This window comes from Pinus tabuliformis, chromosome 9 (assembly GCF_031772625.1).
Source record: "Pinus tabuliformis cultivar Carrire ecotype Pingquan chromosome 9, CPIR1, whole genome shotgun sequence".
Taxonomy (NCBI): Eukaryota; Viridiplantae; Streptophyta; class Pinopsida; order Pinales; family Pinaceae; genus Pinus; species Pinus tabuliformis.
Genome location: NC_142307.1, coordinates 1,519,883,794 through 1,519,955,882, shown reverse-complemented (window position 1 = coordinate 1,519,955,882; position 72,089 = coordinate 1,519,883,794). Strand labels below are relative to the sequence as shown.

General features: G+C 40.3%; 1 long non-coding RNA gene across 1 annotated transcript; it reads right to left on the bottom strand.

Annotated features, from left to right (window-relative positions):
* Nucleotides 1–48,792: 48,792 nt before the first annotated feature.
* Nucleotides 48,793–55,298, bottom strand: LOC149154393 (uncharacterized). Its single transcript, XR_016263156.1, has 2 exons — nt 54,434–55,298; nt 48,793–49,276 (listed from the first exon to the last, which is right to left on the bottom strand). It is a non-coding gene; the product is annotated as an uncharacterized LOC149154393 (long non-coding RNA).
* Between the last annotated feature and the right edge of the window lie 16,791 nt (nt 55,299–72,089).

Genomic DNA, 72,089 nt, shown 5'->3' with positions numbered 1-72,089 from the left:
CTATATAATTCAAGCTACCATCAAGGGCATACTCGAGTCTTAAACCGCTGAACGCCATTGGTGAAATTGAGATGTGATAAGAACTCGATTTCTATATTCAGGAACCTCAAACATAGAACTTCTCCCTTCTTGTATATTGTTCTCTCCTTTGATCACCTTTGCTCTGATACCATGTAGAAATTCTTACTGTAGATCAATAGATTATGCAATATACTAAAGCAAAATACAAGATCTACTTCAACAACAAACTTGCGGAAGCTTAATCAAATATGAGCAAGATCAAATAGAACACATATAACAGAGAATAAGAAATCAATCACACATGAACACAAAAGAATACTCTGTGGAAAGCCTCAGCTAAAAACCTCGATCTTTGTATTATCATACAAGTGGAAATATTTTCAGATTACACAAAGAATCAGCTCACAAGCTATCCTGATCTCTCTGCAATTGAACAATACAGCTCACATACTAAATAGACACAAGATATGCCTTCCCTTAGCCCTCCAAGCCTCCTATTTCCTTGCGCAGTTTTCCTTGGGGTCCAATGCTACCACCTATGTGAATTGCCCTCATCACACACTCACCAAACCCAAAAGTAACTGCGCAATCTCCATGGAATGAATTCCTTCTGCATGCAAGAGATATCCTCCATGGAATATTCTTGCAACTAATAGTACACTGTCCCATCATCTGATCTCAACTGGGTCTCTGTCTGAACTGACATGCATGAGTTATTTATGAGAGAATATTCAATTATCTGAAGTGCAGCAGTTACATGCATGCATGCATTAACTAACTAAACTCACAATTAGTTCAACAAACTAATTGAACTAATCTAACAGGACTTAACTCAGTTAACTGAGCTAACTAATTACAACTCAATTACAACTCATCCTTATCTCTTTAACTAAGGGATAAATTCCTCAATTAATGGGATAATTGTTGCATGTCCTCACATAGACTTCATGTTTGATTTTCTACAACTAATTAACTTTAGATGAATTAATTAATTATTTTACAAACAGTTGCTAAGATCAAATTCGAATTTTACTTCTCTATTTTAGTTCAGGAACTAACTAATATAGGAAGGTATCCTGAAATGCTATTTATGGAAGTGCTATTTTTATCACTTCTATATTTAGCATTTCTTGTTGCTATTTTCAACACCTTGTAACTCTAAGTGTGAAGTTTGAAGAAGAATCACTGCATGATTTTTCAGTAAACCTTGCTGAGGAACCGCTTGTTGCCACTGATGAGGAGGAGTCCGAAACTTATTCGAGCACTTCAGAGTAGCCATCAGAGAAGCCTCTTGGGTATGATTCAGAGGATGAGGAGCAGGTCATGGCTGCTCCAACTCAGCTGCCAACTTGGGCAGAGAAAACCCTGCAAGATGCGGGTGAACTAGTCAGTGATCCTACGGATGCGAGAAGGACTAGATGAAGAGTACTCTGCTCTCATGGAAAACAACACATGGGACTTGGTTCCACTTCCGAAAGGAAGAAAGCTTGTTCGATGCCGATGGATCTATCAAACAAAGATTGCTGCAGATGGTGAGATCAGAAAGTACAAAGCTCGACTTGTTGCAAAAGGATACTCATAGGTACATGGCATAGACTACACAGAGACATTTGCACCTGTTGCAAAAATGGACTCCATTCGACTAGTTTTAGCCTTTCCTTCTTCTCGCAGATTGGAAGTTCATCACATGGATGTGAAGAGTGCATTTCTTCATAGAGATCTCAAGGAGGAGATATATATGGAGAAGCCATAGGGATACATTCAGAACTCTTCCCTCGTTTGCAGATTAAAGAAATCTTTGTATGGCCTAAAACAGGCTCCCAGAGCTTGGTATGCAAAGATGGATTCTTTCCTGCTTTCCATTGGATTCATTCGATGCAAATCTGGTCCAAATGTTTATTTGCTGAAACATGATGATTCCCTTTTGCTGATAGTACTTTATATTTAGATGATTTACTTATGGCAGGGAGCCTTACCTCAGCTATTGATTCGGCAAAATCAGCATTAGACCATCGATTTTCCATGATAGATTTGGGACTATTGCACTACTTTCTTGGTCTTGAAGTTTCTTAGTCTACTTCAGGGATCAAGATGGCACAGTATAAGTATGCATCAAATCTAATTGTCCACTTTCAGATGACAGAATGCAAGCCAGAAACATCTCCCTTTCTTTCGGGGATCAGATTTGAGGATGCGGGTACTACACCTTTGGTGGACAGTACACTGTATCGACAGTTGGTTGGGAGTTTGTTGTATCTTACTCAGACCCGACCTGATATATATTTTGCAATAGGAGTTTGTTCCAGATATATGCAAGAGCCCCATGAGCTTCACTAGAAAGCTACAAAGAGAATCCTTAGATATGTGAAAGGTACTTCCAGTTTTGGTATCTTTTATGCTACAGATTGTCCACTTTCACTGATTGGGTACATAGATTCTAATTGGGATGGCGATGGTACAAACCGTAAGTCCACCTCTGGTTATGTTTTTAGCTTTGGTTCAGGGCCTTTTTGTTTTTTTAGCAAGAAGAAATCCATGATTTCTTTATCTACAGTCGAGGTAGAGTATAGAGGTGCAGAGAATGCAGCTACACAGGCTGTTTGGTTACAGGGGCTTCTCTCTGAGTTTGGTATTCAGTATCCACTTCCGACTGTGATATTTTGTGACAATCGGGGCTCCATTTAGATATCGATTTGATCCAGTTTAGAGGTAGAGGACCAAGCACATCGAGATTCACATGAATTAGATCTGCGAGTTGATCCGTGACCAAGTCATATCACTGTAGTACCGCCCCACTGAGCAGCAGGTTGCAGACATCTTCACCAAGTCTTTCACTGAAAAGAAATTTTTCAGAATTGAGAGCTATGCTTAGAGTGGTGGAGATGGTAGAGTAGTCCCTTCTGACCACTTAGCCCTTTTTCCTCTCTTTTTTTTTTTTGGGGGGGGGGGGGGGGGGGGGGGCGGGGTGGGGGTTCCCATGAGGTTTTCCCTCTTTCTTCATTTTATGAGGATCTTTTATTTATTGTACCTGAGTATCTAACATGGCATCTTGGACGGGACTCAGTTTAGATAAGTGAGTTAGGATGAAGGGGGGGTGTTGGAATATAATCCTAACATCTACATTTAGTTTTAAGCCTAAGTATCCTTCACTTAGCTACATGCACTAAAAATCATGTTCACACTTGGTTTTTGGTAAACTAGCTCGGTGGACCAACTTTACCTTGTTTTTTTCCTTTAAAGGCTTAATATTATGGAAATATTGGTCCAACTACTTTCTTAAGCCATTTAGACATCTAAGTGCATGTTCACACCTAACCACACCTCATCCACTTGAGTTATTTGAGGATTGGCGCCCCACATGAAGATTCCCCCTTAAATCAAAGGATTTGGTCCCCCAAACAATTTTAGCATGTTTTAAAGTTGCCTTCCTTGGGAAATGTGCCCCTCCTCATGCTTTCCTCATGGCTGATAGTTGGCATAGGCTGTCTTGAGTCATTGTTGCTATTTTAGGCCTCCCTTTAGCTTTTCTTAGCCTTTTCTAGTTTTTTACTAGTTTTTTCCTAGTTTTCTAGATTCAAAAATTTCTATATAACCACCTCCCTTTGGGATTAGAGGTTTGGTTGCTCATGTATTACTATTGTTCATTAATTCAATACATTGATTTTATGGAGCAAATTCTTTCTCTCCTCTCTTGAATATCAACAAATTAATTTTGTTTAATTTAACTAGAATTCTAGATCTATCGGAGTTTCTGCATGAATTCTACATCATGTAGTCACAACAGTCCCACATCCCGCATCTTGCATGGCCCCCACAATATCTGATGGGCCATCCTTAAGGAATTGCGGGGAGGGGGGGGGGTGCTGGAGAATCGCCGATAAATCTGGATCTTAGTGTTAAAGCGTCGGGGTGGCCGAAATCTGATTAACAAAGGAAATGCATGAAAAATAGGAGTGTGCAGCCCCCTTTCTTTCTCCTTCACGTGGCGGTATGACATATCGGTGATGGGAAATCCTACATATCTCAGTCGCACATTATTAACGATCGCAGGAACAGAGGGGCTACCTCCCCAAAAACCTTGCGGGGTTGTGTGTTATAGACATTTTTGGGCCCTACAACCCCAAGCATGAAATGTCCATAAACCAAGGGCTCCTAAGTCCCTAAAAGTGTTGTTCTAACCCCTAAAGGAACAAGGTCAACAGATTACAGCTTCTCCTAGAAGTTCTCCATGAGAAACTGCTCAGAATTGGTCAAAACAGGATCATTGTAGCTGCTCCACTGGCTAAGTGCGTTGCATCTCACCCAAATACACTGTGAGGGTGCGTTGCATTTCAAAAGTCCCTTCTGTGGGGTGCGATGGGTGAGAAATGACAAATGGCAGTGTCATTCCGCGAGGTGGAGAGGCAATGGAAGCTTCCAGAATCTTCTCCTGTGACACTTGCCTCACTGAATTCGACCAAGGATGAGTAAGAGGCCATCAGTCTCCAAGTGGAAGCAACAACTATCAGAGAGAAGACACTAATCAAATCACAAGCTGACTCATCCCCCTTACAGATATCTATATATGGATCCCTCATCCCAGAGATCTAGAGGCTGGAATTTTGCATATTGTAAGGAATTATTGTTGGTTTCTTGAGACAAACATCAGATTGCTGGGTGATCTAAGCTTTGTTTGAGTTGAAGAGGGGCTTCTTTGCTGGGAGGTTGATGCTGGGTCAGAACAACTGGTTGTAACTCCTCTTGGCTCTTTTCTTGTTTATCAATAAAAGCTATTTGATTTTTCCTCCATGCTTTTGTGTCATTGATGCTTGCTACATTTGTATGGTCAATTTACATCTGATCCTAGATTGTTTATGATTATAGATCCATGTCTTTGTATAGTGCTATGCTTCTGTGATCTTACAGGTACTTCGTGAAGCTGGGCGTGCAAGGGAGTAGGTAGCTAAGGACTATCAAAGAAGAGAGGGATCAAATCAGGAGATTAGCGCAAGACAGAGGTTGGTATTTATGTTCCTCTTTATCTATAATTCATAAAGGAAAAACGAAAGTAGCTTTTCTCTGTTTGTTCTAAGGCAGCTGCCACACCTTAGTGGGATAGAGCAGTTCTATATAGACACTTTTCCCTGTAACAAAATGGCGACTCCACTGGGGAGCTAATTAGTTTGTTTGTTTATCATTCTTTGTTGTTTGTTTCATAAACTTACAAGTAGCATTCGAACTGCATTTGCCATAACAAATGCAAAGTAGATAACTGCTGCTTCAATCCATCCACTGGATCTGTTTATGATTTAAACAACTGATTCACAAACTATCTGATTGCCCTTGTGATATCTCTTAGATCCTCCTTAGATCTACCCCTGATTGTTGCATTACTGATTGCTTTTTGCTCGGACAAAACCCAAGAACTGAACTGCAAACTCTGACTCGGAACCCGAACAGAGTCTCGTTTCTAGCCCAGCGCAGGTACTGTTCAGAGATTCTGAATTTCAGCACACTTCCCGAGTGGACAACCTGTGCTGCATTTCAGATACTCTGTGTTACAGGTGCGCTGATCAGACTAGCTCTGTGCAGTTGTGGCTTCTGTGGTTCATTATTTCCAGTTCTATTCCTAAATTTTGCTACCTGTGATCAGTATATGTCTGTTTGAAACCCCTTTTCCTTGCTGTTATTCCGCCTCCTTTGTACAAAAGAACTGTAGATGTTTTTGTGTGTTTGTTGAGTCATTTACAGTTCTCCTTTGCAAAAGTAGCGTAATCATACTGTCGTCCTTTGATTTGAATCTGTCGCAAGTGTCGATTTCAATCGTAGGAAAGAGCTTGATTGCTGTTGATGGTCGATTACCCTGTTACTATTGCTTTTGGTCTGAATTTGTAATTTTCTAGTGTCAAGAACAAGTATTCAGTTCAAAATCGTAAAGTGTTGTGATCGTCTCCATTTTTTATTTCGAAAAGAAACTTGTTGATATTTGTCGCTTGAAAAGAAATTCAGATTTGTGCATCAACTTTCTTTTTAGCATTCATATACTAAGAAAGTCGAAAACAAATACATGCATGTGCATTTGCATATAGACAGTCTGATTGGCTTGATTTAGGAAAGTGCATTTAGAGTGTGCTCTTTGCTCTTTGTGAAAAGATTATGTCTTTCTTTTCCCTAGTAGCTAGGATTTTCATTGCATAAAGGAGATAAAAAGTTTTTTTATCATCTTAGATTGCATTTTAGGAATTACATCTACATCTCGTGGTGAACCCGAAAGGCAAACTTCATAAACAAGATCAACTTAAAATAAATTCAATGAATCTAACAACACTTTGGAACTTAACGCACAACATTTAGAAGTCTAGGCTAGAGACGTATTCTGGCATCGTAAAGCCTGGTAACTGTTGTTCTCACTGATGGTTGGGTGATTCCTCCACTTTGAGACGATAAGTGCCAGTACAGACTTGTGCTCCCATGTACCGTCGAGTATATTTTGGGAGACCCCAATAGGCTTAATCCTTTATCCATAGGAAGCCGTGTCTACCGCCCTATCGATCGCAATGCACTGAACACAACATTCGGGAAGATTGACTGTCGTACCGTAAAAAGTATTCTGCAGTTTTGCGATTGGTTTGGTAATCCCTCTACCTAGATTTCCGGAGCAGTCCCTTTCGTTCCTTTTCAGACTCCTTAATGGAAAAGGTCCATCTGAGCACTTGTCACTTCAGGCTCATTAAAAATCGAAGGAGACTAGAGTCATCTTTTGTTTTTCTCAACTCTTAAAAATTGAAAAAACAAGTTGTGTCAAAGCGTCTAAAATTTATTTTAAACAGAATATTCATTACCCTTCCTACGTTGATCTTGGGTTGAGAAAATGGAATCCACCAACCAAGGAATTCCCCTTGGAGGAAATCCTAGTCCCTTCTCCTCTTGGGGAGATGTTGGTGCACCCCATATGGCCACATTGTCGCTTCCAGGACTGACAATTGGTTTGCCTGTATGGCTCTTCTCAACCTCTGTCGTTCAGAACACCACAATTCCTGAACAATCGAATCAGCAACTAGACGAGTCCAGAGTTACCCACCAACCTTCTACTTCCTCTAACTCTTCCTCTCCTCCTTCCTCTTCGCTTGATGGGGCTGGTAAAGCCAAGAGTCAAGTACCTAAGGAGAAGAAGGAAAAGAAAAAGAAAGAGAAGAAGAAGAAGGAGCCAAAAGCGAATGGGGGCAAACGAGTGTCGTCTAGCGAAAATCCACACACTGCACCGACCAGGCCTAAATCGCCATGTGTCATTTGCAAAGGAGACCACTATCACAGAGATTGTCCTTGCATCCCTCAGATCTTAAGGGACTGGTCTCCTCGTTTGCACAACCCGGTGTCGTCAACCTCTGATGGTCATGTTGAAAACACATCGTCAACTAGTGAAAGTGAAGCCCCAGGACAAAAAGGAAAATATAGATTTCCTTGTAAACTGTGCGAAGGCGATCATGCCGTCCACCATTGTCCCTTCTTAGACGAAGCTAAAAGAGTTTTGGACGATCGTCCGGTTTCACCGTTACGACTTCCTCCTGGATATAAAAAACTCTTGCCGAGTCCGTCACTAGTTGAAAATCCGGCTAACCCGCTCAGGTGGTCAGCTGAAGCATCTATCATTGAAGATAAACCATCTGAACCCATGTTGTTGGGAAAAGTATCCATTCGGAATGCCCCTATCCCACTCTAAGGTGTGATAGTGCCTTAGCAACAAACAAAGAAACTTATTTGAGTATTTCTTCTTTATGGAATGTAAATGAGGAGAAAGGATGTAACTAACCTGTGTCTTCCGCTAGTTTGTCGATCCAATCGCTCCTCTCTTCAGTGGCTCCTAGCTCCTTGATCCTTCACCGGCCCAGCTTCACAGAATTCCTGCAAGATCACAAGAGAGGGAAACTACACGAAGATACAAATATACATTCATAAAAAGCTCAAGATCAGATTAAGCTAAACATGCAAATATAACCAAACATCATTAATACACAACATGTAGGAGAAACTCAAATAGTTTATTGATAGAATAAGAAAGTCCAAGAGGAGATACAACCAAGTGAGTTCCGATCCAGCATCTACCTCCCAGCAAAGGAATCCCTTCCTCTCCTCCAACAAAGCATAAATCACCCAATGTACTAATCTCAATCTCAAACCAACAACAATTCTCTGCAAAGTACAAAATTCCAGCCTCTGGATCTTTGGGATGAGGGATCCATATATAGATGTAAGCAGAGAGGATGAGTCAGCTTATGTTTTGACTTGTGGCTTCTCTCTGTCAGTTCTTTCTTCCACTTGGAGGTTGAGAGCCTCTTACTCATCACTAGTCGAATTCATTGAGGCAAGTGTCATTGGAGAAGATTCTGGAAGCTTCCATGGTCTTTCCACCTCGTTGAATGAGCTTGCCATTTGTCATTTCCCGCTCAGCGCACCTGGGTAGTGTATCCAAGTGCGTTGCAACGCACCTAGCCAGTGCATTTGGGTGCTTTGCAACGCAGGCAGCTAGTAGAGCATCTGAATTGATCCTGAATTGACTGTTTCTGAGTGGTTTTTGGTGGAGAACTTCTGGGAGAAGCTGTCATTGGTTGACCTTGTTCCTTTAGGAGCTGTAACAACATCTTTGGATCCCTTGAATTATGGACATTTCATGCTTATAGCTATAAGGCACAAAAATATCTATAACAACCCATACCAGACGAAATTCAAAAGGTCGAGGCGGCAGTTGACCCGGTCTTGCCTTCAGGGGTTCCATCTTCAGATGATACAATCACGGAAGAGAACAAGGATGACACCATCCAAATTCTTTTCATAAGCACAGACTCCAACGAACATGGGGGCAATTTACCCATTCCTTTACCGCAGGAAGGAAGTTCGTCAGAGTCATACCCGTCCGTCTATTCGGTCCCACCTTCAAGCAACCTAGTTGTCTCCTTCGACTGGAATCAACTAGGCAGACCCCGTTTACCAGCTAGTATACCATTCCGAATCATTGTTCAAATATATAGAATGGTTATGGCTGGTACCATCATGGATGAGGGGGCTTCTGTGAGTATCCTTTCATCAACTGCTTAGAAAGTGCTTGGTTCGCCAACGCTTTTGCCTGAGATGAGAAATCTAACAGGTTTTGATAAAGGAACCAGTCGACCGTTAGGGATCCTTCCCAATGTGCCCATAACATTGAGAGGGAAAACCGTTCACATGAACATGATGGTAGTTCAAGGACCCCTGGATTACAATCTACTCCTTGGACAAGACTATATTTATTGCATGAGAGCCATTGTCTCATCACTCTTTAGAGTGATGTGTTTTCTGCACAAAGGAAGAGTGGTCAAGCTCGTAGACCAGCTTTCATTTCCCGGATCACGCATAGCAAATAGTCATATACCATCCCTGAATGGTCTTTTCACGCAAGAAATGTCTCAATCTCCAGTCCGTCCACCCGATGAGTGCGAGTGATTCGGGGGGACATGACTAAATCCCAGGGGGCATGCACCCTGGTCTGCTCCGGCAGGAGAACTTCGGGTATAAGGTAGGTTTCCGCGAGAAAATATGACTAGTCTGTACTCCCGTCCGTGATTGGAAGAGGGGGTTATTCTAGAACAAGATTCTCTTGTCAAAGTTATGTGAGTGGAGTAACTTCCTCCACTCACCTTTGGCTGTTTCGATAGACATCGCTGAAGAAGTGTTTTGTTTGCGCTGTGAATAGAACAATATTTGGGTAACTTGTAAGAGGTAGGCCTCTCTCGGTAAAAAAAATGTTTTAACGGACTAAAGAAGGGGTAACCTTGAAACTCTGTTTTATACCTGGGGGCATGCAAACCTTTTGGAGTGCAAGAAAAGAGCGATCATTTATCTGTTTTTTGGATTGGTCGTTTCCTAACTTACATAAAGAAAGGATGTGGGGCAAAACTCTAAAAATTGCCATATTTATGAGACATTCTTATCACACGACTGGATTAATCGAGCAATTTTAGCACATAGTTCAAGCTCGTTAAAAAATAAACATAAGCCATGAGCAAATGTTTCCCCCCGCGTTTAAGCTCGTTAAAAAATGAACTATTCCTTGGTAAATAACCATCGTGAATGTAGTACTTCAGCCATTAAAGCCTTGGTTGCGTTTGCACCGTCACCTCCACTTTTTCATTGGCCGATCATTCACCTCCATTTGATTGATTACCCATTTTGAGGAACAGCTGCGAAGAGTGATTTCACTAGCCATCCTTGTGACACTGCCGTGATTGGAAAATTCCAAACCTTACTTGGAATTAGCTGCTACCCATTTTATCACTCGTTCCTCAAAAGACGAGTCTCCTTTAAGCTCTTTTCAGTTGACTCGTAAAATATGAAAATATTGCCGAGCCATTGGCCTCTCCAGCTCGTTAAAGGGACAGGAAGTGCTATCCCTCCTCTAGATTTTAATCTTTTTGGACCTGAGGGATTATTACACAAAAAGATCGAGCACTTGTTTTGTTCGGCTCATTAAAAGTATCGAAAATTCATCCCTTCTGTATTGTTTTATACTTTTTCAGACTTAAGGGATTAGATGACGAAAAAGGAATTTTGGAGTTACCTTTACGTTCCTTTTCAGACTCTCTAAAATTGAAAAGGACCGAGTTATCTTTGTCGTTACGTTAAAAGTATAATAGCGACAAGTTTGTCTATAGATGAGAACGAGTTTCACTATCGCTAGGCTCGTTAAAACATAGCGATGGGTTTGCCCGAAGGGCAAATTATAGAACAAGCATATGTTATCCTCCTCAAGCTTGACAAAAATAAAGAGGTACTAGTCAGCAATGACTGGGGAAAATTGGGAAGAAAACTTGAAGAAACTTTGTTGGTAGAAAGTCGCTCTTGAACATGACACTTCCACTCCGTGTCCGAGTCGGGTTGGGTTGTTTCATTCACCGGTCACATCACCATGGTCACGCCATACCATCTGCATTTGGGGTTAATGCTACCGATCCATCACATCAGTGTCGCCGATATGTTCAAGAGAAGTCATTCAGAGAATTCACCTGTGTCTCACCCACTACCATACATTATACTCCATTCTTTCATGACCGCCACCCTGAACCTTATATCACCAGACCGTTTTCACCTCCATTAAAATCATTTGCTCTGTTCCATGTCATTGATGTGGGATTCATTAAGGCCCTCCTGTGACGGATCACTTCTTGTCGACATCAGCTCATTATCGAAGAAGTTGATCTAGGAACACCCCATTGTTATAGACATTTTTGTGCCTTATAGCTATAAGCATGAAATGTCCATAATTCAAGGGATCCAAAGTCCCTAAAGATGTTGTTACAGCTCCTAAAGGAACAAGGTCAACCAATGACAGCTTCTCCCAGAAGTTCTCCACCAAAAACCACTCAGAAACAGTCAATTCAGGATCAATTAATATGCTCTACTAGCTGCCTGCGTTGCAAAGCACCCAAATGCACTAGCTAGGTGTGTTGCAACGCACTTGGATACACTACCCAGGTGCGCTGAGCGGGAAATGACAAATGGCAAGCTCATTCAACGAGGTGGAAAGACCATGGAAGCTTCCAGAATCTTCTCCAATGACACTTGCCTCAATGAATTCGACTAGTGATGAGTAAGAGGCTCTCAACCTCCAAGTGGAAGCAAGAACTGACAGAGAGAAGCCACAAGTCAAAACATAAGCTGACTCATCCTCTCTGCTTACATCTATATATGGATCCCTCATCCCAGAGATCCAGAGGCTGGAATTTTGTACTTTGCAGAGAATTGCTGCTAGTTTGAGATTGAGATTAGTACATTGGATGATTTATGCTTTGTTGGAGGAGAGGAAGGGATTCCTTTGCTGGGAGGTAGATGTTGGATCGGAACTCACTTGGTTGTATCTCCTCTTGGACTTTCTTATTCTATCAATAAATTATTTGAGTTTCTCCTACATGCTGTGTACCAATGATGTTTTGTTATGCTTACATGTTTAGCTTAATCTGATCTTGAGCTTTTTATGAATGTATATCTATATCTTCATGTAGTTTCTCTCTCTTGTGATCTTGCAGGAATTCGGTGAAGCTGGGCCGGTGAAGGAGCAAGGAGCTGGGGGCCACTGAAGAGGGGAGTGATTGGATCAACAAACTAGCGGAAGACATGGGTTAGTTACATCCTTTCTCCTCATTTACATTTCATAAATGAGAAATACTCAATTAGTTTTTCTTGTTTGTTGCTAAGGCACTATCACACCTTAGAGTGGGATAGGGGCATTCCGAATGGATACTTTTCCCAACAACAAATTGGCGACTCCACTGGGGATCGTATCTTGTTAGTTTATTTGTGTTTCTATTGTTGTTCTTCTCATAAACTCAAGAGTGCCGAATCGAACTGCATTTGCCATTTTCAAATGCAAAGTAGAGATCTGCTACTCTAGTCCATTCGCTGGGCCTGTTTATGATTTGAAAAACTGATCCACAAGTGCTCTAACAGCCCTTTGTGATAGATCTGAGTCCTCCTTTAAATCATCCCTCTAATTGTATCTAATTGATAGCTTTTATCCGGCCAAAAACTGTAGATTAAACTGCAATCTGTGACCCAGAACCCAGAAAAAACTCTCGTTTCTGCTTCAGCGCAGACTCTGTGAAGAGGTTCTACATTTCTACGCAGGTCCCGTGAAGGCTACCTGCGCTGAAGTTCAGTTTCTCTGTGCTGGGGGTGCGCTGATCAGCCTTTGCCTTGTGCAGCTGTGGTTCCCTGCTTCCTTTTGCTCAGTTTTATCTATGTTTTTTGCAGCCTGTTATCAGTGTGTGTACCTATCTGAAACCCCTTTTCTTTGCCTCAATTCCGCCTCAGTTGTATAAAGAAACTATATTTTTTCTTTGTGTATTTGTTACATCATTTGCAGTTTCCCATCACAAAAGTAAACTAGTCATACTGTCACCCTTAGATCTAGACCTGTCGTAAGTATCGTTTTGATCTTAGGAGTGAGTTTGTTTGCTGTTCACAGTTGATTACGCTTTTACTTTTGTCTTTTGGTTTGAATTTATGCATTTCCTGTGTCGAAACAAGTAAATCATAAAGTGTCGTAATCATCTTTTTGATTGTGTTTTTCACTTGAAATCGAATTCAAATTTGTACAACAGCTTTCTTTTTAGGCATCAATATTAAGAAAGTGAAAACAAATACACGCATATGTGCATTTGCATTTTGACAGTTTGTATGTGTTGATTTAGGAAAAGTGCATTTACAGTGTGCTCTATGCTCTTTGAGAAAAGATTGTGTCTTTCTTTTCCCCTTGTAGCTAGGATTTTCATTGTTGAAAAGATATAAAAGCTTGCTTATCATCTTTAGACTGCATTTAGGAATTGTATCATACATCTCGTGGTGATCCAAAAAGGCAAACTTCTAAGAAAGATCAACCTAAAATAAATTGAATGAACTTAACAACGCTTTGTAACTTAACGCACAACATAGAGGTCTAGGCTAGAGACGTGTTCTGGCGTCGTAAAACCTGGTCACTGGTCGCCTCACTGATGGTTGGGTGATTCCTCCTGAGAGACGATAAGTGCTAGTACGGATTGTGCTCCCACGTACCGTCGAGTATATATTGGGAGACCCCTATAGGCATAAAACCTTTATCCATAGGAAGCCGTGTCGGCCGCCCTACTAATCGCAATGCACTGAACACAGCATTCGGGAAGATTGACCGCCCGTACCTTAAAAAGTATTCTGCGGTTTTGCGAAAAGTTTGGCACACCCTCTACCTAGAACTCCAGAGCAGTCCCTTTCGTTCCTTTTCAGACTCCTTAACGGAAAAGGTCCATCTGAGCACTTGTCACTTCAGGCTCATTAAAAATCGAAGGAGACTAGAGTCATCTTTTGCTTTTTCTCGACTCTTTAAAATTGAAAAAGCAAGTTGTGTCTAAGCGTCGTTAAAATTTATTTTAAACGGAATAATCACCCTCTTTCCTGCGTTGATCTTTAGGTTGAGAAAATGGAGCCTACCAACCAAGGAATTCCCCTTGGTGGAAATCCTAGTCCCTTCTCCTCTTGGGGAGATGTTGGTGCACCCCATATGGCCACATTGTCGCTTCCAGGACTGACAATTGGCCTGCCGGTCTGGCTCTTCTCAACCAATGTCGTTCAGAACACCACTATTCCTGAACAGTCGAATCAACAATTAGACGAGTCCAGAATTTCCCACCAACCTTCTACTTCCTCTCATTCCTCCTCTCTTTCTTCCTCTTCGCGTGACAGGACTGGTAAAACTAAAAACCAAGCTCCCAAGGAGCAGAAGGAAAAGAAGAAGAAAGAGAAAAAAAAGAATGAGCCAAAGGCAAATAAGGGAAAACAAGTGTCGTTTGATGAAAATCCACACACAACACTGACCAGGCCTAAATCTCCATGTGTCATCTGCAAGGGAGACCACTTTCACAAAGATTGTCCTTGCATCCCTCGGATACTAAGGGACTGGTCTCCCCGTTTGCACAATCCGGTGTCATCAACCTCTGATAGCCATGTTGAAAGTACACCGTCAACTAGCGAAAGTGAAGTTCTAGGACAAAAAGGGAGAACTAGACCTCCCTGTAGACTATGCGAAGGCAACCATGCCCTCCACCGTTGTCCCTTCTTAGACGAGGCTAAAAGAGTCTTGGAAGATCGTCTGGTTTCACCGTTACGACTTCCTCCTGGGTATAGAAAACTCTTGCCGAGTCCTTCGTTAGTTGAGAATCCAGCTGGCCCGCTCAAGTGGTCAGCTGAAGCGTCTATCATTGAGGATAAACCTACTGAATCCATACCAGACGAAAGTCAAAAGGTCGAGGCGGCAGTTGACCCGATCTTGCCTTCAGAGGTATTATCTTCGAATGATACAGTGACTGAAGAGGATAAGGATGACATCATCCAGATTCTTTTCATCAACACAGACTCCGACGAACACGGGGGCAATCCACCCATTCCTTTATCGCAGGAAGGAAGTTCGTCAGAGCAATATCCGGCCGTCTACTCGGTCCCACCACCAAGCAACCTGGTTGTATCCTTCGACTGGAACCAACTAGGCAGACCCCGGTTGCCAGCAAGCATACCATTCCGAATTATCGTCCAAATATACAGAATGGTCATGGCTGGCACCATCATTGATGAGGGGGCATCTGTGAGTATCCTTTCCTCTATTGCTTGGAAAGCGCTTGGTTCGCCAGCGCTTTTGCCTGAAATGAGAAATTTGACAGGATTTGATAAAGGAACCAGTCGACCTTTAGGGATCCTCCCCAATGTGCCCATAACATTGAAAGGGAAGACCGTTCAAATGAACGTGATGGTCGTTCAAGGACCCTTGGATTATAACCTACTCCTTGGACGAGACTATATATATTGCATGGGAGCCATCGTATCCTCACTCTTTAGAGTAATGTGTTTTCCGCACGAAGGAAGAGTGGTCAAGCTCGTGGACCAACTTTCATTCCCCGGATCACGCATCGCAAATAGTCATGTGCCTTCCCTAAATGGTCTCTTCACGCAAGAAATGTCTCAACCTACGGTCCGTCCTCCCGATGAGCGCGAGTAATTCGGAGGGATATGACTGGAACCCAGGGGGCATGCATCTTGGTTTGCTTCGGCAGGAAAACTTTGGGTATAAGGTAGGTTTCCGCGGGAGAATATGACTAGTCTGTACCCCGTCCGTGATTGAGATAGGGGTTATTCTAGAATAAGATTCTTTTGTCAAAGTTATGTGAGTTGGCGGGCCTCGTCGCTCACCGTTGTTTATCTCGGTAGACATCGCCGAAGAAGTGTTTTGTTTGAAAGATTAACAGAACAATCTTTGGGTAGCCTGTAAGAGGTAGTACCCTTCCTGATAAAACGTATGTTTTGTCAGCTCGAATAAAGGGTGGCCCTTCCTGATAAAACGAATGTTTTGTCAGCTCGAATAGAGGGAGACCTCGAAACTCTGTTTTATACCTGGGGGCATGCAAACCTTTTGGAGTGCAAGCAAGGGGCGGCTATTTATTTTTTAAATTTTTAGGTCCTCCCTTTAAACCCGTAGGTCTAACCCTTTAAACTCGTAGGATTAGTCGTTTCCGAACTTGCATAACGAAAGGATGCGGGGCATAGCTTTGTAAGGCGCAAGCTCCATAAAAAATGGCATCTTACATGAGACATTCTCATCATATGACTGGATAATCGAGTAGTGTTAGCGCATAGTTCATGCTCGTTAAAAAATAAACATAATATCGAGCAAGTGTTTCAACCCGCGTTTAAGCTCGTTAAAAAATGAACTATCCTCCGGTAAATAACCACCGTGAATGTAACATTATCAACCATTAAAGCCTTGGTCATGTTTGCACCGTCACCTCCACTTTTCCATTAGCCGATCATTCACCTCCATATGATTGTTTACCCATTTTGAGGAACAGCTGCGAAGAGTGATTTCACTAGCCATCCTTGTGACACTGCCGTGCTTGGAAAATTCCAACCCTTACCTGGAATCAGCTGCTACCCATTTTATCACTCGTTCCTCAAAAGACGAGTCTTCTTTAATCTCTTTTCAATTGACTCGTAAAATATGAAAAGATTGCCAAGTTTTGGCCTTCCAGCTCGTTAAAGCAACCGGAAGAGCTATCCCTCCTCTAGATTTTAATCTTTTTGGACCCGAGGGATTATTGCACAAAAAGATCGAGCACTTGTTTTGTTCGGCTCGTTAAAACTATCGAAAATTCATCCCTTTTGTATTGTTTTATACTTTTTCGGACTTAAGGGATTAGATGACGAAAAAGGACTTTTGGAGTTAACTTTACGTACCTTTTTAGACTCTCTAAAAATGAAAAGGACCGAGTTATCTTTGTCGTTAGACTCGTTAAAAAGATTAATAGCGACAAACTTGTCTTTAGACGAGGACGAGTTTCACTATCGCTAGGCTCGTTAAAACATAGCGATGGGTTTGCCCGAAGGGCAAATTATAGAACAAGCATATGTTATCCTCCTCAAGCTTGACAAAAATAAAGAGGTACTGGTCAGCAATGACTGGGGAAAAATTGGGAAGAAACTCAAAGAACTTTTATTGGTAGCAAGTCGCTCTTGAACATGACACTTCCGCTCCGTGCCTGAGTCGGGTTGGGTTGTTTCATTCACCGGTCACATCACCATGGTCTCGCCATACCATCCACCTTTGGGGTAAATGCTACCAATCCATCACATAAGTGTCGCCGATATGTTCAAGAGAAGTCATCCAGAGAAGTCAACCGTGTCCCATCCACTACCATACATTATCCTTCATTCTTTCATGACCACTACCCTGAACCATATATCATCAGATCGTTTTCACCTCCATCAAAATCATTTGCTCCGTTCCGTGTCACTGATGTGGGATACATCAAGGCCCTCCTTTGACGGATTGCTTCTTTTCGACATCAGCTCATTATCCGAGAAGTTGATCTAGGAACACCCCCTCAGTACTTTGAAGCTTGCATGCCTCAATGGCAAGTTTCTCACTTCCGGCGACAGGTATACATCAATGACCTTCGACCGAAAGATTTTGCGTGGTGTTCGACGCCAAATCCTTTATTCACACCACGTGAATTGTACTGCAATACCTTGAGGGTCATTATCATTATCGGTGATTCCTCTCGCGCTTGTTAACAGTTTATATCATTGACTGGTAATCAAGCGATGTCTTTCCATGTTCGACTTCAAAACATTTCTCACATGGATCGACTTGTACTTAGAGTGAATATCGGACGAGATTGAAGACCCCGGATCTAGTTTCATCCATCCGGGCTGTGATATATATTCAGGAAAAATAAAGACATTGACATGTACAACATTGCAGAACAGATAATCATCCTACCAAAAGGATGATGATTTCATCAGAATCATCAGTCTACCATCAGACGATTGTCTGTCCTATGTACATAAAAATGAATTTATAAAGCTGAGCATGGGAATGCCCGCCTCAGCTAGATCATGAAAGCAGTATGAAAAATAATGTATTGTATTTTATCTTATTATAGGTCTCCTCCCAGCATTGAATGAACTTCGGATCCTCCTAATAAAGCATTTCACCCGATAAACGGCCTCATACTTTAGGGGGCAACTGTTATAGACATTTTTGTGCCTTACAACTATAAGCATGAAATGTCCATAATTCAAGGGATCCAAAGTCCCTAAAGATGTTGTTACAGCTCCTAAAGGAACAAGGTCAACCAATGACAGCTTCTCCCAGAAGTTCTCCACCAAAAACCACTCAGAAACATTCAATTCAGGATTAGTTCAGATGCTCTACTAGCTGCCTGCGTTGCAAAGCACCCAAATGCACTGGCTAGGTGCGTTGCAACGCACTTGGATACACTACCCAGGTGCGCTGAGCGGGAAATGACAAATGGCAAGCTCATTCAACGAGGTGGAAAGACCATGGAAGCTTCCAGAATCTTCTCCAATGACACTTGCCTCAATGAATTCGACTAGTGATGAGTAAGAGGCTCTCAACCTCCAAGTGGAAGCAAGAACTGACAGAGATAAGCCACAAGTCAAAACATAAGCTGACTCATCCTCTCTGCTTACATCTATATATGGATCCCTCATCCCAGAGATCCAGAGGCTGGAATTTTGTACTTTGCAGAGAATTGCTGTTGGTTTGAGATTGAGATTAGTACATTGGGTGATTTATGCTTTGTTGGAGGAGAGGAAGGGATTCCTTTGCTGGGAGGTAGATGCTGGATCAGAACTCACTTGGTTGTATCTCCTCTTGGAATTTCTTATTCTATCAATAAATTATTTGAGTTTCTCCTACATGCTGTGTACCAATGATGTTTTGTTATGCTTACATGTTTAGCTTAATCTGATCTTGAGCTTTTTATGAATGTATATCTATATCTTCGTGTAGTTTCTCTCTCTTGTGATCTTGCAGGAATTCGGTGAAGCTGGGCCGGTGAAGGAGCAAGGAGCTGGGGGCCACTGAAGAGAGGAGTGATTGGATCAACAAACTAGCGGAAGACATAGGTTAGTTACATCCTTTCTCCACATTTACATTTCATAAAGAAGAAATACTCAATTAGTTTTTCTTGTTTGTTGCTAAGGCACTATCACACCTTAGAGTGGGATAGGGGCATTCCGAATGGATACTTTTCCCAACAACACCATTCAGTACTTTGAAGCTTGCATACCTCAATGGCAAGTTTCTCACTTCCGGCGACAGGTTTACATCAATGGCCTTCGACCGAAAGATTTTGCGTGGTGTTGGATGCCAAGTCCTTTATTCACACCACGTGAATTGTACTGCAGTACCTTGAGGGTCATTATCATTATCGGTGATTCCTCTCGCGCTTGTTAATAGTTTACATCATTGACTGGTAATCAAGCAATGTCTTTCCATGTTCGACTTCAGAACATTTCTCACATGGATCGACTTGTACTTTGAGTGAAGATCGGACGAGATTGAAGGCCCCGGATCTAGTTTCATCCATCCGGGCTGCGATATATATTCAGGGAAATAAAGACATTAAATGTACATCATTGCTGCACAGATAATCATCCACTCAAAAGGATGATGGCTCTATTAGAATCATCAGTCTACACTCAGACGATTGTCTGTCCTATGTACATGAAAATGAATTTATAAAGCTGAGCATGGGAATGCCCACCTTAGCTAGATCATGAAAATATTATGAAGATAATGTATTTTATTGTATCTTATTACAGGTCTCCTCTCAGCATTGAAAGAACTTCGGATCCTCATAATAAAGCATTTCACCCGACATCAAAATATTAACGGCCTCATGCTTTAGGGGGCACATGTTATAGACATTTTTGGGCCCTACAACCCCAAGCATAAAATGTCCATAAACCAAGGGCTCCTAAGTCCCTAAAAGTGTTGTTCTAACCCCTAAAGGAACAAGGTCAAACAGATTACATCTTCTCCCAGAAGTTCTCCATGAGAAACTGCTCAGAATTGGTCAAAACAGGATCATTGCAGCTGCTCCACTGGCTAAGTGCGTTGCATCTCACCCAAATACACTATGAGGGTGCATTGCATTTCAAAAGTCCCTTCTATGGGGTGCGATGGGCGAGAAATGACAAATGGCAGTGTCATTCCGCGAGGTGGAGAGGTAATGGAAGCTTCCAGAATCTTCTCCTGTGACACTTGCCTCATTGAATTCGACCAAGGATGAGTAAGAGGCCATCAGTCTCCAAGTGGAAGCAACAACTATCAGAGAGAAGACACTAATCAAATCACAAGCTGACCCATCCCCCTTACAGATATCTATATATGGATCCCTCATCCCAGAGATCCAGAGGCTGGAATTTTGCATATTGTAAGGAATTGCTGTTGGTTTCTTGAGACAAACATTAGATTGTTGGGTGATCTAAGCTTTGTTTGAGGTGAAGAGGGGCTTCTTTGCTGGGAAGTTGATTCTGGGTTAGAACAACTGGTTGTAACTCCTCTTGGCTCTTTTCTTGTTTATCAATAAAAGCTATTTGAGTTTTCCTCCATGCTTTTGTGTCATTGATGCTTGCTACATTTGTATGGTCAATTTACATCTGATCCTAGATTGTTTATGATTATAGATCCATGTCTTTGTATAGTGCTATGCTTCTGTGATCTTACAGGTACTTTGTGAAGCTGGGCATGCAAGGGAGCAGGTAGCTGAGGACTATCAAAGGAGGGATCAAATCAGGAGATTAGCGCAAGACAGAGTTTGGTCTTTCTGTTCCTCTTTATCTATAATTCATAAAGGAAAAACGAAAGTAGCTTTTCTCTGTTTGTTTCTAAGGCAGCTGTCACACCTTAGTGGGATAGAGCAGTTCTATATAGACATTTTTCCCTGTAACATTGTGATTCTGCGATACTGTGTAAAAGCTCTCAGAAAGGCCAAAATTCATTTATAAAGAAAATGCATGTGAAAATAGGGTCGGGCAACCCTTTTTCTCTCTCCTCTAGGGGGCCATGTGGAGGCATATGATTGGTCATCGGAGCTGACATGGTAGATGATGTCATCAATGACATGGTAGTACGGAAGGTGATGTGGCCATACGGGTGACACGTGTCATTCAATTTCGAAATTTTCAAGGGTCTTATGGGGCCATTTCCGGGTGACACAAGTCACCACTCACAGGGTGACATGTGGCAAGGATGATGCCATCCCGCATATTGGCGATCACAACTCCCTAGGGGAGAAACTTAAGGAAAATCACATTTAGCATCGGGATGTGAGATTCCGAGTAACAAAGAGAAAGAACCCCATATTCGATGTTTCATAGGTCATATTTGATAAGGTTTTCACGTCTGGGATATTGGCTAATGCAGTGTAAGGGGCTATCAAAGGCTTTTCAATATTATAAAGGAAAAGGCCCCCAAGCAGCAGTTGAAAGCCTTAGCACCCGAAGGGCTAAGCGCTTGGTTCGAGCCCCCGATCACATGAAGGAAGAAGCACAAAGGGGTTGAAAGCGTAAGGGCTTAAAGGGAAGTCGAGCTCGCTTGTTTCACGGTGTTCCTGTGTTAAAAGCCTGTGCTCAAAGGTCATCCTTATTACATCATAATACATGACACCAGTATTTTCAAAGCTCTGGTAGTGTCTAGCAGAGTTTTAATGGGTAGATGGGTCGTTAGCTAAACACTTAAATCGAGCGTGGCGCAACAATGGAGCAATACACAGGACTTAGGAAGATTAATGGCTCAACATGGAGCCCCATACACAACAAAGGACCGCAAATACAAACACTTACAATTGACCCAACCCCTACTCCACAGAGGAAGGCCTTTGAGTAGTAAAAGCGGAAGTGATGGGAGCCAGCTGAGCAGCACAAGAGGCCATACAGTGAGCCAACTGCAATCTGTAACAGAAGTTATTTCCAGGATGGGCACTAAGATAGTTTAATGCTTCTCTTTGACTGATATTTATTTTGATGTCCTCCAATCTGCTTTCCTTCCAAGGAGGCATTTAATTCTGTAATATTTTTGGGCCACAAAGCCATTTATGGCTAATACAGCTAGTCGACCCAACAACTAAATCTAGACCATAGATATTTCTACTGTAATGAATGTTCTTGCTCCCCTCTCCAGATAAATAGGGGAAAGCAAGATTTAGAAAAGGTTAAAAAATTCTATAGAAAGCACTACATCCTATTTTCAGGCTATATCACTTTGTAACATACATTTTTCAGAATATCAAGGGAATGGTGGTGATTCCCTCTTCAATAATTACAGTATGTGTTCCCTCTGTTAAACCCATTTTGTGTTCATATTCATTCTTTGTATTCGTGCAATTATAGCTACTAGAAATATTTCAAGCTTCCTAATAAATTTATTTGTATTAATATGTGAATGCAAGTTCCTATAATTAGATCACAGATTCACTTGTCTCAATACTATTGATGCATATACCTGTGGGGACTATTGAAATCATATCTTAAATCTGCAACACATGAATCATAGCATTCAGCTCCTCCTTCCTCCATTATTTCTTCTTTTAACTCAAACAAGTATAGAAATCCTTAATGCCTCAAGCTCTATGTGTTAAGCGTAGAAGTCTTGAAGCCTTATGCTCTATGTGATGGGTTTCTCCTTCTCTGTTTCCTCTCTCATATTCCCTCCAAAAGATTATTAAGTTGTAAGCCCTTGAAATACTCGTTCTCCATTATTTTTATGCATATTTATGAGATCTGAACCTGTGAAGAAGTATTATAAATCCATGTCTTATTTCATTGGATAAATGAACCAACCCATTTCCTATAAATATATGTATCTATAGCACAAAAGTGATGTCTCCAGTTTCCTATAAATAATTTGAGACATGCAAATGTATATGTGCCCAAGCACTAGTCTTGTAAGCAATCCAAGGCTGTCTTTGGGAGATACAACATCTTTTGGCATCGTTGTCGGGGATCTTATTGAAGGATTTGTCCCTCGGGATACGACAAATTGAGCACCCTTCGTGTAGGTGAGTGAAGTCTATTCTGATTGCATTCATACCATCTTGGCGACTCCACACTCCCCTGCTTATCATTCATAACCCTGTCTTTTAAAAGGCCTCATACTCACTTAGGTACATCCTAGAAAAAAGCCCCATTTGTATATGACCTTGAAAAATTAATTTCCAAGAAAATATGGAAATAGAAAACTCCCCCTGATAGTGCTACCATCTCACTATCCTGTGAATTTCCCTCATCTAGTTCTCAGCTTGTTGCTACTCATTATTCAAGAATTACTCCTAAGGCCCTAACATACCCTCTTTCCCCTCCAAACACTTTGGTCTTGACCCTAGTTCCTCAAGAAAATTTTAATCCCCCTCCACTAATCTAGATGGCTCTTCCAGGATTTTTGCTAAATACGTATGCACCTCTTGATGTAACTCATCCCTAAGTGTCATGCCCCAAGATTACCTTAAGATCTTGCCTAGATTCAACGGGGAAGATGAAAACACAACACAAATACACATAGAAACCTTCTGTGCCTTTGCTGAGAGCCTGAATGTGGAAAAAATGGATGTGGTCATGAGAATTTTTGTACAAAGTCTTGATGGAGAAGCCAAAAAGTGGTTCAAAGGCCTACCAAATGCCTCCATCACTACTTGGGAGGAGTTGGAAAATGCTTTCACCCATAAATGGGGAGAAAAGAGGAATCATGAGTACCTCCTCACTGAGTTTAATGCCATAAGAAAAAGACCAAAGGAGGATACTTCAGAATTTATCAAAAGATTCAATAAGCAGTACAATAACGTGCCAGCTGACATAAACCCTCCTCTAGCTACAGCTCATGTGGTTTTCTTGGGAGCCTTTGAGTCTGATGTTTTACCTCGAGAGAAAGGAAGTATCTCACTCTGGACCAACTTCAGATCGATGCTCTCAAAGTAGAAGCAAATCTAGCCTCGGCAGGGAAGTCAAGGGTAATGCAAGAACCCACTGTACACAAAAGAGGGAAAGAAGAGGCATCCTCCTCTGCAATAGAGAATCATTAGACCCAAAGTGGGATGATCTGGACAAACTCATTAGGAGTTTATCACAAAAGGTTGGATAGCTTGAAATTCAGAACAAGAATCTCTCCAGAAATATTTCTCAAGTCAACAACTGGGGCTATAACCTGCAATATAGAAGGCCTCCACTGCAACTACTTCCAAGGGAAAGAAAGGAACAACTTGATCAGATCCGTTATCCCTTATACTTTGAAGATGGTCTCGACGAACAACCGTTGGATACACAGGAGATGCAAGGAAATATATATTTTGCTTTTGCTGAGGAAGAACATGAGAATATGCATCACTAGAAGACCATTCATCATAGAGAAGTAGCAACAGATGAGGAAGATATGGATTATTATTGAAAAAAATTACAGAGTTCATGAAAAAACATCCCCAACGTAAGTATAATCTAAGATCTTCAAAGAAGAGGTCAAGGGAACCAGAGAAACAAGAAGGAAATGCTCCCCAAGTTGATCCTCCTGCACCAGACAAAGGGAGAGGTAAGCTCCATCCTAAGCCACCCAAGATAGGAGTCTCTAGAAATAAGGAAAGCAATGGTCCTAAGGGACACAGAGAAAAGGAGGCGCTTGTTCTGCCTAAAACTGGTAGTGGGAAGGGAGAAAGAACAAAGCTAGGAGATATAGAAAAGGCCCAACCCACATTCAATCTTCAGAAGGAGTTGGAAAAGGTAAAAATTCATTTTCCTTTGACTAAGCTTCTAAAGAAGCCTAATTATAAAGCTCAAGTCTCTGAATTCATGCATCCATCCACCCCAACATCAAGCCATGACAATTTAAATATTCAAGAGGAGAGGCCAATTGTTGTTTTTGGGCCGCATGTGGAAGAGTTGGATCCTTCTACTGCAGCATTTTATGTGACTTTGGTGATCCATGACCTTTTGTTGCATAATTTCATGTTGGATTTAAGAGCCTCACACAACCTCATGCCATTATCAGTAATGTAACAACTGGGCTTGGAGATCACTAGACCATATAAGGACCTGTAGTCCTTTGAATCCAAGAGAGTCAAATGCGTAGGCATGATAAAGGATCTAGTGGTAAACCTTGCTCAGATCCCGATGAAAAGTGTGGTAATGGATATAATGATGGCTGATATACGTCCTTATTTTTGAATGCTCTTATACGGATCTTGGGGTTCCAAGGTGGGTGGCTCTATTAAGCTAGATCTGACTTATGCCACCATTCCCACTTTTGGAGGTGAGCAAAGGAGGTTGTACAAAGGATCTAGGTTTGTGAAAAATGTGACCCAAGCTAAATGCTCAGAAAAATCCCCAGTGGATGGGAATGGAAGTGACCCCTCGTAACTATTCTTAGAAGAAGATGAGAACATCTTAGAATAAGCATGAGTAGAACTGACAAGGCAGTTGGAATACCAACAATTAAATGAAAATGAAGTATGGAAATTGTGCTTCGATGGAGCAAACTCAAAAGAAGGAAATGGAGCTGGAATATTGTTGGTATCTCTAGAGGGCAGCCCGATACCCCTCTCATTCAAGCTGGAATTTGAGGCGACCAACAACGTAGCGGAACATGAAGTAGTGCTCCTTGGGCTACAGACAACAAGGAATGTGAATGTCGAATGCTCGACTATGTGTGGAGGCTTCGAGCTGATTATTAAGCAGATTGGGCAATTTATAGAAGAAGGTAAGGAGCTAAGTAAATCAATTAGAAGGTTCATGGAGGAGATCAAAAGAGTTGAGCATGAATTACCAAGTTGGGAACACATATTAAATTTCTTGTCAGAAGATTTTAGGAGGTACATGTTGGTTTTAATTGCTGAATTTCTAAAGAAAAATGGAATGAGGTCCAGTGCCCTGATGTGGAGATCGTATCATTGGAAGGTTGGCTCTTAGAATCAATGGAATCTTGAGTTGCCACCCCCTTTCTTCTCCTGCCTACTCATAAGAGGTATGAGCAGAATTGAGTCAAGTAGCCAGTTGCTTAACTGGCTGCATTAGAGAGAAGAGATCACCTAATAATTATATTTTCAATAGGTATGGACAAATTTCATTCAAGTTTGAACCCTAAGGAGAAGGGCCTAAGACTTTGGTGATGTGTTGTCTAAAATTTTTACTTTTCTTCGAATTTTTCTGCTATGTAAGCTAGTCGGTTAGTGAATCTTACAATCATTTAGTCAGTTTGCAGTCGTTTAATTAATTTTTCAATTTTTGGAAATGAATCCATGCCCAATGGAAGGAAAGCTATTCTTCTGCAGGTTCTCAGCACCTTTCTAGCAAGGCACCATCCTCAGTTGGATCCAATGTTGTCACTCACTGCCATAGGGGATTCACTCAATAAACCTTTGACATATCATGTGTGTTCGTGGCATACTAAACAATACCCCTAATTTGACTACATATTGCAAAATATATCTAAAACTCACATTATTTAACCCCCTATCAATACAAACCTAATACAGCTTCTCAATTTAAAAAACCCCTACTTTCACTAGTTAAGCCCCCGTGCTTACTGCATTGTGGGTTTCAATTGGTCAAGGTTAACCAAGAGAAGTGAAGTTTGGAGCCACTTTCCCAGGCCATAGAAGATCTCAGAGCTTTATCAGACCCTCTCCATTTCCTAGTGCTTGGAATGATTTTTCTAATGGCATATAGAAGTCCAAGAATGGACTTCTAGATCGGAAGTTAGAGCATATTGAAGATTACACTTGGAAAGCCTTGAAAAACCGAGAAAATGACTAAGTATGAGGGAAAATATCACACATCGGGGGCCTCAGGCACAATAAGCCCCGTACATCATAATATCGCATATCAGCAGCCCTACAATCATGCACATCAGCTTATTAGACATATCGATGGGCCCTGGGAGTTCATAAGCTTATCGGCGATCAATGGTGGGCAAATCCCACATCCTGCAGTCCCGCATGGCCCCCGCAATACCAATGGGCCATTATTAAGGAATTGCGAGCACAAGGGGGCGGGGAGGGGCGGAAATACGCCGATAGTGTTAATAGCAGGGGAGGGGATGATTTCATTTTACAAAGGAAATGCACACAAAGATAGGGACGGGTGGGCCCTTTCTCTCTCCTCCATGTGACGATATTGTTTATCGTGGGTTGCAGGCCACGGGCACAATGAATCCCGCAGTCACAACAATCTCGTGGTTCCCGCATCCCACGTCTCGGTAACCCCACAGTCCCGCAGTCACAGTAGTCCCGAATCCTGCACTGTTGAAATGTGGCAACAAGAATATTCCAATTTTAATTTGTCCTTGAATTGAAATTCGAATTTAGTCTCACCAGCTCCTTGAAAAATAATTAATTAATTCATCTTGAGTTAATTAATTGGAGAAATTCAAGTTAGAAGTCTTTCTGAAGTCATGCAACAGTTATCCCTTAAATTAAGGAGATTATCCCTTAATTAAGGAGATAAGATTGAGTTATATTTGAGTTGTAATTAGTTAGCTCAGTTTACTGAGTTAAGTCTAGTTAGTTCCAAACTGTTTGAGGAACTAATTGTGAGTTATCAGTTAGTTGATGCATGCATGCACTCAACTAGTGTACTCCAGATAACTGAAGATTCTCTCATCATTAACTCATGCATGTCTATTCTGAGAAAGACCTAGTTGAGATTAAAGACAAGGACAGTGTACTATCAGTTGCATGTGTTCTCTTATAAAGAAAACTCATGCATGCAGTGAAGGCATCATTCCTTGAATATTGCGCAGTTCTGACAGTGTGTTAGAGAAGTGTGTGAGATTAGTGTTACACTTGGTAACAGGAGGATCACCCAGGAGAAACTGTGCAAGGAAATAGGAGCTTGGAGGGTAGAGGAGAAGGCTTATGAGAAGTCTATTTTGCCTGTGAGCATCTATGAGGATTGTACTGAGAGCTGGCTAGCTGTGAGAGCTAAGGCTTTGTGTAATTTTGAGATATTTCCAACTTGCATGATAATACAGATAGTGGGGTTTTAGCTAAGGCTTTCCCCTGAGTATTCTTTTGTGTTTCATGCGCATTGATTCTTCTTTTGGTTATATGTGTTCAGCTTAATCTTTCTAAAATCTTTTAAGCTTCCGCAAATTGATTGTAGAAGTAGGTTAAAGTATTTTGCTTTGGTTATATTGCATTATCGGGTTAACCTGCAACAGATCTACAGAGTTGGATTTGTAGACAAAATTTTGACATGGTATCAGAGCAAAGGTTATCGGAGCTGTGAACAGTATACTAAGAAGAGAATTCGAAGTTTGAAGTTCGGGGTTGCAGGTGCAAATCGAATTCATATCATACTTCAGGTTGGTCAATGGTGTTCAATGGCTTGAGACTCGAGTATGCCTTAGATGGTAGCTTGAATTACATAGCATGGAAAGATTGTATGGAGGCTGTATTAGAAGACAACGACTTGAAGGAATTCATTGATCAAGAAATCCAAAATCCAACTTCAACTAATGCACAAGAGTTGGCTGAGTGGAAGAAGTGTGTGGTGAAGGCAAGATGGATCATCCTTGAGGGAGTTTGATACCATATTGTCTCCAGTCTCCATGGGAAGGATACACCATTTCAATGTGGAAGACATTGAAGGACCTCTACCCGAATAGTAGCGACTAGAGGAAATTGGCGCTCAAGGATAAGCATCGAAGAATCAAGATGGAGAAGGGCAATACTATTTCCACATATTTGAACAAGCTCACCACCTGTAGAGATGAGCTTAGCAGTGTGGGAATAACTACTGTCGATGATGATATGGTGAGCCTCGCTCTCCTTGGCCTTCCAAAGAGTTGGAATAGCTACCAGGACTCTGTGAATGGAAGGGAGAAACTGCCGGATTGGGAATGACTATGGTCGGATCTAATGCATAAGGAGATCAGGAGGAGCACATGAGATGGTTCTTCATCAAAGAATGATGATGAAGAAAATATAGCCTTAGCAAGTAAGGCAAGGAAAGGGAACAGGAAAGCTTCCCATTCCAAATCGAATTCTTCTCATGGAGGGAAGAAGGGTGACAAGTATAAAGTGAGATGCTTTAATTGTCACGAGATGGGACATTATATGACTAATTTCCCATCAAAGAAATCCAAGAAGGGATCCATAAAAGGATCGGAAGGTGAGGTATTAGCCTCTCCATTCGAAATGAACTTTACCCTCATCGCATGCATGGTGTCATCAATGGTGGGTTGTATTTGGTATCTTGACAGTGGAGCCTCATTCCACATGACCAGTGATAAAAGTTTATTCAGTACCTTGGAGGAGAAAGACCTCAAGATGTGCATAGAGATGGGTGACAATGGAAAGTACAGTTTTTCAGGAGTAGACACAGTTGCTTTTCAGAGGGAGCATGGAGCTCCTCTCACCTTGACAGATGTGAAGTATGTGCCTAGACTGAAGAAGAACTTGGTATCGGTCGCGATGTTGGAGGAAAAAGGCTATGATGTTGTCTTCAGTAAAGGAAAGGCATTCCTAATACACATAGCCACGGGTCAGACCAAGAGGATAGGGATTCGGGTGAAGAATCTCTATAAACTAGAGGTAGATGATTGTGCAACATTGAGTACGAAAGCAGAATTGGTGTAAAGCGAAGATATTGGTGAGTTGTGGCACAGGTGGTTGGGCCATTTGCATAATGGGACCTTGAAGATAATGTAGTAGATATCTACAGGACTTCCCAAAGGTAAACTTGAGCAAGTTGACACATGCAAAGGTTGTACCTGGGAAAGTACACCAAGTCTTCCTTTCATGATTGAGACAGTCGAGCAGAGGCTATCTTAGAGCGAGTTTATACTGATTTGTGTGGACCATTCTCGATGGCATCCACACCAAAGCAAAGGTATTATGTGATTTTAATTGATGTTTTTTCTTGTAAATGCTAGATTTATTTCATGCAAAAGAAGGACCAAACCTTCACAAAGTTTTGTGAGTTGAAAGCTTTGTTCGAGAAAGAGTCAGGGAAGAAGATCAAGGAATTGAGAAGCGAAAATGGTGGAGAATATGTCTCTCAAGAGTTTAAGGACTTCTGTGCAACAGAAGGAATTAAACGAGAGTCGATGGCACCTCATAACCCACACCAGAATGGGGTGGCCGAGACGAAGAACAGAACTATTCTAGGGGCGGCACGGGCAATGCTGCATGACCAAGGCCTACCACTTCACTTGTGGGCTGAGGCATGCAACACAACGGTCTATTTTCAGAATAGAAGCCCACATCGCATACTTGGGATGAAGACACCAGAGGAAGCTTTCTCCTGTAAGAGACCAGATGTGGGTCACTTCAGGATCTTTGGCTCATCGGTATATTGCCATGTGACAAAGGATGCACGGAAGAAGCTTGAGATGATAGAAGAGTTGGGGATACTTGTGGGGTACACTGATACACCTCATAACTATCGAGTGTACTTGCCTACCAGTCGGAGGACAGTGGTTTGTAGAGATCTCATGTTTGATGAGCAGAAGGCCATGTGAGTTTCCCTTGAGAGGGAGCTCCAACTATAGGCTGTGGAGGAACTGTTGGTTCCTAAGGAGGAGGAGTCTCAAATTGATGCAGAGCAGCCGCATGCAGAGGTTCTAGGAGTGGAGACATCCACTCAAGAAGAGTCTTCCAGAGATGGATGGAAATGCACAAGAGAAGTTGACAGATTGTTGGAGCATGCGAGAGAGAATGTGGGAGCACCATATTCTCAGTGCAGGCAGAGGAGGTCACCTAAGAGGTACACTGGATACATGGCCCTTGTTGGGGAATCTGTTGAGACCAAGCCATCTTCCTTTGAGGAAGTAGTGCAACAACCGATTTGCATTGATGTTATGGTGGAGGAGTATGTCTCCATAGTTCGTAACAATGTTTGGGATGTGGTTTCGAAACCGGAGAACAAGTTAGTTGTGAGTTCCCATTGGCCTTACAAGGTAAAGCAAGCTACTGATGGTAGTGTGGAGAAGAATAAGGTAAGATTTGTTGCCTGTGGCTTTTCACAGGTCGAGGGGATTGAATATGAAGAGACTTTTGCTCCTGTCGCAAGGTACTCATCTATCAGATCGATGTTTTCACTATCAGCACAGATGGGTTGGAAGATCCATCAGATGGATGTGAAGACTGCATTCCTCTATGGCAAGATTGAGGAAGAGGTGTAGATAGAGCAGCTGGAAGGTTTTGAGACCTTTGATCATGAGTCGCATGTGTGCCGACTCAAGAGAGAATTGTACGGGCTGAAGCAAGCACCTCATGCTTGGTACACGAAGATAGACAACTACTTCACTGGGTTGGGCTTCATAAAGAGTGAAGCGAATGTGAACCTGTACCACATCATGGTGAAAGGTAAGTCGTTGATCATTGTACTTTATGTTGATGATCTCATATTGACAAGGGATGATCAGTTGATCATGTCTTGCAAGGAGGACCTTGCAAGAGAGTTCGAGATGAAAGACATGGGTCTCATGCATTACTTCCTTGGCATGGAAGTGTGGCAGAAGGATGGGGAGTTGTTTGTGTCTCAGGGAAAGTATGCTAACGAGATACTCAGGAGATTCCAGATAGAGAAGTGCAAGCCCATGCAGACTCCTCTAGCAGGTAACTAGAGGAAGGAGGATGCTACTTCAGGTGAAGTAGTAGAGGTTACTGTGTACAGGCAGCTTGTGGGTTCAGTGATGTACTTAGTGAACACACGACCAGATTTGTACTATGCGGTGAACCCACTGAGTCAAGCGATGGTTCATCCTACCAAGATGTATTGGAAGGCGGCAAAGCATGTATTGAGATGCCTCAGAGGCACATATCAGTATGGATTATGGTACAAACAAACAGAGGGAGTGAAGCTACAGGGCTTCACTGATGCAGATTGGGCAGGGAGTCCATCAGATCGGAAGAGCACATCAGGAGGGATTTTCAACCTTGGGTCAGTGGCAGTTTCTTGGTACAGCAGGAAACAGAGGTTGGTTGCACTCATCACGGCAGAGGTAGAATACATGGCTACAAGTTAGGCAACATGTGAGGCCATTTGGATGGAGAAAATCCTAGTTGGTTTGTTTAATCAGAGGATGGATCCAACTGTGATCTATTGTGATAATCAGAGTTGTATCAAACTCTCTACGAATCCAGTATTTCATGATAGGTCCAAGCACACGACATCCGGCATCATCATCTCAGAGACTATGTAGCGAGGAGGATCATGTTGTTGCAGTATATTTTGACAGAGGAGCAAGATGATGACATTTTGACAAAGGCATTATCAAAGTGTAAATTCAAGTTCCATAGAGACAAGATCGGGGTGGCAGATAATCCCTTTCTTGTTGAGAGGGAGTGTTGAAAAGTGGCAAAAAGAATATTCCAATTTTAATTTTTCCTTCAATTAAAATTCGAATTTAGTCTCATGAGCTGCTTGAAAAATAATTAATTAATTCATCTTGAGTTAATTAGTTGGAGAAATTCAAGTTAGAAGTCTTTATGAAGTCATGCAATAGTTATCCCTTAAATTAAGGAGATTATCCCTTAATTATGGAATATAAGATTGAGTTATATTTGAGTTGTAATTAGTTAGCTCAATTTACTGAGTTAAGTCCAGTTAAATTAGTTCCAAACTGTTTGAGGAACTAGTTGTGAGTTATCAGTCAGTTGATGCATGCATGCACTCAACTAGTGTACTCCAGATAACTGAATATTCTCTCATCATTAACTCATGCATGTCTATTCTAAGAAAGACCCAGTTGAGATTAAAGATAGGGATAGTGTGCTATCAATTGCATGTGTTATCTTATAAAGAAAACTCATGCATGCAGTCAAGGCATCATTCCTTGAAGATTGTGCAGTTCTGACAGTGTGTTAGAGCAGTGTGTGAGATTAGCGTTACACTTGGTAACAGGAGAATCACCTAGGAGAAACTGCGCAAGGAAATAGGAGCTTATAGGGTAGAGGAGAAGGCTTATGAGAAGTCTATTTTGCCTGTGAGCATTTGTGAGGATTGTACTAAGAGTTGGCTAGCTGTGAGAGCTAAGGCTTTGTGTAATTCTGTGATATTTCCAACTTGTATGATAATACAGATAATGGGGTTTTTAGCTGAGGCTTTCCCCTGAGTATTCTTCTGTGTTTCATGTGCATTGATTCTTCTTCTGGTTATATGTGTTTAGCTTGATCTTGCTCAAATATTTTAAACTTCCGCAAATTGGTTGTAGAAGTAGGTTAAAGTATTTTGCTTTGGTTATATTGCATTATCAGGTTAACTTGAAGCAGATCTACAAAGTTGGATTTGTAGACAAAATTTCTACATGCACATGGTCCCGATGAGAAATTGTCAGATACCCCGCAGTCCCGAAGTCATAGCGGTCTTGCATCCCGCATCCCGCATGGCCACCACAATACCTGATGGGCCATCCTGAAGGAATTGTGGGGGGGAGAATCTCCAATAAATCTAGGTCTTAGTGTTAAAGCGTTGGGGAGGCCGAAATCCGATTAACAAAGGAAATGCATGAAAAACAGGAGCGGGCGACCCCCTTTCTCTCTCCTCCATGTGGCGGTACGATGTATCGGTGATGGGCAATCCTACATCCCACAATCCCGCATTATCAACAATCGCATGAACAGAGGGGCTACCTCCCGAAAAACCTGCGGGGTTGGATTCTTCAATACTGTGTAAAAGCTCCAAGAAAGGCCAAAATTCATTTATAAAGAAAATGCATGCAAAAACAAGGTCAGGCAGGCCTTTTTCTCTCTCCTCTAGGGGGGCACGTGGTGGCATATGATGGTCCTCAGGGTTGACATGGTAGTTGATGTCATCAATGACATGGTAGTACGGAGCGTGACATGGTCGTACAGGTGACACGTGTCATTCATTTTCGGTGTTTTCAAGGGTCTTATGGGGCCATTTCCTAGTGACATGTGTCACCACTTGTAGGGTGACATGTGGAAATGATGACATCATCCCGCATATTGACGATCACAGCTACCTAGGGGAGAAACTTAAGGAAAAATACATTCAGCGTCGGGATGCAAGATTCCAAGTAACAAAGAAAAAGAATCCCAGATGTGATGTTTTGTAGGTCATATTTGATAAGGTTTTCACGTCTGGGATATCGACCTATGCGGTGTAAGGGGCTATCAAAGGCTTTTCAAGATTATAAAGGAAAAGGCCCCGAGCAATAGTTAAAAGCCTTAGCGCCCAAAGGGCTAAGCGCTTGGTTCGAGCCGCCTATCACATGAAGGAAGAAGCAAAAAAGGGCTGAAAGTGTAAGGGCTTAAAGGGAAGTTAGGCTCGCCTGTTTCACGATGTTACTGTGTTAAAAGCCAGTGCTCAAAGGTCATCCTTATTACATCATAATACATGACATCGGGCTTTTCAAAGCTCTAGTAGTGTCTAGCAGAGTTTTAATGGGCACATGGGTCGACAACTAAAGACTTAAATGGAGCATGGCACAACAATGGAGCAGTGCACAGGACTCAGGAAAATTAATGGCTCAACATGGAGCCCCATCCATCTACACAACAAATGAAAACAAATATGGGCACTTACAGTTGACCCAACCCCTACTCCATAGAGGAAGGCCTTCGAGTAGTAAAAGTGGAAGTGATGGGAGCCAGCTGAGCAACACGAGAGGCCATATAGTGAGCCAACTAAAATCTATAACAGAAGTTATTACCGGGATGGGCACTAAGACATTTTAATGCTTCTCTTTGACTGATATTTATTTTGATGTCCTCCAATCTGCTTTCCTTCCAAGGAGGCATTTAATTCTGTAATATTTTTGGGCCACAAAGCCATTTATGACTAATATAGCTAGTTGACTCGACAACTGAATGTAGACCATAGTTATTTTTGTTGTAATGAATGTTATTTCTCCCCTCTCTAGATAAATAGGGGAAAGCAAGATTTAGAAAAGGTTTAGAAATTCTATAGAAAACACTACATGCTATTTTAGACTGTATCTCTTTGTAACACAAATTTTTTAGAATATCAAGGGAATGGTGTTGATTTCCTCTTCAAGAATTACATCATGTGTTTCGTCTATTAAAACCCATTTTGAGTTCATATTTATTCTCTATATTCATGCAATTATAGCCGCTAGAAATATTTCAAGATTCCTCATAGATTTATTTGTATTGATATGTGAATGCAAGTACCTGTAATTATATCACATATTCACTTGTCTCAATATTGTTGATGCATATACCTTTGGGGATTATTGAAATAATATTTTAAATCTGCAACACATGAATCATATCATTCATCTCCTCCTTCATTTGTTATTTCTTCCTGTAACTCAAAGAAGTATAGAAATCCTTAATGCCTCAAGATCTATGTGTTAAGTGTAGAAGTCTTGAAGCCTTATGCTCTATGTGATGGGTTGCTCCTTCTCTCTGTCCTCTCTCATCTACCCTGCAAAAGCTTATTAAGCTGTAAGCCCTTGAAATACTTGGCCTCCATTATTTTTATGCATATTTATGCTATCTGAGCCTATGAAAAAGTACCAGAAATCCATATCTTATTTCTTTGGATAAATGAACCAACCCATTTCCTATAAATATATGTATCTATAGCACATAAGTGATGTCTCTAGTTTCTTGTAAATCATTTGAGACACAAAAATCTAGATGTGCCCAGGCACTGGTCTTGTAGGAAATCCAAGGTTGTCTCTAGGAGCTACAACAGTCTCCAACCCCTAGTCCACTTCTTTAAGGAGCCTATCACCCTTTTCCTTTTTTTCTTCTATCCCATTGGGTCACTACCTTCCTATTTTAGTTTTTTTTTTTATTTTTTTATTTGATGTTGGTTAGATTCTTAGGTCTTCATGAAAGGGATTAATTGAATGGTGTACTCTATGTAGGTTATTTTAGTTAATTGGAGTTCAGTCGTTTGATTGACTAGTCATGTAAGATAGGTAGGAATGGACCTCAACAAGTCTATTTGGGAAAAATTGACTAGGACAAAAAGTTAATGGGATGGTCAAAGTGAAGTTGATGAGAAGACAAGTAGATGATTGAGTCTATAGGATGTTGGTCAAGTTGATAATAGTTACATAAGTTGAATCCGATGACCAATTGAGAAATTAATGAAAGGCAATAATCAACTAGAGTATTTGACTGTATCATAGTTGGGTACACATGCACAATTGACTAAGAGTGATAGTGAAATGGTGCTCGAGAGGAAATTAATTATAGTAATAATTGGTAAAAATATAGTTAGTACTCTCAATATTCCTAGGGTCTTCGTTAACAATATTTAGTTACTTGTACACTTTTGAGAAGAATGTTTTGGATCTATAGATATAGCACAATGTGAGGACAATAACGATTATTAATATCCACAATTAATAAATATTAGGTGATGTGTGAGCATATTGGTATTAGCTGTGGACCAAGGTCTACATTCATTATAGTCTCGATTTGATATTTCATGAATAATATGAGAGTGGTTTCTAAGCCCTATATAAGCCCTATGTTAGCCCTAAAAACCCTTATTAAGCCCTAGATATTGACTGATTACATTCCTATTTTTATATTATTAAGTAGGAGCTAAAACCTCTTATGGTCCCATTTTATTATAATTGTGCCCTCTATCTCCTATACACACACAAACACACACACTAGTGAGACCTAGTATTAGGATCATAAAATATTGTCATGTACATTGTATTCATTACAAAAGGAGGTTTTCCCCTCAAAAAGGACTGTAAGTATTGGTTTCATATAATTTTTAAGGTGCAAGGTTCATAACAGTGGTGAAGATTAAATTTCGGTTAGTCTTCTTGATCAAAGGCTTCTAAGGTAAAATATTTATATGTTGTGTGAATCTTTATGACGTGTCATTGTTTATTTTCTATTCTTTGAATTTTCCCTTGTGCAATTAAAGGTTGATGTTTATTGATATTTTAGATTGGTTTACATGTCTAGTTGACTCTGTATTTGGATATTGGTATATGAAGTGTAAATCAAGTTTCTTAAGTCCAACCTCTAGTATCAAAGCTCACTTTTGGCTATAGAGGGATATCTCTACTATTATACATTGAGGATTTTGAACCTAGATCTATTCAAGAAATACATTATTGATTAGATATGAGATACTATTATTTAAGTGGGAGTCTTAATATATAACTTCATTTAAGGAAGGATGGATAACAATGCGAGAATTTAGACTGAGGAGTTTAATGGCCAAAATTTTGAACTTTAGAAGCTTAAAATGGAGGATATCTTCATAGGCCGAGAACAGTGGATTGTTGTACATCCTAGAACACCTCCAACTGGAAGATTTATAGAGGATTGAAAGAAAATTGAAAGAAAATGGAGGAACGTATAATTTGAATTTGTCTTGCACATTTGGTGTTGTTGAATGTACCAGGAAAATATATTGCCAAGAAATTGTGGGATAAGTTGGTAAACTTATACTAGTCGAAATCACCGGTCAATAGTTTTACCAACAAAGAAACTCTATTTGATGAGGATGAGAGAGGGTGAGTCAATCAAAAAACACATGCATGCATTCAATATTATGATCAATGAGCTATTATGTATCCATATATCTATTAGAAAACAAGAAAAATGTATTGATATGTATTTTTCTTTTCCAGACTTATGGGATAATCTAGTTATGGCTATTGGGAGTAATACAACCACATTGACTCTTGATGATGTTGTGGCATCTCTATTATCAAAGGATATGATGTGAAGGAACATCAAAGAATAGACCAATGATGTGTTGTTGGTAAGATTTTTTTTGGTTGACAGAGGTGACGATAAAGTCTCTAAATGGAGATCTAGGTCAAAAGGAAGATCAAAATGTCATACTAGGTTGATAATAAGATGCCAAAAATTTGTTAAAGAGGAGCATTACAAAGTAGATTGTAAGTCAAATATTTCTAAGAAAATAAAGGGATTTGAAGAGTAGTCTACTGAACGAATAATTTCTTTGGATGAAGGGGGATATATGTATTTAGCTTCAACAAGTATATAGTCAGACCATGAGGAATGGTTGATTAACTCAAGAGAATCCTATCATATGACACCTCATATTGAGTGTTTCTATGAATATGAAAAATATGATGAGGGGATGTTTATTTTGGGTATGACTTGATAACTAGGAAAGTTGGTTGAGGTCGAGTTTAACTAGTACTAAAGGACAGTCAGAGTAGAAAATTGCCACTTATGTTGCATATTATGGGCTTAACTAGAAATCTAATAATATTTTTCCTCGAAAGGGTGTTGTAGGTGTGCATACCACATTCAAGAAGGATTCATATAAGATGGCTCATGATGCAATAGATGATGAGAGGTGTTTTGATTGGGACATTGTACAAGCTTTTAGGGCTTATCAACCTAGGGGTTTGCAACAATATAGTCATTCTCGAAACTAATGAATCAAATTCTTATCTAGTAGATGAAACAATGTGTTGTTTTTATCAAAGGATGTGACACACTGGGGATAATGAATTCAAGCTATGCAAAGCAAAGGTATGGTCAAAAGTTTCCCTGGTAACTTTATGGAAGTTCATTTTTATGATTTATGGGAAATAGAATCATGTTAGGTTCTCCTCTTACTCTAAAAGGGAAAAGGGAATTCTGGAGCTAATTCATAGTGATGTATGTTATCACACAAAAGGTGATCACCTATCCAAAATCATTAGGTGGGTCAATATACACCATGTTGATATGAATTTTACATAATAAAACCCACTTTCACCTAAGGAAATAGCACAGGGAACCCATTTTCCTAAGTTATTTCCATTAATTAAACCATTTACATGAGAGTAACACATAAATTCACCAATTTTATGTTACTCTCATAGATTTACCTGCTCAGGTGAAAATTAGTTAAACTAGCATTTGCACCAGATGTTGCAAAAGAAACGCCGTAAGGCATAAAGTGCGGAAGAATAACAACATAAACATGTGAATGTACTACTTGCAAATCTATTCCAAACACCAAAATTTCAGCCTTTTACTTGCAAATGGCTTCCAACTAACAAAATTTCAACTTTTTACTTGCAAATTGATTCCAAACACTAAAACTCCATAAGCCAGAATTGGTGATTTGAAATGAAAAATGCGAACAAAGAAATGATGGATGACTAATCTTAAGACAAGTTTCTACATTGAAATCGCAGAATGGGAAATCGTGTGGGAAGCAGTGGTGGTTATCTCTGCATCAGGTAGTTGATTTATAAGAACATCATCCCCATTAAAGGCAGAAATTACCGATGTCATAGGCACAACAGCAAGTGCTACCAACAGGGCATGTATAACAGTCATCACACTTTGCTGGAGGTGTGACTGGAGAGGGAGGGGAAAAGTATTCAGACAGAGATCACACTGACTTTTAACCGGAGAAAAACCCTCAAGAATTGAACAAATCCAATTTATATTCATAAAAGACATGCATTTGCACGCTTGTCATTTGTGGCTTCCAGTTTAAGTTTCTACAATGATATATTGTTAATTCTCTGTTCGGCTTGGTCTCCATTATTCATGCACCATTTTTGCGTTTTCAAACTTCAGGGAGATGACAACTGTAAAAGAAGTCTTAACTATCAAACAAGGTAAATGTAATGTTCAGTTCTCTCAAATGTACTTTAAATATCACCCTATGAAGTTGTCACCAATTTGAATGAGATGGGTATGTCTGTTGAACCTTAATTTATATAATTTCTGAGAGTGCTTTGAGACACACATGGCTGGTTTTCTGCATCATTATTTCATCTTTTACAACTGTTATCACAAAATCACTACTGAGGGCTGCAACCAAGCGAGATTTCATGTAACTATTTCAACCTATCTTTAGACCAAAGATTAGCCTCTTTGATCAGAGAGGGCTCTCTCACAAACTCTTGATAAAATCCTTCAAACAATGGATGGCTAACTCCTTATTTAATCATGAAAGCAAAGCTGGTTGGAAACACATCAAACTGGTTCTCATTGGGCTATGGAGTCTATTATATTAAGTAAACAAGGAAAACATGGTCATCTCATGGAAATCAAGGCTCTTTGCATTACATGTCAAACATACTCCACCAAAACATAGCTTGCTGAATACACAGGAAGTCAGAGCATATGATTATGAATTCTGAGTGATTGCATTACAACAAGACTATAAAATAACATAAAGTATAAAACACCATCATTATATTTGAACATGACAAACCATCGAGAATCTTGAGAAGAGAATAACATTGTTTTACTATTACTGTCAAAAAAGTCTTACAATGGCCCAAAACAACTCTGTTTTTCTATAAAATATCCAACCTTTTTTACATATGAGTTATTTCTATATATAGCCCATCGAAAACTACTACCTGAGACTCCTCAACAAGCATGAAGGGAGCTCGGAATTCTGTCATTAATGACCTTAACTATAACATAAACAAGCTAATTAATTACAAGAGATAGGATGCTACGAAAACAGAGGACTCCATCACATTGGCACTTTAAGTCTATCTCCTCGTATACTTTGCTGCATTCTTGGAGCTTGCCACCTGTAGCATTACAATAATAACCAATCCAAACTGAAAGCATATTCAATGGATGAACAGCCTCGGATGCCTGATGCACAGATGATTCATCAACCAATAAGAATATGAACCCTATATTCACGGTTTTTTGCCTCCCATTGATGTTCATGCATTAATGATCCAATTTCAAGCCATTTAATCCCATGATAGTCCCGTGTGACTGAAGAAAACTAATGATCTGGTCATCCCATAACTGGACAGGTGTACCATTTATCATCTCGGCAGCTCTATCATAACCCTAAAAATTCGGACATAAAGTGAAACTTTCAACAAAAGATAAAACTTCACCTTTTCTTCGAATACTTACACCTGGCATCCTTTTTTAAACATCTGACTGACTTTCTATAGTCTCCATGCTGGCATTAAGTCATCTCTTTAAACATTTGATGACCTCAGCATTCAAACTCAAGTTTTCAATATAAACAGTCATCTACAGCAGTTTCGTAGCGCGCTACGAAACTGCTGTAGGTCATCAAAATTAAACACATGAACCTTACAGCAACAATAACTCAAGTCTGTGATTTCTTCAGTCATTCTATACAGGTGCAAGGACATCAAAAAGTCTCAAAAAGCTTTAAAAAGATGATAACCAAAATATATCAAAATTTGGGAAGCACATTCCTCCTTGGATCATTTAGCTAGTTTGTCTAGCTTCCCTTTAAGGCTGATGACTTCTTCTTTTAACATCTTGTTCTCTGCTCTTAAACTTGCATTCATTTGTTTCATAATCTTTGCCTGCTTTAGAGCTGGCACTGTCCATACATATGCATCAGATACCGAGCTAGCCTGACTGATCAAACTTGTTTTACCCTTCATTACAGCTTTCTTGTAACTTGTATATCTTACTGCCTTTTCTTTAAAAACATTTTGAACCTGAGGTATTACTTCCTTTGATGCTCCAGCTTGTTTCTTAATGGCAATCACATTTCCACTTTGACTGATAACAACCTTATTATCCTTGTTCTTGCTTTTAGCTGCTTGGACTGTTTCAGAGAAGATTTCAAGTGCCTCTGTCCTAGGCATTTCCGAAGGTGCTTTCTCTTTCTGAGCTCTCTCCACTTCTTTAATTTGCCTTCTAGTCACTGGTCTGCGTGGTTTAAAGGCATATTCTTCACTTGGTTCTTCAAACTTTAACCTTTTAGAAGCCCTTGACCTTTTAGAACTTTCAGGTGAGGATTGTGTTAGATCAATATGCATTGGTGGTACCAATTGATCTTGCTCAAGTTCAAGTGGTTCAATTTGGATTGGATGATCTTGTTCCAATTCAATGGCTTCAAGTAAGTCATTTAAACTACCCTTTGAAATAGGACTTTCTTCCACAGGGACTGACTTTCCTTTTTCTTTGCTTAGTTGGCCTCTAGTTCTCACCCTTGAAACCCTTTCAACTTCACTGGATTTAGCTTCATCTTTTCTTTTGTGAGTCTTCTGTTTTGATGACTGAGGTGTTTCCTTAGGAGATGACTTAGGGGTTTCCTTTTCAGATACTCTAGATGATTTTGGAGTTTTATCTACTGATGCTTCAAGTATCTCTTTAACTGCTGGCTTAGGAGTTTTCTTCATTGATGCTTCAGGTGTTTCTTTAACTGCTACAGACCTCTCTGATTTCTTTATTTTAGCTTTGGGCTTCTTATGGTCTGTTACTTCTCTCCTAATTTCAGCCAAAGTAGTTTCCTCACTCCTTTCTTCTCTTTGTCTTACAGGTAATGGAGTGAGCCCGTTTTACTTGGGAAACCGGCCATAAACACAAATGAATCCCAGTCTTTACCAATTTTTTGTAAACTATCCAACACCAACAATTTTACTAAACCATGATGAAAAAGGGATGTTTCATAAGCATCTTTCTTTAACTGAATCTTATCACACATTTTGCTAATACTCCTGAACAAGTAAAAAGGTATGTCTATTGAACTCTTACCAGTGAAGTGTAGCAGAAGCTTGAAGTGGTAGGAGTAAACTTTATTGTACCTACCCTCACATGTCAGATACTTCTGGATACATGTCAATAGCATAGCATAATTCTCCTTTAGATAGCTCCTTGGGACAGCTTTAGTGAGATCTTCATCTGCATAAGGTGCCTTCAAAAACTCCTTGCATGGACCCATGTCAAACTTGAAATTCTTGAACCATTCTTGGCCACCCCTTGGGATTTCTGTGACAGTGGAAATAACCTCAGGGGACACCGGAAACTCCAACATGGCCACCTTCGAATTCAGTCCAGTGAAGTTCAATGCGAAAGCCTTGGTCACTTCTGCATGTCCTCCCTTCAATTTTTCGCAAAATCGCCAGCAGCCAGCACTTCGAAATGCCTTTGCTACCTCCTCATCCCCGAGAGTAACATCTAACCCCTCCGGCTCTGTTCTCACACATTTACCAGAACGGTGTTCCTTTCTTTCCATGCTTCTTTGAATATTTTTACACAAGGGACTGATGGTAGCTTGTAGCACGAAAACAATCTTCAGCTTTGGAGAGCAGGCTCGCTTGCAGTAGTCCGTTTAAATATAGACTTGAGCTTTTCATATAGCAAACACGTTCATATGATATGAAGAACCCATTATGAAATGACCACCTCTTATAACATCCCCTAAACTGACACACAACTACATGACTTCGGACCTTATGGCGAAATAATGGCTTATCATGACATGGAGAGGGTGTGAAATGACAATCATAAACGGACTTGTGACTCACTACTCTTGGATTTGACATTCAGAGAAAAACGCTGCAAAAAACCCTGAAACCCCGATTTCGTAGCGCGGGCAATTCAAATTTAACAGGATGCGCTACGAAATCGCTGACAAACAGAGCGCTGCGAAAACACGAAAACATTATTTCGCAGCTAAACTCACCAATCACACCCGCGCTACGAAACTGCGCAAGTACCAAAGACATCATACCCGCGCTGCGAAACTGCGCAAAGTACCAATGACATGACATGCTTTAACTAACAATGATGGAGGGTGTCAAATGATTTTTCCTTTACACGAATTCACACCAATAACTCTTGAATTTCAAATTTGAAATTGACATATACTAACAAACCTATTTACAAGACTTCAAGACTTTATAAAAACTTATGGACAACCTTATATACATGAACTATAGTTCCTAGTGATAACAACAACAATAAAACCTCTTATGCTATTTCATCATAAAGCTGCGCTTGTGCGTCATATTTTTAGTGAAAATGGCAAAACAAGGAGTAGACAATGTGGAAGAGTTGAAGGAAGAGATTTATAATGAAGAGCTCCTGGACTATGAAGAAGAGGAATTGGACGCACAAGCATTGGAGGAACATTTTTCCACTGATGAAGCCTCCAAGAAAGGTTATGTGGGATTTCCCACTGAAGCCAGAGCTTCTTCGAGCAATTGTGGACTCTGGATTTGAGCATCCCTCAGAAGTTCAGCACGAGTGCATTCCTCAAGAGATTCTGGGCATGGATGTACTCTGTCAGGCCAAATTTGGAATGGGTAAAACAACAGTTTTCGTGCTTTTAACTCTGCAGCAGATCGAACCCACAGAAGGCCAAGTCTCTGCCCTAGTTTTGTGCCATACTAGAGAATTGGCATACCAAATATGCCATGAATTTGAGAGGTTTATGACTCATCTGAAAGAATTGAAGGTTGTTGTATTCTATGGAGGCCTGCCTATCAAAACTCACAAGGCAATATTAAAAAATGAATCCCCCCAAATAGTTCTTGGGACCCCTGGAAGGATTCTGGCATTGGCAAAAGACAATGATCTCAGTCTGATAAATATAAGGCATTTTATTCTGGATGAATGTGACAAATGCTGGAATCTTTGGACATGAGGAGAGATGTATAGGCCATTTTCAAGATGAGCCCTCATGACAAGCAGGTCATGATGTTTTTAGCCACACTGAGCAAGGAAATCAGGCCTGTCTGCAAGAAATTCATGCAGGATCCTATGGAGATATATGTTGATGAGGCCAAGCTCACACTTCAAGGTCTAGTTCAGCACTATATAAAATTGGCTGAGGTAGAAAAGAACAGGAAGCTGACTAATTTGCTGGATGTCCTGGATTTCAACCAGGTGGTTATATTTGTGAAGAGTGTGAAAAGGGCTTCTGAGCTATCCAAGCTGCTGGTGGGGTGCATCTTTCCTTGCACCTGCATTCATTCTAGAATGCAGCCGGATGAAAGACTGATGGGATACAAAAGTTTCAAGGAGGGGAGTAAGAGGCTTCTGGTTGCAACTGATCTGGCAAGTAGGGGAATTGACATTGAAAGAGTTAATATTGTTATCAACTATGACATGCCTGAGTCTGAAGATACTTATTTGCACAGGGTTGGAAGGGTTGGACGGTTTGGCACAAAGGGTTTTGCAATTACCTTTGTCTCTTCTACTTCTTCATCAGAGGAGGATGTGCTGAAGCAGGTTCAAGAACGTTTTGCAGTTGATATCAAGGCACTCCCAGCACATATAGAAGCATCAACATACATGCCATCATGGCCATTGAAATCTGCTCTGGTGTCTGCACTAATTATCCTTCTCATTCATCTCAGTTTTGGCATGGTCTGATTTTGTTTTCTATTCATAAAAATACAGCAGATTCATAAAATTGAAAGGAACAATGGCCATCAAGGCATTTGTAGACAGACCATCACAATTTCAGTCTTATCCACGACTAAGACGTATTTGGTTTTTCTATGAAAGCCATGCATGTTTTCTTCTATTTGTCCTAATTATAAAAAAACCCATGTTTTGAGCTACAAATTTTACAACAAATTTGGATTTAGTGCGATTAAAAAGCAATCGATGGGAAAAATGATCATATTATCAAGTCATCAATGTCTATAATGGTCAAAATTGAAGATATATGTCTGGAATATCCCAAAAATTTACAATAAAATCTTTGAAATATGCACATCAAGGAGCTTCCTTCTCACTAGTTATTATGAGTGGAACTTCAACCAATCTTGCACCCTTGCAAGGAATGTTCAGTTAGATTTTGGATGAAAGTAGTCATGTTATTCCACAGAAGCATGCTGTGGATATTGCAAAAGACAACATTAGAATGGTTGGATTACAAGAGGTTTCAAAACCTTGAATTTTACCTTTGCGATGTCTTTAGTTTTGTAATGTCATCTAAAAGTATAATGAAGGAAAGTATCCCTCATTCTTCTTATATTGGGCACTCCACAGATCAACATGGATTAGAAGCCACCTCTTAAACCACGGTCTACTGAATTAACATTGAATGTGCAGGAAAGAGCAATTGATGCTTCTAGACATGCTATGATGATAGCGAAAATGAGCATGGAAACAAACATTGGAGATATTGACAAAACTGGTCGATTAGTAGAGGAACCTGTAACGCTTGAAAAATTGGCTCAGCTTACTCCGGAGGCCACCTATTATCAAAATCTTAATGACTTAGCATTTGTTATGTAAAAAATTATCGAAATCTTAATGACTTAGCATTTGTTATGTAAAAATATAAACTATATTTTTTTAGATACATTGCAAGTTGCAGCAACATTAACAGCTTTCGATTTCAAATTCTCTATCTACTATTGCTGGGCAGCAATCTAGAGAAAACTCTGTACCCCAACATCCAGTATGTTTGAAACCTGTTCGGATCAGACACTGATGTATCCAGGGTAATGTTAGTGTTTTCTCTTTATTTTCTAGTTTTGAAAGACATTTTGTTTATTCATTTTTTTCTTCAATGATTCTTTATATGTCACAATTCTTCTCGATTATTAGTTTCTGACTTGAGGTAAAATATTATGCCCGAAAGTCACCATTGTCTAAGTCACTTTTCATCTTTTTAAAAAAACCTTCTGATTGTGATTATGTTCTTTTAGGTTTTAGTCTCTAAAGCTCTTCCATTGGATCCTTTATTCAACGTGCAAGTTGGCTCTCTGATCTGCAGTACATATTTTTTATTTATTTCATGAGTGCGCTGTAAATCTGTGGTTAACATTGTGTTTCACATGAATGGGCAAAAATAAGATGTAAGATGGTGGCATTTACAATAATCTTGTATGCATAAACAATTTGACAGAAAACAGGTTTCATACAAATCCATCCTACAACAGCTCTTTTGCAATTACCTTTGTCTCTTCTACTTCTTCATCAGAGGAGGATGTGCTGAAGCAGGTTCAAGAACGTTTTGCAGTTGATATCAGGGCACTCCCAACACATATAGAAGCATCAACATACATTCCATCATGGCCATTGAAATCTGCTCTGGTGTCTACAATAATTATCCTTCTCATTCATCTCAGTTTTGGCATGGTCTGATTTTGTTTTCTATTCATAAAAACACAGCAGTTTCATAAAATTGAAAGGAACAATGGCCATCAAGGCATTTGTAGACAGACCATCACAATTTCAGTCTTATCCACGACTAAGACGTATTTGGTTTTTCTATGAGAGCCATGCATGTTTTCTTCTATTTGTCCTAATTATACAAAAACCCATGTTTTGAGCTACAAATTTTACAACAAATTTGGATTTAGTGCGATTAAAAAGCAATCGATGGGAAAAATGATCATATTATCAAGTCATCAATGTCTATAATGGTCAAAATTGAAGATATATGTCTGGAATATCCCAAAAATTTATAATAAAATCTTTGAAATATGCACATCAAGGAGCTTCCTTCTCACTAGTTATTATGAGTGGAACTTCAACCAATCTTGCACCCTTGCAAGGAATGTTCAGTTAGATTTTGGATGAAAGTAGTCATGTTATTCCACAGAAGCATGCTGTGGATATTGCAAAAGCCAACATTAGAATGGTTGGATTACAAGAGGTTTCAAAACCTTGAATTTTACCTTTGCGATGTATTTAGTTTTGTAATGTCATCTAAAAGTATAATGAAAGAAAGTATCCCTCATTCTTCTTATATTGGGTACTCCACAGATCAACATGGATTAGAAGCCACCTCTTAAACCACGGTCTACTGAATTAATATTGAATGTGCAGGAAAGAGCAATTGATGCTTCTAGACATGCTATGCTGATAGCGAAAATGAGCATGGAAACAAACATTGGAGATATTGACAAAACTGGTCGATTAGTAGAGGAACCTGTAACGCTTGAAAAATCGGCTCAGCTTACTCCGGAGGCCACCTATTATCGAAATCTTAATGACTTAGCATTTGTTATGTAAAAAATTATCGAAATCTCAATGACTTAGCATTTGTTATGTAAGAATATAAACTATATTTTTTTAGATACATTGCAAGTTGCAGCAACATTAACAGCTTTCGATTTCAAATTCTCTATCTACTATTGCTGGGCAGCAATCTAGAGAAAACTCTATACCCCAACATCCAGTATGTTTGAAACCTGTTCGGATCAGACACTGATGTATCCAGGGTAATGTTAGTGTTTTCTCTTTATTTTTTAGTTTTGAAAGACATTTTGTTTATTCATTTTTTTCTTCAATGATTCTTTATATGTCACAATTCTTCTCGATTATTAGTTTCTAACTTGAGGTAAAATATTATGCCCGAAAGTCACCATTGTACAAGTCACTTTTCATCTTTTTAAAAAAACCTTCTGATTGTGACTATGTTCTTTTAGGTTTTAGTCTCTAAAGCTCTTCCATTGGATCCTTTATTCAACGTGCAAGTTGGCTCTCTGATCTGCAGTACATACTTTTTATTTATTTCATGAGTGCGTTGTAAATCCGTGGTTAACATTGTGTTTCACACGAATGGGAAAAAATAAGATGTAAGATGGTGGCATTTACAATAATCTTGTATGCATAAACAATTTGACAGAAAACAGGTTTCATACAGATCCATCCTACAACAGCTCTTTTGCAATTACCTTTGTCTCTTCTACTTCTTCATCAGAGGAGGATGTGCTGAAGCAGGTTCAAGAACGTTTTGCAGTTGATATCAAGGCACTCCCAGCACATATAGAAGCATCAACATACATGCCATCATGGCCATTGAAATCTGCTCTGGTGTCTGCAATAATTATCCTTCTCATTCATCTCAGTTTTGGCATGGTCTGATTTTGTTTTCTATTCGTAAAAACACAGCAGATTCATAAAATTGAAAGGAACAATGGCCATCAAGGCATTTGTAGACAGACCATCACAATTTCAGTCTTATCCATGACTAAGACGTATTTGGTTTTTCTATGAGAGCCATGCATGTTTTCTTCTATTTGTCCTAATTATACAAAAACCCATGTTTTGAGCTACAAATTTTACAACAAATTTGGATTTAGTGCGATTAAAAAGCAATCGATGGGAAAAATGATCATATTATCAAGTCATCAATGTCTATAATGGTCAAAATTGAAGATACATGTCTGGAATATCCCAAAAATTTACAATAAAATCTTTGAAATATGCACATCAAGGAGCTTCCTTCTCACTAGTTATTATGAGTGGAACTTCAACCAATCTTGCACCCTTGCAAGGAATGTTCAGTTAGATTTTGGATGAAAGTAGTCATGTTATTCCACAGAAGCATGCTGTGGATATTGCAAAAGCCAACATTACAATGGTTGGATTACAAGAGGTTTCACGAAAACCAAAATAGTCCAGCAAACTATCATGGGTTTGAATCTCGAGCTCTGGAAGAACACGGAGGAAGAGGATCTCCGCAGAGTCTATTGTTATCGGTGTAGGAGGATATTGGAACCTTTCGAAGTGGGATCCCATGCGGAATTCTTACCGACAGGGAATTAATGGGGCCGCCTATTATATTATTGGCCACTGAAAGTCTCTGCAAATTGACCAGACCTCAAAGGCGCAGCTTCTTCAGCCTCCTGAGCCTCCCAAATGACAAGGGAATAGAGCCAGCAATTTGTTTCAAGGCGCCCATTTCCAAAATTTCACGAAACTGGAGATCTCCTGAGGACTCCGACAGCGTGCCCTTCATCTGAGTATCCGATATGAAGTCGCTCCTGGACAGAACACAAAATGAGGTAAATAATTATTGCATTTAAATAAAAATTTAATAGACATCAAACATTATGAAACTGCAAATTCTGGCTTCAAGGCATTCTGCAAGAGTTTCGGATGAGTATCTTTGACAAAAATGGCTCCATAAGGGCTCGAAATTGCATATGATTGGAAAGTGGGTGAAAGATAAAAGAAATGTCTTAAGAATCCAAAACTTATCTTTACGAGGAGACCTCCAAGGAGAGAAAGGTGAAAATCAACCTAGATGTTGCATTTACAGTAACTCTTATGGCCTAGCTACTCTAGAAGAAGTACTTGCTACACCACTTCTTTTTAATGTTTCTAATGGCACCCTGTAAATTTTGAATGGACATGCCAAATAACTAGATAATTAGTTGATAAATGACTAATTAAATGTATATAATGGCACCATGTGAATTTTGAAGAGACATGCTAGATAAATAGATGATGATTTAGTTAATGAATGACTAATTAAACATTTATCCTTCAATAAGAGCTATAAAAGCATACAAATTAGTGTGATAGAAAAAATTAGACCAAAAATAGCTAGCAGAAAATGCCAGTAAAAAAAATATAGCTTTTGGAAATACCATAGAAACAACCCTACAGATCAGAAAGTTTCTTTACAAAATGCATTTCCAGATCAGAAAGTTTCTTTACAAAATGCATTTCCAGGGCACAAAATGCAAATACAAACTTAATGTCTCACCTAACATAACAATGATACGAATGTTCTAATTACTAGAAGAAAAGAGTTCAGAAGGCTTTTTCTCACTCCTGTTCATAATACATATTGTACATTTGCATACCAGTCCAAATGCATGGTAAAAAGTTGTCATTTTGACAGAACAGGAAAAAGCACATAAAAAATCTGGAAGCACATGAATTACAAAACTACAAAAGTTGAAAAGGATGAAAAAAATAAGCAGCAACATAGATACAAAACCATCTTCTTATATCGCCAGTTACTACTAAAAATACACCTAAACTTATGCTAATATATTTGAACATTTCATTTAATTAATTTTTATATTTAATCTAGTACCTTGAGTCCTGGCATTTCCTTCCTGACAACATGTTACCTTCTATCAATCTATGGTACTTGATAGCACTCTAAAGAGGAAACCACGATAGATGGACGAAATCAACTATTCACCATGCTAGAAGCAAGACAGTAAAATTCTCTATGAGTCTTTTGTGTATCAGGGGTTTGCTTCTCCCACTGTCCACACATGCAAAATATTGACTCTAAAAAAATACAGAACGACCCTGCCTTTTTCCAAAATGCAAAAACCCGTTGCGATTTTGAATTGCATCAGCAGTCCATGAACGTTGAGTTAGGCAGTTTTTGATGAATTGATCCTCAGATATTTTCATTTCATAAAATAAATGAACAATAAAACATTCCCTCTTGGGATCACATCATCACAGGTGTCCTTTTGGCTAAAGATAAAGGTCAATAATTTTCAGGCATGCAGATGTTTTTACTGTGGCATCAATAGCAAATGCTTTCCACGAGTAAGTTCAGCCATGGATACTTCTCAGTTGGTTTCAGGGAGTAATGCAATCAAAAGGCACCTTAGAAAAGAGGTTACTATGAACACAAAGTTCAACAGAATTAGCCCCAAAATAGCTAGAAACTGCATATATTGACCCAAAAAATATCTTCCATGTCTTATCATCCATGGTAGCATCCTGTGAATACAGGATTTGAACATATCATAATTATACACATGTTGGGAATGATAAATTTCTGATGGAATGTTTTGTGGTTTTAAAGTGAACTAATCCAAACTTACAGATTTCACTTACAACGTTTTTCCGCTGGATCTAGCATGTGCCAGAAATAGGTGAATTTCAAAACTACAGGAAGTATGATTGGGTTAAGAACAACATTTCTGTACTAATAAAAAAATGATCAAATACGTTAATGATTCAAACAGGTAGACTTTCAACCAAAGGCATGGAATAAAAACTATTGAGAAGATTATTCTTAACCCTGATTGTTTATAAATTATTATAGGCATAATAAATAGGGAAGGATGAAACACACCCATGGAGAAAATCCAACAGATTTGAATGCAACACAATGATTATGTGCATTTAATGATCAAAACAGGAAAGGGAGTAAAAATCAGAGATAAAGGAAAATATAAAACTAAAACAAGAAGTAAAAAAACCAAAGTAGAAAGAAAAGTCACCAAAGTTTATGAAAAGCCCAAGCCCGCTAATATATTTCTTCATATATATGTAGGCTTGAAAAAAGAAAGAATAGAATAAATAGGACTTGCGGCAGATAATTGCCCAATTTAGAATGTCTAATTTGCCTGGAACAGAAAGTTTCAGGTCACAGAGTTATTGCGTCCAAATAGGAAATTTTGATGACAATACCAGAAGCATTTACATGGAAAGAACAGCTTTTTGTCAGTGCATTTCCGCTAATCAAAAAATCCAAAGAGATGTGCTCTGTCTGAACTCTGAAGCCTACAACGAATGACAATTCTTGATGTCCTAATAACTTGATTGAAGCTCAATAAGCACACATCTGAGTCAGTTCTTCCAATTATCTGAACAAAATGATTTCTTTTATAATTGGTTCATTCGCAATATATAGGTAGCCCTATGATGGTGAAATATCACAGTAGCTTTCAACTTCAAGTTTGAAGAGAGGCAAGCCTGCCTGATGAATGCACAAAGGATCATTCATCTTGGCTGCTTAATTCACCATTGCACTGATTAATAATGAATTCTTCAACTGCAGAACTTCTAAAGCTAAGGTCAGAGTTTATTGCACATAGAAAGTACGAAGACTAATAGCACGTTATTTCCATATTCTCAGAAATGAAGTAAGATGTGATCTCATGCTTAATTCTTCGAAGATGTTAATAATCAATTGATAGAAACAAGTTTGATATGCTTGCAATCATCATGGAAATGCCCATCCAAAACAGACCCCCACTTCAAGAAATCAAAACAAAGACACCATAAGCAGGCATGCGGCAGGCAATCAAGAAGAAATATATTAATCCCAAAAGATAGGCAGCATTAGCAAGACTCGGTTCATTTCTACTCAAGCAGATGGTTATCCCAAATTACTTCTCAACAACAATAACAGTATAGATCTCTTAAAAGCCCCAGATGAGAACACGTAATTGATATCTTCAATTCAAACGCGCGCACAAAGTTGTAGGAACTCAACCACTCACATCGCTAGCGGTGCATCTCAAATGGAAGGTGTTGGCGCATTCGCATATCACATAAAATTCTCTTCACATGCAAAACTGCTATTCACATGATATCTATTGTCATGAGAATCCACGAGTAAGTTCAGCCATGGATACTTCTCAGTTGGTTTCAGGGAGTAAAGCAATCAAAAGGCACCTTAGAAAAGAGGTTACTATGAACACAAAGTTCAACAGAATTAGCCCCAAAATAGCTAGAAACTGCACATATTGACCCAAAAAATATCTTCCATGTCTTATCATCCATGGTAGCATCCTGTGAATACGGGATTTGAACAGATCATAATTATACACATGTTGGGAATGATAAATTTCTGATGGACTGTTTTGTGGTTTTAAAGTGAACTAATCCAAACTTACAGATTTCACTTACAACGTTTTTCCCCTGGATCTAGCATGTGCCAGAAATAGGTGAATTTCAAAACTACAGGAAGTATGATTGGGTTAAGAACAACATTTCTGTACCAATAAAAAAATGATCAAATACGTTAATGATTCAAACAGGTAGACTTTCAACCAAAGGCATGGAAGAAAAACTATTGAGAAGATTATTCTTAACCCTAATTGTTTATAAATTATTATAGGCATAATAAATAGGGAAGGATGAAACACACCCATGGAGAAAATCCAACAGATTTGAATGCAACTCAATGATTATGTGCATTTCATGATCAAAACAGGAAAGGGAGTAAAAATCAGAGATAAAGGAAAATATAAAACTAAAACAAGAAGTAAAAACAACCAAAGTAGAAAGAAAAAAGTCACCAAAGTTTATGAAAAGCCCAAGCCCGCTAATATATTTCTTCATATATATGTAGGCTTGAAAAAAGAAAGAATAGAATAAATAGGACTTGCGGCAGATAATTGCCCAATTTAGAATGTCTAATTTGCCTGGAACAGAAAGTTTCAGGTCACAGAGTTATTGCGTCCAAATAGGAAATTTTGATGACAATACCAGAAGCATTTACATGGAAACAACAACTTTTTGTCAGTGCATTCCCGCTAATCAAAAAATCCAAAGAGATGTGCTCTGTCTGAACTCTGAAGCCTACAACGAATGACAATTCTTGATGTCCTAATAACTTGATTGAAGCTCAATAAGCACACATCTGAGTCAGTTCTTCCAATTATCTGAACAAAATGATTTCTTTTATAATTGGTTCATTCGCAATATATAGGTAGCCCTATGATGGTGAAATATCACAGTAGCTTTCAACTTCAAGTTTGAAGAGAGGCAAGCCTGCCTGATGAATGCACAAAGGATCATTCATCTTGGCTGCTTAATTCACCATTGCACTAACTAATAATGAATTCTTCAACTGCAGAACTTCTAAAGCTAAGGTCAGAGTTTATTGCACATAGAAACTACGAAGACTAATAGCACATTATTTCCATATTCTCAGAAATGAAGTAAGATGTGATCTCATGCTTAATTCTTCGAAGATGTTAATAATCAATTGATAGAAACAAGTTTGATATGCTTGCAATCATCATGGAAATGCCCATCCAAAACAGACCCCCACTTCAAGAAATCAAAACAAAGACACCATAAGCAGGCATGCGGTAGGCAATCAAGAAGAAATATATTAATCCCAAAAGATAGGCAGCATTAGCAAGACTCGGTTCATTTCTACTCAAGCAGATGGTTATCCCAAATTACTTCTCAACAACAATAACAATATAGATCTCTTAAAAGCCCCAGATGAGAACACGCAATTGATATCTTCAATTCAAACGCGCGCGCACAAAGCTGTAGGAACTCAACCACTCACATGGCTAGCGGTGCATCTCAAATGGAAGGTGTTGGCGCATTCGCATATCACATAAAATTCTCTTCACATGCAAAACTGCTATTCACATGATATCTGTTGTCATGAGAATCAAGAAAGGGCATACCTTGTCATGAGTGCAAAGGCAGGCAATGGCAATGGCAAACGAAATTGGGATCGAGACGTGTTCATCTGCACTTGCGAACATATGAATCCAACTCCAACCATTTGCGTTCGTAACAGCCTGCCTCAACATTGACTTGTATTTATACCAAATTATTGACTCCAGATTTTGTAGATCAAATTCACTGTTGGGCATATAGCTAGTCGGGTGAGGAAAGATAGTTGCATAGAAAAAGATAATAAATCCAGAGACCCAATAGACGAAATCACAGAGCGGAGCGGAGATGGATGTGCAAGCCCAATAGCTAGCCCATCTATGTCAAAAGTCATGTCATGAGGAGGAGGTGGGTGGGACTAAGTTGTGTTTGCCTATATAAAACAATTGCCTGGATATTTTTGTGGCGACTCAACCATTACAATCTCGGCCACTTTCCCAAAGTCTGAAGAAATAAAAAACGCAGTCTCTGCAAATTGACCAGACCTCAAAGGCGCAGCTTCTTCAGCCTCCTGAGCCTCCCAAATGACAAGGGAATAGAGCCAGCAATTTGTTTCAAGGCGCCCATTTCCAAAATTTCACGAAACTGGAGATCTCCCAAGGACTCCGACAGCGTGCCCTTCATCTGAGTATCTGATATGAAGTTGCTCCTGGACAGCAGCCCCGGCAGCAGAAGCCCCCTTGCACGCCCTGTTTGTCTATTGCAGAATACCCCTGCCACTGGCAGTAGTTGGAGCCGTTCCATGACCGCAGGCGCCTTGAGGTGTCATCGACAATCCGTGCCTTAGAAGTGCAGCAGCGCCTGGAGGAAGTAGCGTAGCGTCGAGCAAGGGCAAGCGGTCGATCTGTTAGGTCGCATCGTATACCGGTATGATCAATTGGATGGGTAAGATCATTTTCATCGTCTAACACTTAAATCAAAGGCTCAGAAATGTACACGTCATCAAAGAGGAAAGTTAATTTCAAATGGAAACGCCTTACGGCGTAAATATTTTCACTCACGTTATTCATTCCCATAGAAATAATTTAGTAGATAATTAATTTATTAATTATTTCTTAATAATTGAATTTAGGCCTCTCTGATCCATATCATGAAAAGTAAGAAAACTTCATTAAAAATCACGTCATCAGAGTTTTCTTAACATGTTTCGAACTGTCTAGTGTGGTTCATCATCAAGACAAGATGAAAAACAAGATCTTGCCATCAAGTTAAATAATGAAGAGAAATTTTTTTAGCCATTATTAACTAAATAAATATTATTTATTAATAAATAATATTTTAATATAAGGAAATAATTGTTAGAATATAGTTGTTAATATTGAATTAAGGAAAATAATTAATTGAAAGGAAAATTTTAATGAAATAAATATCTAACATAAAAATAATATTTATTTCAAACCTAAATAATCAAAACAATAAAACAATTAATAAAATAAAGACAATATTTGGGTTAAAAAAACTTAAAAATAAATAAAAATAATAAATGGTCACACTTAAAAAAATTAAAAAATTAAAATTAAATTAAATAAATAATGAAGAAAATAAAGTAATTATTCATTTGTTAGAGTGAAGATAAAAAATAAAAAATAAATAATCAAAATTAAGAAATTAGAAAAAAGTAAAAATAAAATAAATAAATAAAATCTTAAGAGGAAATGGCAGGGATCCAACAACTGTTAATTTTCCAACCATCATCTCTATTAAGATTGCTTAGCCTCCTTTCAATCTCTATAGCCTATCTAAACTTATGGTCATGGAAATGATCTATCCTAGCAATGACCTAGGTGCCTTCAACGTAGATGTGGTGTTTTGTCTTTTCTGCATGATTTGCTAATGTTAAGAAGCAGGTCCTTCCATCTTTGATGTCTGCCGCATGTTCCTAAATCCTCTAATTTATTGAGCGACCAGTTTCACCAACATTAGGTGTCCCGCATGAACAAGGGATTACATAAACACTTTTCATATTCTTAGGGTCCATTGGGTCTTTTATAGATCTTAGGGAACTTTGAATGGTGCTAAGGGGCATAAAGGTTGAGGAAACCTTGTGTTGGCTTGAGGGGGGCTGACCTAAGTTTAGTGTTATTTAGCCAAACAAATCCCTACACTACTAGCCCTTTCTGCATTAGCCCGCAGAGCACGAACCGAAGTCTCACCAGAAGCAGTATGGGGGGATGATGAAACCAAGTTTCTGTACCCTGAGATGGTCGTGATGTCAGATTATTCCTTCTATTCCTGCTTTTGCACAGGTCACTCAGTTCCAGGGCTCCCTAGACTAGCCCTATACTCTGGCCTTCAGTACCTCCACGAAAGAGTACGGTTGGCCTTCATGCAACCTTAACCTTAGTTTCAGATACTTTCACGCCGCTAAGGCAGCGTATCGCAAAGATTGTCAAGTTATCTTAAGGATCTTACCTATCTTATTAGATAATCACTGTTAGCACCACGTAAACATATATCCTTATTTGTGTTCAGTTATCCAATGTGATTACATACATTCACACATTACATAAGCATTATCAATGAAATTCATACAGAATACAACAAGATGTATTAATCAGAACAAAGACACAGAATTTATAGAATACTTCTCTTTATTGATATCTTCAAGTGATTACAGACTCTATCCACCCTGTGCATGCAGCTACAGGGATCTGCGCACTCAGCTGCAGACTTCCACCCTAGGCCTCTGTGCACTTAGCTGCAGAGCCTCTACCTACGCTACGACCTAAAACTTAGACTTCTTACTTTAGAGTTATGACTATCTTACTCCAAACCATTACCCTCAAACTACTTAGAGCTTAGCTATTTTTATACAATCCCATGGTCAGCGGACCATGGGTAGATCTTTTACAGCCGACTTTACTTTACAACACTAAGGGCGGACAACTCTTTATGACTCATGACACCTTCGCGCTCCGTGACCACAAAATGCAAAGTCTTTACAAGTTTATTACAAAATTCGACCCAAAATATGGGCTTTTAGCCCCAAAACTGTCCTTTGGGGATCTCGTTCCCAACAGGCCCCCAACACAAACATCGTGACTCGCCCTCGAGTCACTCGACATAGGCGGAGATCTTTGCATGAAGCCCTTCCAGCTCAACCCGTATGACCGCAACCTCAGTTGTGCACTGTGTGACCGACTGCTTCGTGTCTTCGATCATCTGCTCGGTCACTGCTCCTGAGTTGTTAGCCTGAAGCTTTTGCTGCGTTGCTTGCAGAGTCATAAGGTAGCCTTCAATAGATCCTATCACAGTGTAAGCCTCATCTAGCCAAGGCTTCAGTCTTGCCTTCAATACTGCTTCCTTGTGCAGAGCTGCATCCACCTATTCCTTCAGCTGCTTGGCCTCCTACAACTTTGCTAGTCTTTGTGTCAGCGCGACGGTTCATGCTATGCCCTTAACCTCATCATAGTGGTTCTGTAGCTCGTGCACTTCTGTCTCTAGTTGCTGGAAATTGTGGTCCTCCTGCAAGCTTGTCAGGACCTCAAACGACTACTTGAAAAGTTGTGTGTAGTCTACTACTACACTATCCACCGCCGCTACTGTTTCTGTGATAGCAGCCACCTGCTGCTCCTTCTCTTATGGCGGAGTTAAAGGTTGGGCCTTCAACTGTAATTCCATGATTTGCAGGTTCAACTTCAACTGAACCTTCGCCATCTTAGTATGAGTGTGGCTAGCTTGTGGATGCACACCTCAACTAGATCCTCCTCTAGAAGGGCCAACTCTGGGACCATTAGACATGCCTCCTCGACGACTTGCGTAATGCACTTGCTTTGACTAGTCGCCTCAGTCTCAGCGGCGATGGAAGAATCTCGCTGTAGTGCCATCTTCTCGTTGTTGATTCGCTATTGACTGATCACCTGGAGGGCACGGTGCTCATGGTCCCTCAGCTCTACAATCACTCCATTTTGCAAGAGGTGGAGCGCTTCATGCAGGAGCACTGCCAGATTCAACCCTACTCCCTTTAGGGCGCTGATAGTGGGCCTGTCAACCTCATTCTCTGTGGTCAGTGCTCCATCAGGCAGCACTATCGCACTTGAGGCCTTTGTGTGTAGCATCTCGGCAGCCTCTGAAGTGTCGATGGCAAGGTTGGTAGAAACCGTGCCGGCCTGCAATGTGCAAGTCTACAGATCCTGCAAACCTGTCTGGATAGTCCCCAAGATTGTTTGCTACTACTGCTCAAATTATTGTAGGGCCTCTGCAGTGAGATCCCTCACTGTTTCACCGATATCATGCAGATCACCCTCTGTTAGCGTGATGGGGTCCAACGATGTCTTGGTAGCCTTTGATTTCTTCATGGGCCCTCCTTTCTCTGGCTCCCTTGGGTGCTTGATGTGGGCGAATGTCTCCTTTGGGTCTGCACCGTGCTGCTCGTCTGTCTCCTCCTCTATCTCAAGTGAAGGCGACCTTGCGCCTTTTTCAGAGCCTCGCTCTGGCTTTTCTGTCTGTTGTGCGGCCTCACGCTCCGCTTGGGCCTTATCAGCAACCTCCTTCTTTCTCTTTTCGATTAGTTGAGTCATCTTTATCTTGGCCTCCTCCTTTTTCTGCACGACGGACTTGCTTCCTCCCACCACCAAGTCCATTGTAGAGCTCCATTCTTCCGGACTGCATCAATGGTGTCATCTGTTGCCAGATAAGGCAATTCGTACCATTTTTGCACAGGGTCCTTCCACGCCCTGATGGATACATGATTGTAGTCTGCATTAAATTCTGTGTAGCCCTACAGGTTGGTGTACACCGTAGGCAACAATCGCGGTTTGCGATTGATGGCCATGTGGATGTTCATCTCCATCAAGATCCAGAAGATCTTACTATCCTTGACTCATTGCGTGTCCTTGGTTTCCCACAACGAAGCGTACTTCCCTACTTCTGGGAGCTCTGACGCAACTGAAGGGAAATGATTGTCCTCTGGCAGCTCCCACGCTACCAGCACAATTGATAGCAAGAGCCACGCGTAGTGGAACATCTTGCTGAGCTCCTGCGCTTCGTGGCAGTTCACAAGGAACTAACCACGAAGGTAGTCCAACTAGTTGAACTAGACTGCTTTGGCGCACTAGGTTGCTAGTGCGACGACATGCACCGACACCTCATCGGCGCAACACTTCCTCATCACTTTCCCTACTAAGATATGTGTGGGTGCCTTCACAGTAGGGTCGCATATGCTGGAAATAACATATCCACACGCCTTATTCACTAGTTTAAACTTTTCCTTCATAGACTCTGAGAGGGCCTATTCACCACCTTTTCTGCCAAATATCATGGCTGATTCTCTCCTGTGTAAGGCAATCACGTTATCTGGTGAATCAATCTATCTATAATGGGTATTGGCTCCTCCAGCCACAGACACTCATCATGCACGAAGCACAACAGCTGCTTGATGATCAATATTGTCACCGGGGTGAGGTTGTAGTGCGGCACCCAAAGCAGGTTGAGCAACCCTACCTTGTCTACTCCTCTGAGCCACCTCTACAGCTCCATTGCGGTCATTCCGGTATTCGTATCAATGAAGCGGTACATCAGTTTCTCAGTTGCAAGGTGTGGGAACTTCACGTGATCAACCAAGTCCCAATCCTCGAGTTTTAGCAGCGGACCTGTGCCAAGCGCAGTCCGTAAAAAACAATATCATCTAGAAGCAGAGGGGTTTGCAAGGGGGTCTTGCTTTCATCGATGTCTTTCAACACATTGGTGTTGGGCTTGCACGGAGGGACATACTCAGGCAATCGAGTGATAGGGTCCACACCCTGGGCTTCAACCTCCTCCACTTCTACTCCCACATCCTCATCATCCATCGGGATGTCTTCGATTTATTCCTCCTTCGGCTCCAAATTTATAGCTTTGCCCTTCTCCTGCATGGTGGGCTTCGGTGGATTTCTCCTTGGTCATGCACACACCTGTATGACAGGTTGCTTGCCCTTTTTATCCTTCACGATCTCCTTGGTTAGAGTTGGCTTTGGTCTCAGCATTCTCGGTGATTTAGGGACCTCGGATAGTACCTCGACAACCTCTAGTGCAACTACTTCTGCCTCCATCTCAACTTCCAAGACCAACTCCTTCGCTTCGATATCTATGGCTTCTGTGGGTGCTAACATGATTTTTTGTAGGAACTCCTATGTCTCCTTCAACAATGTCTCAAATACTTTATTAGCTATCAGAAGTTCGTAGTGCTCGTGATTCATGTGTGCCTGAGAGCTCAACAACTCAATTCTCAAAATGCCAAGTGTTTTTCGTTGGACAACCACTTGTAATTTATAGGGCATTTAGAATTCAAATCTGACTGTTCCCTCCAAATTCGTTCATTAATGCTGGATTGGAGGCAAATTTTCAAGGATCTGAGCCATAAATTTCATCTTAAATGCCAATCACCTGCTCCATTTGGCCACATTTCTACTGTCAAATCATGAACAGTGACTTTAACGGTCACTTTCCGGCCGACCTGCGCAATTTCTCCATGGGTAGCATAGCTCCCTTCGCACTGTCGCGAACCTTATGACACTTCCTTGCTTCGCACAATCCTCCAATCGTGCAGCTCCCCAACCTGGGTAGTGTAGTTTATGGTCCCGTGCGTCCTTTCAGCTGCTTGGAGTGCTAAGACTGTGCTACCTTCATATAGTCACATGGCCAGACCACCGGTGTATGGCTTCAATTGACTGTCATTCACCTTTCCTGGGAAGGGATTTCCATTCAACTTGACCAGCTGTACTGCTCGTCCCTCAGTATTTTCCTTAATCACATAGGGCCCTAACCATTGCATTCAGAATTTCCTTGGAAATTTATCAAACTTGCTGTCATATAACAAAACCAAGTCGTTTACCTTAAAGGTGTGCAGCTTAATGTGCCAATCATGCCATGCTTTTTCGTGCTGCATTTGGACCTGTTGGTGAAATCTAGCTAGAAATCTCTCTTCCTCAAGCTCATCCAATTGTGTGAACCTTTCCTCCTAGGCTCAGCGATCCGTCATACCCATGAGCGCCAGTATGTACAGACTAGGCACAATATATTCCATAGGCATTACTGCTTCAACACCATAGACAAGCCTAAAGGGAGTTTGTCCAGTCAACTTCTTGCATGTTGTGCGATAGGCCCATGGTACTGTAGGTATGCGTAGGTCCCAATCACTTCGCTGAGCATTGCAAACCTTGGTCAGCGCATTCTCTAGCACTTTATTGAATGCTTCCACCATCCCGTTAGCTTACGGGTGATAAGGCATGCTCTTCTGGTGATATACCTGAAATTCCTCCGTTAGCGCGCTGATTGTCTCATTCAGAAAGTGCGTATTGTGATCACTCATCAAAATCTTTGGACAGCCAAAGCATGTCAGTACATACTCAAAGAGGAACTTTGCAGCAGTCGTGCCTATGCAATCCTTCACAGGCTGTGCCTCTGCCCAACGAGTCAAATACTCTGTCGTGGTAATAATGTACCTTGCTCCCGTCTTTCCTTAGGGCTGAATGGGTCCCACAAAATCTATTGCCCATTTCTCAAAGGATTGCAACGTCATCTGTGGATTCAAAGGCATCTCATCCCTCCGCGATGGCCTACTAGTCCTTTGACACACATCAAAAGCCTTGCAATACACTTTTGAGTCCTGATGGAGGGTTGGCCACCACAACCCTACGCGTAAAATTTTCTACGCGGTTTCTCTCCCTACATAATTTCCTCCCACGACACCCCCATGAGCATCCACGAGGATGCTGCTTCTTTCAAACTCAGGTACATATCATTGTAATATCTCATCAAACCCCATTTTGTACAGATGCCCAGCAATGACAGAAAAATCTGTCGTGCGCACCACTAATTCCTTCTTCTGCTAGATGGTGTATCCTTTTGGGGCAATCCCTATCGTTAGGAAGTGTATGATATCCTCAAAATGACCATCCGCAATGCGCACTGCAAATAGCTGCGCGTCAGGCAATCCTTCCTCCAAATTAGTGGGCTCTTCCCTTGTTTCGATGCGCGACATATGGTCTGGTCCCGCGTTCAATCGTCCAGGCTTCACAATAACTTCAAAAACCATATTCCTGGAACAGTAACAGCCACCTGCAAATTCTACCCCAACACAGGCTTACTGACCAGGTACTTCAGCGCGGAGTGGTCCGTATACATCTTAAAGTGGCTTCCTTGCAAGTAGTGTCTAAACTTCTAGAGCATGTATACCATGGCTAACCCTTTGCGCTCAGTGGTGGAATAGTTCTTTTCTGCCTTAGATAACCTTTTGCTTGCGAATGCTATCGAATGGTCCAAGTCCTCTCCACCAGCCTGTGTCAGTGCTGCTCCCAGCACTATACATGACATATCAACATGTACATGAAACTCCTTCTTCCAATCTGAGAAGACTAAAATAAAAACGGTGACCATCTTTTCTTTTAATACATCCAGGTTCTTCTTACAGTCCTCATTCCAGCAGAACGTGACATCCTTCTTTAACAACTTCTCCGTACGCGCAGTGATCTGGGCATAGCCTTTGATGAAATTTTTGTAATATCCTGTATGTCCTAGGGTAGTGCGCAGCTGTTTCACACTCCTCGGTGCTTCCAAATTTAGTATCACCGCAATCTTCACGGGATGTACCATCAGTCCCTACCTGCAAACCACATGACCCACCAAGGTCCCAAAAGGAACACAAAATAGGCACTTCTTCAGATTAAGCACGATCTTGTATCTTTGATAGGCATCCAACATCAGGCGTAAGCTTGCTACATGACATTTCACTAGTCCAAACATAGTCCAATCATCAAAGTATACTTCCAAGAACTTATGAATAAACTCCTTGAACGCAACAGTGATTATGCGTGAGAAAATAACAGGCGCATTCTTCAATCCAAATGGAATTACAGTGTACTGAAAACAACCCCACTCAGTTGTGAAGGTTGTCTTGCTCCTATCCTCTAGCGTGATTTTGATCTGGTGGTACCCCGAGAACCCATCAGTGAAGGAATATGCTTCCTGGCCACCTACATTGTCCAACACTTCATCAGTGAACGGAGTCAGGAAAGGATCATGTACGCAAGCGTCATTCAATTTTCTGAGATCCATGCATATCCTTATTTCATCCTTTTGCTTCTTCTCCTGTACCACCATTGGGCTTACCCAGTCAAATTCTTCCATAGGCTCAATGATGCCTGTTGCGAGCATCTTGTCTAGCTCTAAGCGGACCTTCTCCTTGTACATCGGATTGAGACAGTAAGGTCTTTTCTTAACTGGCTTCGCATCTGGCTTCAACGTGATCTTCATAACACCTAGGTCCCCGATTATCCCTCTTAGATCCATAAACTTGGTAGGGAATAAATCCTGGTGTTCGCGAAGAAATTCAGTGACCTTATCCACTGTTGTGTCATCTCAATAATCTCCAATCTTTGCGAATTTGGGATTTGCCTCCATACCAATGATTACTTGTTTCGTTTTCATTGGTGCAGTTATGTCAGGGTTCTCAATCTATGGTCCTTCAACCTCGCAGTGACCTTTCGTTTCAGGGACTTTAACCTTTCGTGGATCCTCATCCTCTTCTTTAGTGGTTACGTTATAGAATTCTAGCACGTGGCTCAGCTAAGTAGCCCACTCAGGCTAAATTAGGTCCAAATGATCCTGCGGTATCGTAAAGATTGCTGCTTTCACCTCTTGTAGCGCCTCATCAATACAGTCAAACCCGTCTTCAAAGCTGAATGTCATTAGGAATCCTTCGCGCAGAATATCCCATTCACCTGTACCATGGAAGAGCTCTATTTCTATGTACCAGTTCATCGGGACGACATCTAAGGTGTGACAGAACAAGTGCACCCATTCAAGCTGGGGCATTTCTCCATAAGCCTGAGCCCATTTGGCCAAGTGCGCATGCGGGTCATCCTGCCCATCATATTTGTCTGTTATTCATACCTTCGAATTCCCAAAGCATGTTCTCATCATCCTCCTACATTCGTGCCAATCATCAAAGCTTCCCTTATGCATACCCCACCATCTTGCGGGCGTACCGGGTAGTCCCCAGTCCAATGCCTAGAAGCACTGATTTTCTGGTACCTCCCTCTCAAATGCATCAAAAAAATATCTACATCATTCAGGCCATCATAAGTGGGCTGATTTATTACCTCAGATGACAAGCAGTGCAGCAACCGGGTCATCATGTTACAACTCAGTGTAGTTACTTCATGTAACTGATTCTGCCAGTGCTCTAATTATTCATCAGAGTCTGAGGTGCAGGATCTATCGCGATCCCATGTAATTCGTCCATCCGCCATCGGATTCGCCCAATCTTGGTCTCACGCTGTTATCTTGTAGATACAATCCATATCGTCATCACTCTCATAATCACAAACTGGTTCAGTATAGCGCGATCCTTTAGCAGGATCTAGGGGTACTATTTCGCGGAGCGATTTCTTCTCAAATATCATCTTTCGCTTCTTTAAATTAATTACCCCATTCATATCAGTAGCCCAATCAATTCCCAGGACTACAGGATAGGGGTTGCTATCATCCACAATTTCTATTACCTCAAAGTCAGCTAGTGCACTTGCGCCTTCAATATCTATAGTCACCGCTTGCAGCCGCCCCATGGGGATGATCTTTTGCTGATTCGCCATCCTTAGTTGAATCGGAGACCACTATAGCGCGGGTCTCCCCATCCGTTCCCAAGTCTGCTTTGGTAGGGTGTTCGCGTCTCATCCCAGGTCCAAAATAACCTGATCCATTTCATATTCTCCTATTTGCACGATCAGCCTCATCTCCCATCCTGTCCTTGTTTTATGCTTACCAATCTTTCATACTACGCGCAGCTCACTTGGGGTGTTTCTGGCGCATCTTTTTATAAGCTCCTATAGCCCCTTCACAGCATTGCTATCGTACAGTAACTTCATACAGGTCTCCAGGAAGGTTGTAAGCATAGAAGGGTCCATCTCCTGATCAGGCTTATTCTATCTTCCTGAGGTGGAGGCCTCAATGAAGCTCTTTTTTTCTTCCATGAATATTTCGCGTGCGCGCTACAAATCAAACTCAGCCTCCTTCGCTGGGGCTTTGCAAACCCATGTGCTATCTTCAAGTTGTTTCCCTTTGTCATCTCCTATTCTGATTCCACTTTAGAGAACTATATTCACGTTCGGATCCTCTTCGCACAACTCAGACCTCATCATCTGCAGGTTCTGAGTAGGCTGAGGTGGTAGTGGCTCTTTGTCATTTATCCTTGCTATTAGTGTAGGATAGTCTTCCGTTTCATGATCAAACAGAGTGCAATGATTACACGACGAACGTGTTGGGTTAGTGCAATCACGGGCATAATATCTTGGTCCTCCGCAATTGTAGTAGATCAACTGTCCTGACCTCTACCAGGTCCTCCTCTGCCTTTCCCTTGTCTGCACCCCTGAAAGCCTATCCACGCCATCCCCGTGCTCTGGTCAGGGGGACGCGCTTCTGCCTGTACTGTATAGGCGGGATTTCTATCCTTCATCAACTCATAGCTTCTGTAGTTGTGCTCATCATGCCCTACCGACCTATAGAAGCTGCAGAACAATTATTGCGGTGTCTGTACAAACTTTTGCAGCAAATGACAGTTATTCGTGGCATGTTTTCCTGCTACCTGACATATAGCGCACCACAATGAAGGCCCCGCGCTTAGTCCTTCCTAATATTCCAGCCTCAAAGGCATTAGTCCTCCTCCTGCCAGGTAGTTTGCAAAGACCGGGCAATGGTATTTTTCATGCCCCTGACCCTTGCATTTTAGGCACCATACCTCTTTGTGCACCTCTTGTCTAACTGTTCTGTCCTGCTTCAAACTTTGCATCTCAAGGCAAATATTTTTCAACCGCGTGTGGATCTGCTGGACCCCCAGAATTGGATCTTTCATCGGTGTTTCATGTAGTCTCATTGAAATCTCCAAGGCCTCTGCCTGAGTCGTTATCTTCTGTTGTGACAGCGCAACCCTTAGGTGTGGCAAGAGCGAAGCCACAAACCACTCGTGATTCTGTCCATGTGTTAGGTTCATGTTAACTTTGCAGATTTTACACTTCAACCTCTGATCGAGTTCCCAAGGTGTCTCGCTTGGTTGCATCGCAATTTCTTTGAACCCCACAATAGACTGTGCCTCAGATTTAGGCCTATTGAATTCTCTATTCAGTTTTGTCCGGATGTCTGCCATTCCAACATTCGGGTTATCATTAGAGTACTTGATGTACCAGGTTAGCATGCGATCCTGCAGAACACTAACCAATGTCGCCTTCTTCATGTGATCATCTGTAACACCCAGAGCTTCCCACACAACTTTCACGATGAACCAGAATTGGTCTGAGTCCTCATTTCCCAAGCCTTTGAGCAAAGGAAACTTCACTGAATTTGCCATACTGAACTGTGGTGGAGGCGGAGGTGGTACGGGTGAAGTCACAGGTGATGGTGGTGAAGTTGGGGGTGGTGTGGGTGGAGGTGGCAGTCACAGGAATCCTTGTCCTATTAACTGAATAGCACTTCGCAGAGAAACCTGCACTATTCCCTCTTCGTCACCTCTTGGAGGTGAAATCAATGGACGATATTCAAGACCCTTTTTCCTTTGTTCCTGTAAGTTTTTCTGCATTGCGTAGCTCTGAACATCAAGGTAGATGCATATCCCTCTTTTTGCACAATAACATTTTAATCTACGTATTCAAAGAGTTCAAGTACTTACCTCACAGTCTTTTGAAAAAACGTCGCTTCGCCTCGCTATAGCTGACTGAGGTATCGACTGCAAATTCAGTTAAAAATCCTCCTATGACATGATTGAGCCAATGATCGACATCGCGAATGATCTTATCCTTAGATGCTTCCAATTTTTGTACTAGCTCCGAGGTCCAAACAATAGGACCATCAAGTTTCCACCTTCCTTGGCTACTGCTAGCTTCGCGATCCACTCGTATAGCTCAACCGGAAAGGAACAGAAAAAGATCTCATGGATCTCTATATATAGGTACCTAGCTAGCCACTGTTCCTTTGTCATCGCGAACTTTTGTTCTCCTGCACCACGAATTCGTGGATCTTCCTAACCATCCAATCTCCAATCTCTTTCTTAGTTGGATTCTAGTGATACGACATCACACATCTCTTATGCAGATTCCGTTCTCGGAAATAGAACCTTTTTTTGGCTTGAGGGGGCCTAACCCAAGTTTAGCGTTATTTAGCCAAACAAATCCCTACAATATTGGCCCTTTCGGCATCAGCCCGCGGAGCATGTACCGAACTCTCACTCGAAGCAATATGGGGGGATGCTGGAACCAAGTTTCCGCACCCTAAGATGGTCATGATGTCAAATTATTCCTTCTATTCTTGGTTTCAAATAAGTCACTCAGTTCTAGGGCTCGCCAGACTAGCCCTATACTCCGGCCTTAAGTACCTCCACGAAAGGGTACGGTTGGCCTTCGTGCAACCCTAACCTTAGTTTTAGATACTTTCACGCTGCTAGGGCAACGTATCACATAGATTGTCAAGTTATCTTAAGGATCTTACCTATCTTATTAGATAATCACTGTTAGCACCGCATAAATAGATATCCTTATTTGCGTTCAGTTATCCAATGTGATTACATACATTCGCACATCACATAAGCATTATAAATGAAATTCATACACAATACAACAAGATGCATTAATCAGAACAAAGACACAGAATTTACAGAATACTTCTCTTTATTGATATCTTCAAGTGATTACAGACTCTATCCGCCCTGCGCACACAGCTGCAGGGGTCCGCACACTTAGCTGTAGACTTCCACCCTAGGCCTCTGAGCACTCAGCTGTAGAGCCTCTACCTACGCTACGACCCGAAATTTAGACTTCTTACATCAGAGCTATTACTATCTTACTCCAAACCATTACTCTTAAACTACTTAGAGCTTAGCTCTCTTTATACAATCCCATGTTCTGCGGACTATGGGTAGATCTTTTAAAATCGACTTTAATTTACAAAACTAAGGGCGGAAAACCCTTTATGACTCATGATACCTTCACGCTATGCGACCACAAAATGTGGAGTCTTTACAAGTTTTTACAATATTCAACACAAAATATGGGATTTTAGCCCCAAAATTATCCTTGGGGGATCCTGTTCCCAACACCTTGTTCCTTCTTAGGATCCTTACAATCTTGCCAGTGGTCACTTGTATAAAAGGAAGGTGCACCTGAGAAAACTGATTAGTGGGTTATTTTTAATCTTGGAACCCTTGCCAGCTTTAAGGAAATCCCTAAGACATTGGAGCTTATTATAACCATTTTTTTAAACCATGAGGAGATGGGTTTTCTCATCTTCAAGGTGAATTTCATCAAAAACTCTAAATGCACGAGTGGCTAAAGTGTTGAGAACACCTAGCTTTTGAGTAGGAGAATTATGGGACTTAGTGTGAAGATATTGCTCTGTGTGAGTTTTCTTCTAAAAGACCCGGTGTGAGAATGATCCATCGTACTTCTTTGAAATAAGGATGTCAAGAAAAGGAAGGCTCCCATTGATTTCAAATTCCATGTAGAAAACTTTATGTAGCTAGAATGGTTAGTAAGATGATGGAAAAAGAGATCCAACTTAACCCGACCATGAGGCCATATGACACATGTGTCATCCACAAATATCTTCCAAAGCTTTAGTTTGTATTGAGTTGAGGAAAAAGCTTTGGATTCAAAGTCCTCCATGAACATATTAGCGACAACAGGGGAAAGCGGGGAGCCCATGGCAACGCCACACGTTTGTTCTTAGAATTCCCCTTCAAAGCTGGAGAAAGTAGAGGTAAGAAAAATCTCAACCAATTTACCGGTATCAGTTTCCGTGATGTGATTCATGACCTAAATGGCCTCATTAATGGGGATATTAGTGTAAAGGGAGACCATGACAAAACTAAAAATAAAATCTCCAGGTTCAAAACTTATACCCTTTAAATCATTAACAAACAATCAAGATTATTTGAGAAAGGACTCTTAAGGCCAACAAGGGGTTTTAGATTTTGGACTAAATACTTTTCCAAAAGATTGGTTGGCCCTCCTATAGTGTTGACAATGGGTCTCAAGGAAACCCCCTCTTTATGGATCTTGGGAAGACCATAGATCCTAGGAGTGATAGGGTTACTCTCGGTGAGTTTATGAATCAAGGAGCTAACATTGATACTGGATTTTATAGCTAGAGCCACTTTTTTAGAGATCTCGTTTAAGGGATTCTTATTGAGTTTATTATAGCTTCCGTTTTTATAAAGGTGCTCCAACAATTTTCTCTGTTGATCTACCTTATATAAGATAACCACAACTCCACCCTTGTTAGCTTTGAGAATAACAATGTCCTTGTTGTTGTTCAAAGATTGAAGGCATCAAATTCAAGCTTGATAATGTTCCTCTTAGGGGATTTTCCTTTCTAAGGACAATTGCATAGTCTTGTTTGATGATATCCTTAGTGTTCTCCGATAAAACCCTAATCCAAAATTCGATGTCACAAATAAATTCATGAACGAGAATTTTTCTAGGAGTAAGGCCAAAATTTAATCCTTTCTCCAGAAGACTGAAGACAATAGGGTCAAAAGAGAAGCTAGAAATATTAACCACCATATTATTACAAGAAGAGGGATAAAACTTATTATAATTATTATTATTACCATTAGTATTACTATTATTAATAACTATATTATTATTATGAATATTATTATCAACAATTTTATTATTATTATTATTATCTACAAATATATTATTATTGTTATTATTAAAGTAATCTTTATTATTATTATTATTATTATTACTTTTAATGTTATTACTAACGTGATCGTAATCTAAGAGGGGAATATAGGACCCCAACAACCAATAGTCAACTGCGAGATTACCAAGGAGGTTAATACCATGGTCTATGCTGGTGGATCCTTCACCATGGTCGAAAAAGTCAGTATTTGATGAAGAATGGAATGAGGGGGTCAAAGGGGAATGACTGGCAGAGGAAGGGTGATGATTCAAGTTGAGGTCTGAGTCAAACGGAAGAGATGAGCAGTCACGATAAGGAGGGAAAGAAGTGGATTGCTCATCAACGTCAATAGATACATTGGAGGGAACAAGATTCTAAGGAATGGTAACAATGATGGAATCTGGAAAAAGATGAGAGGGAAAGGATAAGGAAAGATCCCTAAACATGAAGAGCTCAAGCAAGAAACTTCTTGAGATACAACAACGCTAAAGAAATCTTTTTTCCCAGGATCAACAGAGGAGAGAGGAGGTACATGAAATGGAGCCATGGAATACGAAGTGTCTCTACTATCATCATCAAATCCTAAAATAATACTGCGTCCCGGTTGACATAGAAAATCTGAAACCACATTTTCATTCATTGGGGAAGACCTAGATCCACCTTCTGGAAGAGCGAAAATTGTTTATCCATGAATGCATCTTAGATATTTGACTGCCATCGACCCTCATAGAGGAAGAGTAACTTGATACATAAAAAATAATCCCAAGAGAAGAGGTTCTTTCTACGAGTTTGAGAAAATTTCTAGATTGCTTATTCTTCCAAATTTATTCAAGGAGAAGAGACTTTAAAGTTGAATAGGCTTCGATCCTCATCCAAAGAGCCGCGGACATCACATGAGAAAGCTCCAGGTGTAAAGAGAACAACTTTTGGGAAAGAAAATCGAGACCTTTTCTAACCCTATAAATATCAAACCGAACGAGGGATAAACTCACATTAAAAAATACGCAATAGTTTCTGGAATTATTAAGACGATGTTTAATCTGAGCAAGTGAAGGGAAAATAGATGAATCTCTACATCTTTTAAGGAATGTCATATCTAACTTCATCTTGGAAACCTACAAGCATGACCTTTCAAATTGATGAACCTTTATTGCAATGGCCCTTCCGTGCAGGGTTGTAATAATTGAATTTATTCCTTTGTGATCCATATCATTAAAAGTAAGAAAACTTTCAGTAAAACACACATCATTAGAGTATTTTCGACGCATTTTGAACCATCTAGTGTGGTTCATCATCAGGACAATATGAAGAACCAGATCCTGGCATAAAGTTAAATAGATGAAGAGAAAAAAATTCGATCTCAGACTTTTGTGATCCATATTGTTTATTTGGAATTGGATTTCAGAATAATCACATCATAATTATTCGTTGGTCGACAATTCCAACCCTTTAATGTGGTTCATAATCAAAACCAAGATGAAAAATTCCATTTGTCCTTGGTAATAAATAGGGGAGATGCACCCAGTTCTAGAACTATCCGTTAAAATTAAAGTTTTATTTTACTTAACAAAAGAACATTAAGGGAGATTTTAGTGGAATATAAATAATTAAAATTAATTAGGTAAAGGTCAAAGAATATAAGAACATTAAGGGGAGATATTAGGCCAACATTTAATAAAGTATAACTACAATGGTAAATATATAATATAAATTTAATGGCCAATATATCAGTAAGAGGTGAAATTAAAATTAGGGGAATTTAATAGATAAAAAAGGGGAGAATAATTGTCATAAATAATAAAATATTATATTATAAATTAAATCAAGGAAAGAAATTGACAAAAAATTAGTTTTTTTTTAATGTTGTTGAAAATATATTAAAATTAAAGAAAAGGACCCTAATTTGACTAAAAGACAAAGAAGAATAATAGGGTAGATTTACAAATAAATAGGATCAATAGGGAAGAAAATATAAAGAAATAAATAACCAAAAATAAATAATTAAATAAATAAATA